This window comes from Saccostrea echinata, unplaced genomic scaffold, assembly GCF_033153115.1.
Source record: "Saccostrea echinata isolate AGI-Se365-2 ecotype Australia unplaced genomic scaffold, CSIRO_AGI_Sech_v1 ptg000054l, whole genome shotgun sequence".
NCBI classification, from domain to species: Eukaryota; Metazoa; Mollusca; class Bivalvia; order Ostreida; family Ostreidae; genus Saccostrea; species Saccostrea echinata.
Window position 1 is genome coordinate 20,538,546 of NW_026889803.1, and position 60,948 is coordinate 20,599,493.

The window sequence follows — 60,948 nt, forward strand, 5'->3', positions numbered from 1 at the left end:
TATAGGAAGATACCAAGAAAAAAGGACTGGCCCCTCAGAATATGGGCCAGGACTGGCCGAAAGTCTTTAATCTATAACTTTTTAATGATCAATATTTTAATACACACTACTGAAGCAAAATTTTCGTCTTAATTTATTTTTATGTTCCCCAAACGAAGTTGGGGAACATATTGTTTTTACTCTGTTTCTTATTAAGGTCTTCCGTCTTCACGGAAGACCTTATAGTGATTCTACTGTTTCTTATTATTATTATTATTATTATTATTATTTTTTTTTCATTTTTATTTTTCTGACCTTTTCAAATCGCGATATCTCAAAAACTACTCAATCATTTTCCGCCAAATTTTCAGGAATGATGTGTTATTTCATGCCATTTTGAAATATTTTAAAAGTTTGGAAAAAATTACTTCCGGTCAGGAATTATTACGATTTTTCACTTTTACCACTAAAAATCTAGTCCGTGAATGTTCTCAGAAACTGTTAAAGGTAGGAGTCTGAAACTTTCAGGTATGATAGAATGTGGTTTCTAGATGTGTGATCGAAACATTTCGTGTGTCGTCGCCACTTCCGGTCGTCACAGGAAGTGACTTAAAAAAGGCAATTTTTTGAACTTTTTTGTTTTTCATTATTTTTCTATGATATTTACAGGTTTAACAGAGAGGCTTACCAGAATGCTAATTATGTAATTTATTAAAAAATTGATTAACCCAGACTCTAAATATTTATCATTTTTCAATTTGAAGCGATGGTCTTCGATAGCGTAATGGTAAGTGTGTTGAATTTTCATGCAGGCGACCAGGATTCAATCCCCAGGATGTCCGAGTGTTTACTCACTTTTCGGGGGCCCAAAATATAATTTTTTTTCTTAAAGGGGGGGGGGGCTATGTCCTTCGACATCAGAGCAGCGGTGTTTGACGTCACATTAACGGCGTGTCTTTTTAGTCCTTCATAAAGTGTTTGCAGTTGACATTTGCACTAATTAATGTGCATGCATGTACATGCAGTTGTGATATATATAAATGAGGTACACATGTATATGTATCTAGGTACATATGCAATTGTATCACAAATTGAAGACTTGCCAACTTGTTTTTTGTAGAATTTGTTGTTTTCTCATGATGATCATTAATAGAAATACATAAAGCAATTTCAAATGAGAAAAAGAACTTAATGACATTTAGTTTAGAGCAAGATCCATCATAATTAAGAGCTCAAAGCGGCTAAGCGTAAGAGGTATTGTCAATTAATGATAAACAGTGTATTTACAAAATAAAACTACTCGAACATTATGTGAAAAAATATGCTTTCACGAAATACATCAGTGAATTGTCAATCAGTTTCTTATGTGTGAGTGGTGCTGACTCGGGAAGGGGGTTGCAAATTCATGAAATCAGGGTAGAATAAAACAAATCAGTGAAGATAGTCCTTAAATTAAAAAAAAATCTCATTTAATCATATTATTATATATACAGTGTATATTACAATTTAGTGTGAGAATATAAACTTGTAAAAATTTCACACAAAGACTTTTTGGACATAGGTCCCCCCTTTTAAAATGATGTCTCGTTTTTAGCTCTACTGGTCAGAGACAGAAGAGCATATGCGATAGTAAGGTGTCCGTCGTCCGTCCGTCTGTCTGTCTCTAAACGATTTTTCAAAATGCTACTCCTCCTACAGTTTTTGTCTGATTTAAATATAACTTGGCACAAAGTAGACTACACTAAGATACATAATTCTGTCTATCGGTTTTTGATTTTGATGAACGGTGTTGTCATGGTGACGAAAAATAGAAATTTCTGTGATATACTTCCAAAACACTACTCCTACAGTTTTACTCTGATTTTGGTATAACTTGGCACACAAGTAGAGTACACTAAGAAACATAATTCTATTTATCGGTTTTCGATTTTCATGAACGGTGTTGCCATGGTTACTAAAAATAGAAATTTCTGTGAAATACTTTCAAACGCTACTCCTCCTACATTTTTGGTCTGATTTCAGTAAAACTTGGCAAACATGTACACTACACAAAGAGACATAATTCTGCTTATTGGTTCTTGATTTCGATGAACGGTTTTGCCATGGTTACTAAAAATAAATTTTCACAATATAAACGTTTAATCATATTTTATGTGTGAAGGTGTCAAAGGGAATGTAAAACATAACAAATATTGTTTAGTGAGAAAGCAACTTCTCTTATGACAAAGAAGGGACGGAAGACCTTCTTGTTGCCATGGCAACAAGGTTCTAGTTATTATTATTATTTTTCTTCTTCTTCTTCTTCTTCCTGGGTACTTTTTTGTCCGCGAGTGATCTCGTCAACTACTCATCCGATTGAGGTGAAACCTTTTTAGGGTTAATAGGCATGTTTTGTAGATATGCGGAATCAAGGTCATTTTGCGCGTGCAAAATATACTTGATATAGCTGTAACTTTTATATTTTTTGATGAAATGCTTTGATACTCAGAATATAAGGATATATTAGAAGTGAAAACAAGATGACATGGTCAACATGCACATGCATGCACGTGTGCGCAGGCGCAAAGCGTAAAATGACAAATATACTTGATATAGTCGTAACTTTGATACTTTTTGATGAAATGCTTTGATACTCAAAATATTTATATATATTAAAAGTGTAGACAAGATGACATGGTCATCATGCACATGCATGCATGCATGCATATGCATGCACGTGCGCGCGCGTGCAATGTGTTAAATGACCAATATACTTAATATAGCCGTAATTTTTATATTTTTTTATGAAAAGCTTTGATATTAAGAATATACAGATATATTAAAAGTGTAGACAAGATGATGTGGACATCATGCTCATGAATGCACATGCGCGCGCGTGCAATGTGTTAAATGACCAATATACTTAATATAGCCATAACTTTTATATTTTTTTATGAAAAGCTTTGATACTAAGAATAAACAGACATATTATACGTGTAGACAAAATGGCATGGTCATTATGAACATGCATGCAGGTGCGCATGCGTGCAATGCTAAGATGACCAATATACTTGATATAGCCGGAACTTATATATTTTTTGATGGAATGTTTTGATACTGAGAATATAAAGATGCTTTTATAGTATAGATGAGATGACATGGTCATCCTGCACATGCATGCACGTGCGCACGCGTGAAATGCAAAAAACGATCAATATACTTCATTGCCTTATTTAATGAAGCTTACAGGAAATAAGACACCAAAAGGGTGTTGGGGAGCGTTTGGGGAACATCTGTAACGGTCCCCGTTACAATTATAACTAGTTATCATTATATTTGAACAAAAATCTCAGTCAAATTCTGACCTCATCTTATCAAAAATCGGGCGCAAGACCCACTCGTTGCTCGCAACGAGATCGCATCTAGTTAATATTAAATTATTGTTTTTTTCTTACCGATTTTGTGCACGCTATTTCTCGAAAACGGCTCAATGGATTTCCGTGAAACTTTCAGGACTTATGTATCATCACTTGAACCTTATGCGTTTTTTTCTGTTTTGATGACGTCACTTCCGGTCCGGAGATGTTGTCGATTTAATGATTTTTGAAGGGTCGGGTTGTCCGAAAACTTTCTCATGAATGGCTCTAGATAGAATCATGAAACTTTCAGGTATGATAGACCTATGTTTGCAGATATGCATAAGGCATTTCATTTTTACCGGAAATGCTGCACGTCGGCGCTCGCTATGGTCCGAAAAAAGGCATATCGAAAATTTCAAAATTTTCAACGCTTTTTCTACAATAGCTTTTTACCTGTAAAAAAATTTGTTAAAACATGTAGAATAAAATTTGTGCAAAACTACAAGATCTTTCATCCAATATCAACAAAAAGGGGCTGGCCCCTAAAATAAGGGATCTAGAGGGGCCGAAAGTTTTTTCTCAGTATATCAAAAACGAGAGAAAATTTGTGATACATTATTGAAGCAAAGTTGTTCAAAATAACAAGTGGCAGCTGGTGGGACCATCAAAAGTCTCTAATGACGTCACTTCCGGTAAAACAGGAAGTAGTCAGAAAATGCATATTTTTGAAGTTTTGGACGCGTAATTGTGTGTTTTGAGTCATCGGAAGCGTCCAAACTCATTTTTCGCCGATCGACGTCACTTCCGGTCAAACCGGAAGTAGTCAGAATAGGCTTATTTTTGGAGGCATTGGCAGGAAATTGAATGGTTAAAGTCATTACAGACGTCCGACTTTATTTTTTGTCGATCGATGTCACTTCCGGTTTAACAGGAAGTAGTTTCCAAAGAGTTCTTACTAATACCTCCTTGTAATTGAATGATAAAAGTCCCTGAAAACGTCTAACATCATTTTAAGTCGAATGCTCTTCGGAACTGTGTTCTTTTTTTTACATTTCTGCATTTGCATTTCTGTTCTTCATTTTCTCCACAGAATTGGACGGAAGACCTGCTTGTTGCTCAAGCAACGAGCTTTGCTCTAGTTATTATTCTTTTTTTCTGCACAAATTTTGTGCAGACGATTTCTCAGAGATGGATTGATGGATTTGCATCAGATTTTCAGGGTTGGTGCTAGGTTATCTGAAGTTAATTCCGGCTGAATGTTTTTGAAAATCACTTCCGGTCGAAAGTTATCGCCCTTTTAATAAAATTCAGAGGACCTCCTTGTCTGTGATGGAACTCAAAAACGGCTTAAGCTAGAACGCTGGAATTTTCAGTGATGATAGAGGACATGTTGCCATTATGCACCTGGGTTTAGATATTTTCCGGAAGTGTCTAGTATGGAAGCTCGGTAGGGGTCAAAATTTAGGACACGAATCATGAGTGAATTTTTGAGACATTTTGTATCATATCATTAAAAGTATAAATATTTTGTTAAAACATACTGAACGATATTTGTGCAGAATGACAAGATCTTTAACAGGATATCAAGAAAGAAGGGCTGACTCATCAAATTAGGGGCCGAGAGGGGCTAAAAGTAATAAATAAATAATTCTTTAACAATCGATATTTTGGTATACATTACTGAAGCAAAAATGTTTATCTTAACAATTTACAACTATATATTATAATATTTATGTCATATGTTACATAATTAGGGGCCATAAGGGGCCAGAATGCCAAATCTTTGGCATTCTATATCTCGAAATTTTGAAATATTTTGATAAGCAATATTGAATAAAAGATGTTCAAAATAATGTTCTAAACAATATGGAACCTTTCGATTTCTGCTAAACGTCCCTATTCAGGAGTCAAAGGGCTGGCCCCTAAATATATCTTTTGCATATATCTCGGAAACGAAAAAGAATTTCTGAATAGTTGTTAAACAAAAAGTGTTCAAAATCATGAGAGCTTTAAAGTGGTGTGAAGAAGAAGGGGCTGGCTTCTCAAAATAGGGGCCGCGAGGGGCCAAAAGTCTTTGAACAATAACTCTTTAACGATCAATATTTTGTAATGCATTATTGAAGCAAAAATGTTCATCTCAACAATTTACAACTATATATTGTAATATTTATGTCATATGTTACATAATTAGGGGCCTTAAGGGGTCAGAATGCTAAATCTTTGACGCTTTATATCTCAAAAGTGGGAAATATTTTGAAAAGCAATATTGAATAAAAGATGTTCCAAATAATGTTCTAAACAATATGCAACCTTTCATATTGTGCTAAACGTCCCCATTAAGGAGTTGAGGGCTGGCCCCTAAATACTTCCTTTGCAAATATCTCAGAAACGAAGAAAAATTTCTGAGTAGTTGTTGAACAAAAAGTGTTCAAAATCATGAGAGCGTTAAAGTGATATGAAGAAAAAAGGGACTGGTCCCTCAAAATAGGGGCTGAGAGGGGCCGAAAGTCTTTGAATAATAACTCTTTAACGATCAATATTTTGTAATGCATTACTGAAGCAAAAATGTTTATCTCAACAATTCACAACTATATATTATGATATTCACATCATATTTACATAATTAGGGGGCCATAAGGGGTCAGAATGCTAAATCTTTGACGCTTTATATCTCAAAATTGGGAAATATTTTGATAAGCAATATTGAACAAAAGTTATTCAAAATAATGTTCTTAACAATATGCAACCTTTTGATTTTTGCTAAACGTCCCCATTAAGGAGTTGAAGGGCCGGCCCCTAAATATATCCTTCGGATATATCTCGGAAACGAAAAAGAATTTTTGAATAATTCTTGAACAAAAAGTGTTCAAAATCATGAGAGCTTTAAGGTGATATCAAGGAAAGGGGTCTGACCCATTAAATAAGGGGCTGAGAGGGGCCGAAAGTATACAATCAATAACTCTTTAATGATCAATATTTTGTAATATATTACTGAAGCGAAATAGTACATCTTCACACACTTTATCTAAATAACATGATGTTGATATCATATATTACGCAGTAAGGGGTCTTTAGGGGGCCAGATTGCATAATCTATGGCTCAATATATCTCGAAAAGGAAGAATATTTTGATAAACAGTATTGAACAAAAGACGATCAAAATAATATTCTGAACAATATGCACTCTTTCAATTTTTGCTAGACGTCTCCATTTAGGACTTGAAGGACCGGCCTTTAATATTTCTTTTGCATATATCCCGAAAACAAAAAAGAATTTCTGACTAGTTGTTGAACAAAAAGTGTTCAAAATCATGAGAGCTTTAAAATGATATCAAGAGAAAGGGGCTGACCTCTCACATTAGGGGCCAAGAAGGGGCGAAGGTCTTTAATCTATATTCCTTTAATGATCAATATTTTGTAAAACATTATTAAAGCAAAATTGTTCGTCTTAACAATTTATTTATATCATTATATTTGAACGAAAATCTCAGTCAAATTCTTATCTCATCTTATCAAAAGTCGGACGGAAGACCCACTCGTTGCTCGCAACGAGATCTCATCTAGTTATTTATGTATTTCATTTAACACATGTAAACTACATGAATAATTAATGATCGTAATAAACTGTAGTTTTGAGAGATAAACTATGATTCACATTTGTTAATCATAGCTTATCGTCATAAACCATAATTCACACTCGTGAAGTACTAGTATAGTTAAGAGTTGTTAAAAATAGTTTATGATTCTAAACACCTGAGGCTTGTGAATTTGGCGTGCCATAGACGAGCTTATAGGTGGTAAGGTAATTGTGACGCAAACATTTTGTTTGTGTTGTTCATTCTATTCATGCGCGGTTCTAGAGGGGGGGGGGGGTCCGGACCCCCCCCCCCTGGAATTTGCAGGGTTATTAAAAGTATATACTGAAGCAAATAAAAAGTGACTTTGGACCCCCCCCCCCCCCTGGAAAACTTGGACCTCACCACCACGAAATATGTCTTTTTAACGTCAGGTTTTTTTTTTGTTTTTTTTTGTTTTTTTTTTTTTTTTTTTGCTTGTCAAGAAATTTCTGGGTTGGAATTTTTTTTGGACTGGGTGGACCCCCCCCCCCCTGGAAAAAAATCCTGGATCCGCGCCTGCTATTACTTGTTGTGCTAACTCCTAGAACAATCCATTAAGTTACCTATACCATTCTTTCGGAAAAACTATCCATTCTTTCTAAGAATGGACAGTTATGACGAATAAAATGGAGAGTTACAGGTATACATTTGAATGTCCATGGAAGAAAAAAAACAAATACATTATATTTCAATCGTCAACTTCCCTTACTTATTTAGCAGTATACCCTTATCACCTGCAAATCACCTGCATATGGGGTTTATATCTCTCAGTTGATTCGATACGCAAGAGCATGCAGGCGCTGATCCAGGAATTTTTTTCCAGGGGGGGGGGGGGTCCAACCCAGTCAAAAAAAAAATTCCAATTCAGAAATTTATTAACAAGCAGAAAAAAACCCGTAAAGTCCATTTCCAAACGTAAAAAATACTTATTTTGTGGTGGTGGTGGTGGTGGGGTCCACGTTTTCTAAGGTGGGGGGGGGGGTTCAAAGTCATTTTTTATTTGCTTTAGTTTATACTTTGAATGACTTGGCAAATTCCAAGGGGGTCCGGACCCCGACCCCCCCCCCCCCCGACCCCCTCTAGATCCGTGCATGGCATACGAACGAACAATTTCTGAAACGAATCAAGCTTTTGACAAACAAGTTGATGAAAAAAGAATATCAACGGTCTCCTTCAAAGTAATCATTTCGCAAGTTCTATGGTCGATACAATGACCTTGTCGGCAAATATAATCTATCATTAAGTCAAATGCTGACTGACGTTTTTCATACTTATTGTTAGGTCATTATTTACACACTGAATTGTCAACGGATTTTTTTTTTCAGTTTTCCCCACAATATCTCACTGCTGAAGTTTATATATACCCAAAACTTGAAATTAAATCAAACATTTTCAGATTTGATTGAGATTTCATTAACAACCTTTCATCGGAATGCTTCGCACTCGTGAAAATATAAAAAAAAAAATCCTATCCCACACGTGATATAAATTCCATATCCAACAACAAAACATTGAATATTCTCTATTTACTTACTTTAATATCCTTTCACACTTTGACAGATTATCATTTTAGTATCATTCACACTGTGAAAGAATATCACTAAATTATTCAATAGATGATTATATAAATCACAGTATTTCACTATTGAAAATGTAATAAATACTAGTACCACGAGAGAAAAAGAGGGGAGTATCATTATCACAGAAAATAAAAATTACTCAAATTATTCTAGCAGATATTAATTTTTTATATTTAATTATAGACATGCATCTTAGTTGGAAACCCATCCGCCTGGCATAGAATACAGGGATATAATAATTATCGGGTTCGAGGTACTCAAATTTGTTAAATGAAAGTAGATCTAGTCCAGATCCAGTCTGCCATCCAGTGGAGACTAATAATTTTTAAATTAAAATAACTTGGCATTGGAGAGAATTTGATTAATATAACGAATTGAAGTTAAAACGGAATTATGTCTGACCCAGAAAGAGGAGATCGAGGTAGAAGGCGACCCAGGAGAAGAGGCGGTGGTCCAAATAGCGGCAACAGAAAGGTTTACAACTGTACAATCACTTAATGACTAAGAAATAAAATTAATGAACCTGCCATGAAGATTTTATGTATCCTATTGTTTCCTTTTTACAGATTGAAAGAGAAACATATGATGGGGATTACCAGTCATCAAAGCCAACTATCATATTGGCCAAACCCTCTGCACTGGACTCGGTTCGATTAAAATTGCATATGATAATTATATAACATATGATTGCATCTGCTGTATATGATTGTACTGATTAGGCCTTTCAATTTTGTTTGGCTATTCACACTTTCTTTCTTAACTCATTTATTTTAATTGAATTTTCATAATTTTGATATTTGTCTTGATAAATATTTTTGAACCAGAGACATAAATTATAACGAAGATTCCCAACTCTGCAATTAAAATTTTTTTTTATATGCTAAAATATTAGCAGGGCCTAGCATTATTCCTTTACTGGTTTTATATTTTGATTTTAACTGAAGTTTAATTAAATTATATCATATATGAGTGTAGGATTCATAAAGTTTTAATATGATATAATATGATGCATTGACTAACAGAAGTAAACTAGCCAAATCAAAGAGGGCATTAATCAGAAATTGGCAAAATCTCAAAGAAATTGTGACCACAGGGCTACCTATTGCCTTTCAAAACTGCTCTTTAGATATTGTTTTAAATAAACTTACAAAAATAAAATGTCATGAATATAAATCATTGATAGGATTTAAAAGTATATATTTCATTATCTGTGTTAATTTTGATAACATAAGTAATTAACAGTGCAGGAATTCAAAAATATACTATGCAATAGCACCAGCATATACCTGTATGTCCTGAGATTTTGAATATTAGCACATCCCTTATATTTCTGTTTCTGCTTAAACCAAATTACAGATTTTTTAATAGTTTATTTTACACTTAAGTCATTTGAGTTTACATGATTTTAATATACTTTCTAAGGGTGGAGGTGCTCTTAGTACAAGCCCATCATCCACAGCCACCACAAGCAAGCCAGACAAACCTGTTGTCATGGCAATAAGACCCAGAGATGAGTCATTCTCTTCAGGCACAGCCACTGTATCAGCAGGGGAAACAACTCCATCTCAGATTCCTTCAGCCTTGCATCGAACACCTGTAGGCATTGTCCAGACTGATGGTAAAATATATTGAATGTTTTTGTGTAATTCTTTTCTGAATATATTCCATATAAACAATTACTTAAAGGACTTTTGTAAAATTTTCAAAATTTGACATATGACTGCTCATTCTACTTGTTCATACATACACACCTACTATTTGCCTTTTGTATTCTAAAAGCAAAACCTTTTTTTAGCCATCACTCATTATTGACCTTTGAAATATTTTGTGTGAAAGTTAAGTGGTACATTGACACTGTATGCTAGATGACTTTCAAACATTCTAAATACAGCCATTGAAGAATTGTAAAAACAAGGCCAGTAGGGTTTTAAAGCAAAAAATTTATGAGCTACATAAATAAAAACAGATGGTAACTAAACATGAAACTACCTTAACATTTATAACAAAAAAAATTGTAAAAACAGTCTCAAACATTTTGACTATTGTGGCTTTGAAATAATTGTGCATGTATACATAACAATTATGTTTGCATGTTTACATAATTTGATTGCTTTGGTCATTTATATTCCATCAGAGAAGGCAAAATTGGCATTTAACAAATTCCTTTATGCCACAGAAATACATGTTGTTTTCAAAGATAAAAAGCAAATCAGTGTCAAGACTATGCCATTTTGGTCGTATCTCCAAAAATTGCAAAAAAAAAAAAAAAAAAAAAAAAGCTTGTGGAAGAAAATACCTTTTAATGGTAATACATGTAAATGCATGTATAATGATGAGCTATTTCCTAAAATAGGATTTAAGTACCATAAAATTTTTATTTGAAGGTGCAAAATTTTATGGTTAGTGCAATTGAAATTTATACAATTAATGTTGAACTTGGTGCATAGTCCTTCAACTCAATGAAATTGCATCATGATTACAAAATACATTTTAATCAAAACCTACTAATTAAATAATTAAAATTAACTTCTGTGTAATTATATCACTGTAGGATCAAGCCGACTATCTGCTCCTCTAGAAATGAACCAAAGCATAAGGATTGTAGATGACTCTCATCAATGGAGTGATGCAGGGATGGAAGTAAGAATCATTTTGCTGATATCACCATCTTTAATATCACGATTTTGGTCACCTAATATATGTCAGTACATTACTTACCACATGCGGGAGATTTTGATAACATTTGTCAGTGTTGTAAAGTATCTAATTTTAGTGAGTTGTGAACAAGGTTTTATTCACTCCGCTGTTGTAGGTTTTACTTCACTCTGTTGTAGGTTTTACTTCACTCTGTTGTAGGTTTTTCTTCAATCTGTTGTAGGTTTTACTTCATTCTGTTGTAGGTTTAACTTCATTCTGTTGTAGGTTTAACTTCACTCTGTTGTAGGTTTTACTTCATTCTGTTTTAAGTTTTACTTCACTTTGTTGTAGGTTTTACTTCACTCTGTTGTGGGTTTAACATTATTCTGTTATAGGTTTTATGTCATTCTGTTTTTAGGTTTTACTTCAATCTGTTGCAGGTTTTACTTCACTCTGTAACAGGTTTTACTTCACTCTGTTGTTGGTTTAACTTTATTCTGTTATATAGGTTTTATGTCATTCTGTTTTTAGGTTTTACTGGATCAAACAGATTTCTTTGTAGTGGGAGTTCTTGGACTTCAGGGATCTGGAAAATCCACCATTTTATCTCTCCTGGCAGGAAATAACCCCACAGACAGTATAAGGTGAGAACATCCAGTAGAACAGTTTCACCGATAGTCTGGACAAACAGTGAAATGATGTAAGCCTTTATCATAGAGCACTTTGTAATCACTGACTAAACTGTCTTAAATCTGTGAAATTTCAGTGTTTTATCTTCATCTGTAGACAAATTCACAAAATTATGCTTAAATAAAAGTCTCACAAATAAAACATAATGTACATTATACATGTATGTAGTTTTCAGTAGTTGAAACAAGATGTGATTTTGTTTGTTGGTTTTTTTTTTCAACATACATGTAGATGAAAATAAATTGGTATATTGTCCTAAATTAAGGTAACCTAGTGTTTAAATGAGGTTTGTGATTTAATTATTTTATATCCAGCTGGTTTGCAAAACCTCTATCCAACTGACAGACATTCAAGCAAAATATTGAACTTGTCATGAACTGCAAAAGAAAAAAACATTTAGTTTTGCTTTATTTTCTAGTAGTCTAAGATAAGTGCTGTGTTTTGTTTAAAAATCTTTCCTTAGCCTGTGAAGAAACTGGGTGATCCTCTTGCAACCCTTGTGAATATTCAGATAATTAGCATTTATCAATTTAATTACTTACAAGGTTAAGAAGAGATCATTCCATTAATAGTTGGCTTTTATTTAATTTGGAGTCACTTGAATGTAGTCTTTTCTTAGTACATATAAAGAAGAGAATAAAATATACTCTGTTCTTTATATTCACTCAGATACATGTAAGTTTTGATTGGACAGTAAAATTAGAATGTATTTCATTGGACAGGCAGTACATATTTCCACCACAAAGTAGAGACTGTAAAGAATTATGTGAACACCAAACCACTGGGATTAACATGTTTGTTACAGGAGAGAGAACCATATTCTTAGATTCTCAGGTTTGTCATTTCTATAAATAAACATTTGATTGTTACCTTATTTTTTAGAACAACATTACAAATGAGATGCAATAAAACAGATTTGTTTCTAAATACAGTCTAAATTTGATATTTTTTTTCAAAGTTGACAAATGAATACAGAGGTAAAGTAATTTTATGTACACTATTTTTAGCTCTCCATGCATACAATTCTTTTTTTTCCCAGCCAATTATGAGCCCATCCGTTCTTGACAAAATGATTCGCCAAGAGAAAAAGATCCCTCCAGAATACAGCACTGCTGAAAACTGTGTGGAAATGCAGGTGACTGAGGAAAGAGCTTCTCTTTACAATTTAAACATAGTGTGTTGATACTGAATGTCAGGGCTGTACTGATACAGGACTTACCTTAAGGAAAACATCTCTCTGTGAAGAGAAATAATTTTTAAATTAAAAAATGCGCTGCTTCTCATTTAAAATTTCTGTCTTTGGCAATGATTTGTATTAAATTTTGCCCTGTGTATATATGTACTAAGTAGCTATAATTGTTTTTATTTCAGTCCCTGCACCAAGCAGCATTTATGATGTCAGTGTGTCACATCATCTTAGTTGTTCAAGACTGGTTCACAGATATCAACCTTATCAGGTGAGTCATTCACAACTGATTCACATATATCAACTTTTTCAGGTGAGTCATTCACAACTGGTTCACAGATATCAACCTTATCAGGTGAGTCATTCACAACTGGACACAGATATCAACTTTATCAGGTGAGTTGTTCACAACTGATTCACAGATATCAACTTTATCAGGTGAGTTGTTCACAACTGATTCACAGATATCAACCTTATCAGGTGAGTTATTCACAACTGGTTCACAGATATTAACATAATCAATTCACAGATATCAACCTTATCAGGTGAGTTATTCACAACTGGTTCACAGATATTAACATAATCAGGTGAGTTATTCACAACTGGTTCACAGACATCAACCTTATCAGGTGAGTTATTCACAATGGTTCACAGACATCAACCTTATCAGGTGAGTTGTTCACAACTGGTTCATAGACATCAACCTTATTACTTAATTTCAAACAAATTGGATTGATTCTCAGTCCTCCAGATATACATATTTGAACCAGGATTATGCTAAGAAAAATTGGCATAAAAAGTAGAAGGGAACATTATTTTTTTCATCCAAATATTGTAAAAATTAAGTAAAAAAAATGAGAGAACAATTGAAGTACATATTGCTTCCGATTTGTAGCTTTTGTAGTTCATTATGCAAACAACCTTAGGTACATCATTATAAAACTTAAAGGAAAATGTGAAGGTCAATCTCACTAGCTTTTTTCATATACATATATTCATTAGAATTGACTGTTCCACAGATTTTTACAGACAGCTGAGATGTTGAAGCCATCCACCCCCTCATCTAGTCACGATAGTTCATCAGGATCCGAGGACACTAATGATTACTACCCAAGAATTGGTTGGTTTATTTGAAAAACATTTCAGAGAGATTGTAGTTGCCTGGGCTGCTTGAAATTTAATTTTATTATTTGATAATTATATGTCTTTATGAATAATAAGGAGCCTCTAACATACCAAATTACAAGTTGTTTTTTGCACATGTCCAGTTTTGGCACAGAATTTCCAATCACAGAATTTTTTTTTTTACAACCACTTGGGTATTTCACATCAATGTAATTGCAACTGCATAAATTTGAATGTTCTTTAAAATATCAAATCACTAAAATTTGAGCTGCAAAAATTACAAACTTCAAGGTAATTAACATTGAAAATTTGATTTTCACTTTATGAATTTCAAAAATTTATTTTCCTTTGGTTTTCCAATATGAAAAAATTTTGATGTTTCAGAAGTCAATTATTTTATTTTATGATTTCAAGAATAAACTAGATTTACATACACTCTTTGGTTAATCAAATAATTTTATTATTTATAGTCTTTGTGCAGAACAAATGTACCAGAGATCATTTCAGCAGGGAAACATACCAGGCCATGCAATCAACATTGTCTAAGATGCTAGAGACTTCAAAACTGAAATTAAAAGGTACCAGTGGTATCAATTTTTAATGATCCATTTGAAGTTATCTCCCTTGGTGTCACAGTCCTTGCTTTGTTTATGTTTTGTAGGGGAAGTGTCAATGGCAAGTGGAAATTTGTTGTCAGGGTTACCAAAACATCAGCCAACAGACATTAACTTATATCTGTTTCCAAATATGGATAATAAGAAAGAATCTCATGGTTAGTGATGAACAAGATGTAAATTATAATTAAACATCAGTTGGTTGCATAATGTTGGTAAATGTAGATTGAAGTAGATTTGCAGCTATCAAGAGCAAGTATTAGAGAAATGTAGTTACATGTACATATAAGCTCTTTTTTCCATGATGAACCAATTTTTGCTTTCTTTGCAAGCATTTTTAGATGGCAAAAATGAAATAAACTCCCATTAAACTGTTGATTTTGCATCATGTATGCTGTTAAATCACAAGGAGAATCACAAAAATAGGCCTATGCAAAGCAAAAAGACAGTCAAACTTTGTTATCTTGAACTCAATGGGACCAAGAAAAAACTTCAAGATATCCGAGGATTCGAGATATCAAGGGTAAAATACTTAAAGAATGAGTAGTTGGGATGGGACTTACAAATCACTTGGACATATCCATGGTATTTGAGATATCAGTGTTCAAGATACTGAAGTTCAACTGTAAGTTTTTTGGAAATTTTTTTTTTTTTGCGAAAGTTGTGATATGAAGAAAAAACCTGTTACAATGTATATGGTCTTACTGATTTGTCCTACTTCAGACACAGTACTGACCCTATTACCAGAGTACAGAGGTTACCCAAGTGTCACTACACTGGTCAATGGACTCAGGAAGCAAGTGTATTCCATGCCCAGGGATAATCTAACCCACACAACATTGTCAGAGAAAAACTGGTAAGTGAAGGAATACCCTTTTTTGTACTTTAACAATAGGAAATTGCATGTATGTCTCGTCCTTAAAACTCGTTGACAATACTAGTATATATATTTACAAGAAAACATTGATGTAACCCTCAATTGTCGCCCGGGAAATAAATAAAGTAAACAACGGAAATGAGTCTTGATCATCAAACCGCTTCGATATGTGTGAAAAAGGCATGCGTCTAAATGATGGAGACGATAGTCAAGAATATTTTGAAAACTTATAGTCGGATGAAAATCGAATAAAAATGATATCCTTTTAAACTTTATCAATTCCTCAAGTAAATGTTGGCTGCATAAAATATAAATTGAAACCAGACACATGCATCACCTATTTTCAAAAATGTCTTTCACTCTAAGAATATAAAATACGAACTGTGTAAAGTACTTTTTTACGTTTTTATGCGATAAGTAAAATTCGATGTTCTAAAAAAGGGGACCTGTCGTTTTTTCGATAGTAAATGATAAGCAACTTTATATATTAAATATGAAAAACATATATATTTTTACAGATTCACTTTATGGAAGTAAATATATTGTGTATCTCGTAATTTATAAAGGGAAAGACCATTCTGATTAACAATCTTTTTAATGTTTAGAAAACCTTTAATTCTGAATAACTTCTCCCACCTCAATCCCCATATACCAACACTTAAACTTATATGTATAGAGCAGCCCGGTCTTCCGGGCTGCAATAACATGTTTACTCCTTTATGCTGTGGATATAGCTCATGGTTATCGTTTTCATGTCTACGTTTGTGACATCACAATGGCTTTTGTGTTAAAGTGATGAAGTCAAATGAAGTGGATTCAGATATAAAACCAGTGTAAAATGTGATAGCCATGTGTAAAACATGATAAAAAGAATCTCCCACTGGTTTGAGATTTATATAATTTTTATCGGTTTATTGTATAAAAACTTCTTGACATATTTTTTTCATGTAAACTCTATTCAAATAAAGGAGTTAGTAATATTATGTTTAAATTTGACCAGAACACTATATGTATTTTATTTCAATTTAAAAGAAAAACATGAAACATGCCTAAAATATCAGATATATTGATAATTTTTCAGACAAGATTGCACACAAAATCATTCTGCACTGTCATCATAATCAGAACTGCATGAACTGTACCATAATTTACAATGTTTTTTAAATCATATATATTGGTAGGTACATTTAATAATTGTAAAGCATAGACAAGGAAAGGTACACAATATAATCAACAATCGTTTAATTAAAATCATTAAAGAAGTATAGGACAGGCTAGTTAACAATTAGGAATTAACATCTCACAAACTGACCAATTACCCCTACAATATCAATCCAGAGAGCCTTAATTATCTCTTAATCAACTTACACATGTAACTAGTTACTGGTATGTATAAATGCCAACATTATGAAATTTTTATGTGTTTGTTAGTTTTTAAATATATGTATTTGTTATGCCCCTCTTCGAAGAAGGGAGGGCATATTGCTTTACTGCTGTCTGTCTGTATGTCTGTCCGTTAGCCAACAGTTTCCGTTCATTTTCTTCGCAGACTGAAATGAAATTTGGTATACAGATTTATCATATTAAGAATATCTAGGTCAAGTTCTGTTTTGGGTACGATTGATCAATTTTTGACAGAGTTAAGCCTCTTGGACTTAAAAAATTCCAATTATTTGCAGTTTCCATTCATTTTCTTCGCAGAGGTTGCACATACTGAAATGAAGATTGGTATACAGATATATCATAAGAATATTTAGGTCAAGTTCTGTTTTGGGTACGATCGATCAATTTTTGACAGAGTTATGCTCCTTGAACTTGGAAAAATTCCAATTTTTTTTGGGGGGGGGGGGGCACAAGTGTTTCACAAACATCTCTTGTTTATTATTATATCCAGGCTTTTTCATCTTTACCGATCTGAGAGGTGTTATTTCATTATTGTGTTTTATAGGTTTCATTATGCAGCTAGAACTTTTGAAGCTGTAAAGAAATCTCAGCTAATGGCTGAGTACAACAGACTACTGCACTGAGAGAAGACATTCAGCCCAATAAGACACAAATCAACAATTGTTTGATATCAACAGAGTTGCAGTAATAGTGCAGCTGTGACTTGCTATCATACAGAAGATCTTTAGATGAAAACCGTGTAGTATCACAAGTCAGTGAGTGTGTCAGGGTCAGATTGCTGTTGTTAGTAAAATGTTGTTTTGAAAATAAAATTTCTGAACAACAATAACAGAGAAAGCAAGACTGGCTCACTGGCTAGAGGAACTTGAAATCAAGATAGTGTACATGTACATGTAATAAAATCTTCTTTTTATTTCTTCAAGTTTTCACTTGTAAATGTTTTGAATGCTTTTGATGAAATAAAAGCTAACTGCATTGTTGTAAGTTAATTAAACTATGCCCCATTTTTTTTTTTGAACAATTTATAAAAAGGATGAATTCCCAGGGCTCTGATCAGTGCCCCCTTTTCCTTCAGTGAATTAAAAGAAAAAAAATTGACACCTTGGAATAGAGCCAATAGATCAGTTGGTTGTATTTTTGAGGAATACTGCATTATGTTTGGATTTTTTAGATCCTATAACAGCGAAATTTGTTCATAGTTTGTGACCCTTTGTTCTTTAATAAATGAAAATAATGGATGATTATTCTTAATGTAATAGACAATGACAATGATTTTATTCTCATAAATGTACAAACATACAGGAAGAGGCATGTCCGAGGAATTTACATTACATTTGGTACATGTACATATGGCTATTGTTATTATTTTTGCACATGGTTGCTTACAGAGAACAATTGTCCACTCCGAATAAATGTCAAAGCATGCTAATTTAATATCACAAACACGTGCTCCATGTTGGTTTTCAAAATTTCTCTTCTAGCTACATTGCAAACTTTAACCCTTCGCTCTAAATTTCACCCCTCCCCCAAAACATTCCCCCAGCATTGATTTTCATCAAAACCAATAGCAGTAGATTTAAATGGAAAAGTATGGAGTATTCCGCATTGCTTACTTTTTTTTCCAGAAATAAATATGTCAAACCGTGATATGAAGGAAATTTTGACACAGTGAATATAAAGGGAAATAATTTATTATCACAACGTAAAATTGAAAATATGGGGTACTACCGTACTAGTATATATGAAAATAATATTTTATGTCATACATATTTAAATTCATATTGGAAAACAAAATGAAGTTGCTTTTTAATGTTCTTGAGATTTTTAAAGACGTTTCTTAACATATTCCTGTATAAAACTTTGATCCCCTATTGGTGACCAACCATGATTTGAACAAACAAACTTGAATCTGCATAACCTGAGGATGCTTGCATAATATTAAAACTCATCACGGCCTTACTATTCTTGAGAAGATCTTTTTTCTGTAAACAGTATACTCCTACCTTAAATAATGATATACCAGGTACATATATATCATACATACACTGTATAATGCTTTTATTTTCGGTAAAATTGGCCATTAAGCCATACGTGGCAGAATAAGTGTATTTTCTTTAATTTCCACTATTTTTTAAATTTTGATTTGCCAAGGTTGAAGAAAAAAATTGTGTTATATAACACGTAATTTTCACTTTAACACGAAACTTTCGCAATAAAACGTAAAACTTTCGCAAATATAAACGTCAAAGTTATGCGTTTTGATTTTTCGTGAAATGTTCTCTGTAAAGGAGAAAGGCCTCAAACTGTCCATTCTGTGAGAGAAAGAACTAATCGAGGGCCGTAGGCCCGAGATTAGTTCTTTCTCTCACAGAATGGACAGTTTGAGGCTTTTCTCCTACTTAAAACATGATTTCCTTTGTTTTGAAAATTAAATATAAAATGTACAAAATGACAGGTAGCACACATACAATGGCAAGTTCATTGTTTACGGAATGGACAGTCACAGGTAAGCTAGGGATGCAGAGCAATTTGTTGAATAAGCCATTGTGTTTCCAGATGCAAAAACAAAAGGTTTTTGTCTTAAGAATGGACAGTTACAGGTGGATTTTGCGGGATACTAGTATTTATACAAGTATGCGATGCTTCAAAATCAGTTTACAGTTTGTGTTGTAAAGGTATACATGTTTTCCTGTGATGGAGAGAGTATATGACAGAATCAATATCTTCTAAACCAAAATATGCACAAAATTAGTGATATTTGGATCTGGAAACAGAAAAGGAAGATTAAAAGAAATATTAGCCAAATTTTGACCCAAAAATGAACTTTGACAACAGAAACAGATGATCAAATTCAAATCAAACCTGGAAATGTTTTATTTGAATTCTATTTCTGAGGATATATTAACTGCAGCAGTGTAATGGTGAGATGCAAATTGTGTTCTGAGTGTTGGATTAGCCATGAGCCAATCCTCGACCTGAAATGTTTTTCAAATCAAATCGGGAAATGTTTCATTTTTATTTATTTTCTACCGTAATTAATATTGACTGCAGCAGTGCAGTGTTCATAGTGCAAACTGTTTTCTGGGTGGAGGATTTAATATTAGACGCACTTCTATCTGAAAATAAATTCTCCTCGAGGGAATGATTTTTCCGAAATTTAAATCAAATGTGAAATTGTGTCATTTAAATTCAAGTTTTGTGAAAATTAAGTTTTGGGTATTGAAATAGTCTGCATCATTCATGGATTTAGAAGAGTAAAATCGAATGGATGTTGTGTAGACATTGTGTTCTGGATTAACTTTGGTCTCCGCGTTCTTTTTGTTATTTACATGTAAATTAAAAAGTATTTAATACATTTGTTTTTGTTTCCCTCTTGAACACATTCCAAAGTTTACCTGTAACTCTCCATTCTGTTTGTTTAAACTGTCCATTCTTTTTGAAAAAACTGTCCATTCTTAAAAGAATGGACAGTTTTCCGAAAAGAATGGACACTTACAGGTAACTTAATGGATTGTTTGAGGAGTGAGCTCAACATTAAGCTATAGAATCGACAACACAAACAAATGGTTTACGTCACAATCATGTTTTAAATATAGTTATGTAAGACGGAAACTTATAATAAGAACGATATAAAGGGAGACAGTGACTGCACTGTATGTTTTTTTATTACATTTTCAACAGTGAAATACTGTGATTTATTTATTGAATAAAAGTGATATTCTCTCACAGTGTGAAAGGATACCAAAATGATATTCTCTCACAGTGTGAAAGGATATCAAAGTAAGTAAAACATAATTTCTGGCCTGTCATAAGATATAGCAACTAACCATCTTAATAGAGCTAAAACTGCAAATTTTTTCCCAAATATGTTGCTAAAATCTATGCTATGTAATGTTTTCAATCTCACAACTGGTAAGCTATGACATCTCAACCACTCAACTATGATGTTAAGCCTATGACACTGTGTCAAGAAAAGACAGAGGCAAAGGGAAAAATAAAAAAAAATGTAATAAACAGAAAATTCAATATTTTGTAGATGAATATTGAATTTATTTCACGAGTGGGACAGGAGTTTTTGATATTTTCACGAGTGCGAAGCACGAGTGAAAATATCAAAAAATCCTGTCTCACGAGTGAAATAAATTCAATATTCATCTGCAAAACATTGAATATCCTCTATTTACACCACACACATAGGACTGTATATATAATAATTCAAATACAGTTATACATGCATGCAGTGATCTACCCGTAGATGTAGAACACAAAAAAACTGAAAAAATAGTTTTATGGCATATTTGAAATCGATTCAAGTATTATCAATGGTATATTTGACCAGATTAAAAGCGCTTTCCTGGAGTCTGTTACTTCGGAGAAAAAGTCATGGATTTAACATTTTATTTATGAACCACACTACCCTAAGTTTGTCATAAATTTGCTTGCAAGTACAGGAAAAAATTGGATTGGAGTTAACGTATAATTGTGAATAAAATATTCAGTAATCAGGCGCGGATCCAGAAATTTTTTCCGGAGGGGGTCCAACCCAGTCAAAAAAAAATTCCAATCCAAAAAAGAAAAACAAAATAAAACGAAAAAAAAAAACAGCAAAAAAAAAACAAAGCAAAAAAAAACCACCTAAAGTCAATTAACAAACGTGAAAAAAATAACCATTTCGCCGGGGGTGGGGGTGGGGGGGGTAAAGTCATTTTTTATGACTCCCCCTCCCCGACCCCCCTCTAGATCCGCGCATGGTAATTTTTATCCAATTTCACTCTGTACTTACATGTACAAGCAAAAATATATATGTTGTTTGTTGTCAGCATTATTTGGATATAAGTTATGTCGATCATAATGCAAGTTTTTAATATCAGAATGAATACAAATGTAATAACCTATGCTCAGTCATAACGCGATTTTTTTAATGCATACGAAAATTTCGTACAGACGTTGCGCACGGTGTTGGTACTATAATATCTGGCTCTTTAGATGTCGTAAAGAAACTGGCGTTTTCGAGATGTTAAAGTTACTAGAAATTAAAAATGAAATTAATTATTTTATCCAAGGTAATAAATTATTCTAAAAATTATCTTTTTAATAATCTAAAAATAGTTTAGTTGTGGTATGGCGTTATTCATTATTGCTTATTTCGGCGAAATTCCCGTGTCCAACGTTACATAAATTATTGTTCGCGCAACTACAATATATAAAAAGACCCACTTCCAATCCTCTAAATTAAATGAAATTTAGGAAATACAGTAATATGTATGCATTCTTTGTGATACTGTTGAATTTTTAATATCATTTTCTCAATTTCACGAGTTCGGGCTGAATCTACAATGCGTAAGTAAAATGTCCAACAGAAAAAAAGTCGTTTCCTAAAGTTGACATTAGTCCACATGGCGATGTGTACTAGACATAAATGCCAAACAAAGATAAATTTTGATGAATAATCCTTAAGTACATATGTTTCTAAAATTAGTTATGTTGATACATGTCATATTACTGCTAATACGTAAATATTAGTAAGGCTTTGTTAGGTGTAGCCATTTTTGCTATGCACATACGAGTCGCTGTACTATTACTTAATATGTCTCAGTTACATGTACATATCAAATATACATAAATTAATGTCATATATATATATATATACCAATCATTACTGTATCTTGAAAGAACATTTCATACCGTATTAGATAATAACATAATTTTTACGGTAATCATCTACATGAAATAAATGCAAGCATCAATATGAATGTAGCCATTTTGTTACAGGTACGAAAAACGTCATTTTACACAATACATATATACGAATGACGTCGGGAGCGTCAAATTATTATCGCCGAGCTCTTTTTTTCCAATTTTCTGCAGGTCCAGAGTACCAAATAGGGTAGGAGGTCCTTCTCCAATTATTTTAGAATAATCTTTTGTTATAAATTTTCTGAAAATTTTCATTCAAAGGCCGATACCCCCTTTTTATTCTGTTACAGCAATATCTAAACATAAGACGTTATTGTTCAGAATCTCATTTTTTTTTTCTAAAAAATGAGAATGTACGAAAGCCTATTAGTACCAAACTACGGTAAAAAAAAAAAATTTAAAAGGCGTTATAACGCCTTTTGAAAAAGGCGGGATAACGCGGAAAAAGGCGTAATAACGCAAATAAAGGCTAATTACGCCTTTCCAAAAGGCGTTATAACGCGAAAAAAGGCGTAGTTACGCCTTTTTAAAAGGTGTTATTACGCCCTTCCAAAAGGCGTTATTACGCCTTTCCAAAGGCGTCGTTACGCCTCTTATTTTTCAATATATGACTTACTTAGCCCACTCTGGGGGCTGATTATAATTAGATTTCCAGGAAAAAAGATTTCTAAATATGTAAAATATTTTCAGTGTTAAACCAACTTAGTCCTTCTCTGATGCCAGACACCTCTACCAAGGTGCATGGACTTCAGAAATTTGGTTGAAGGCTAATTGCTCATTATACCTATGCAAATAGTTTGCCTGTTTTTTTCCAAGAGTTGAGAAAAATATTTCAAATTTTACATGAATTTTTAATACATGGCTAGCAAAGCCCAAAGCTGGCTCTGCCTATATCCTGGATTTTCAAAAGTAGAGTGTTGACTTCTCTTAATACGCATGCAAACAGCTGTCTGCGAGATGTGCAGGAATATAGAAAATACTATAATTTATAATATAATTTATAATATTAAAACTATAATCTAAATATTGCATAAATAAAGATGGCTTTGGTTCAATCTTTCATATATTTATTATTTTAAAATAACGCCTTTCCATTTTTGGATATAACTCCTTTTCAAACAGGCTGGTAGTACGAATGCGAGTAGGGAGGGGACCCCACTTTTTTTGAGAATAGTCTTGCTATAGTTTAAATATAAAAAATCATTTATTGATTGCTCGGTCCCTTAACATTTTGTTGCAGTATGGTTAAACTCGGGCAAGTCATTGCATTTAAAAAAGTTTTACCGAAAAGTTAGAAAAATATTCCCCTCAAGTTTAGACAGTTTATTTTTTTCGGGGGGGGGGGGGTTCTTTTTTTTTTTTTTTTTTTTTTTTTTGTTTACTTGTCAATTTTATGGGAGGCTGCCCCCCCCCCCCCCCACTTCAAAAGCACCGGCTTGTCAAAGACATAATAATGGCTCTTCAAAAGGCATAATAACGCCTTTCGGAAAGGCGTATTAATGCCTTTTAGAAAGGCGTAATCACGCCTTTTAAAAAGGCGTATTAACGCCTTTTGGAAAGGCGTAATAACGCCTTTTGGAAAGGCGTAATAACGCCTTTTTAAAAGGCGTAATAACGCCTTTTTAAAAGGCGTAATAACGCCTTTTGGAAAGGCGTAATTACGCCTTTTGGAAAGGCGTAAGACGTGTTATTACGATTTTTTCGCGTTATAACGCCTTTTGGAAAGGCGTAATTACGCCTTTATTTGCGTTATTACGCCTTTTTCCGCGTTATAAAGCCTTTTCAAAAGGCATTATTACGCCTTTTTTCGCGTTATAACGCCTTTTAAATTTTTTTTATACCCTAGTTTGATCCTAATAGGCTTTCGTAAGAATGAGACACCCTCCCCCCCCCCCCCCCCCAAGTAATAGGATTTCTGAATTTGGTGATAAGCTATTTTTTTTGGGTCAATTTGGTAGGGTTTTTAATAGCGAAACGTCCCCATCCCTCCTTTTTTGCATGTCAATACCATCCCCCCCCCCCGATTTATAAAGAGAGTTTAACTACTGGGGCTGAAAAAAAAACAAGAAAGTTCAATTCAGTATAAGGTCATTTAATTTTTTTACAGTTTAGCGACCTCCTATGATTCTAGAAAGTAAATAGATAAAGAAAATTCACATTAAACAACTAAAATATGCAATTATAACGTTTAAAACGTCGTAACAACGTTATGGCTTTGATAACGTTATTTTGAAGTAACGTCAATGTGTACCAACATTGTGCGCAATGTTGCTGAGCCCCCCCCCCCCAAAAAAAAACTTTAAGAAAAAAATCATTAATTATCGGTGAAAGTAATGGTACTAGAGCTGTTTACTTATTTTTTTTTTAAATATGACTCAGAATACATTCGATTCCGCCAAAATATCATATATCCCCTAAAATACTTAAGATTTCGTTTTGGAAAAAGGATTCTTAAGTTTTGTAAAGTCTAGTGCGCATCGCATTTTGAGCATTGGAGCGGAAGTGCTTTTAAAATTGGTCGACCAAAATTCGGAAATAGGCAAAGAGCCGATGTTATGTGTTTTTCTATTTGTTTGCATGGTAAGATCTGATTGTTTTATTGTTTTCATTGCATTTCAAAAAATAAATGTTGAGAAAAAGGCTGCACACAAGTGATTTGTCATCTAAACTCGGCGGTGCATGTTTCGAAAGTGGTATCAACTGTCAGTGTCATGACCAGTGTTGCATGTTGTACATTTTCGATTTTGAAGAAGTCATTTCATCGTAAAAGCTAAAAATAAATACTGGCAATTTGATTTATAATTTATGGACATTTTGAGCTGGATTACCTTTCGGTACATGAAATTTATAATCGCTTGAGTTTTAAGATGCACCTGGTAACCTCAGTTGGTGGATCATAATTAAAAAAAAACATAATGCAACTCACAGGGTCTGAAATGTAGCTCTCTGCTTGAGAAAATTCATACAGATATAGCAGAGAGCTACAAATTCAAGCGTTGTTAAAAACCTTCGATTTATGCAGAAGCTTTTTTTGTCGCTCACTTTGGATATTATTTCTTGTATTCTATGCTTTCCCCCGCTTTAAGAATGGTATCCGATAATTAACCGTATATTTTACTCCTATTCTTGACTGAACACAAGCTTTGTAATGCACTAATTGGTCAATAGCATTCAATCACACACACACACATACAAATCAGTGTCTGATAGAAAAAAAGGAAAAGGGTTTGTGAAGAACACTTTGTAAGCATAGATATTCATGCACCTGTATGTGAATAAGTTTTCAAATGCTTTGATACTGATGAAAAATTTAAGCTTACATAATAGTTACAATAGATTGAAATGCTTTTGTAATACTTGCCATGACCCAATGTCTGGAGTACCTTGTGTATTTCCATCATATTATAAACTGACAGTAGAACAATTTAAGAATTAAGTGCTGTATGATTCAAATGAATATAATATATAGAATGGCAGAGGTAAAATGATGCCCCCCCCCCCCCCCAACATTTATAAAGTCATATTTGAATCAATATTAATGGGCATGAGCATAGAGTTGTTTTACTTTTCTGATAGAATACCTCCACAATAGCCAGTAAAAGTTCAGATAAAAAAAGAAACAAGAGGAAATATTTGAATTTCTATATTGGAAAAGACATCAGTGCTATACTTGCAAATTGATATATTGTGTACATTGCAATTGCTTGCAAATTTATGACTGTGAAATTCATGAAAAGACAAAGCTATTCAATTTGTGATTAAGATTTTCACATATTTATTTCCACAAATATATTATTTTAGTATCATGGACAGTAGATCTCCAGATTTAGATAAGTATGTTGAGATCAGTCCAAATAGACTTTTTTTTTCTAATTCTCTTGTCTATACTTGATTGAATTGGAAATGATGCAATTTTCCTGATAGACATCTAACAAATTAAAGGCTTGTAAGTCATTAATGCCATGCATGGGTTTTCCTGTTGAAGCAAGGCATGAAACAGGTGTACATCTGCTGCTTTGTCTAGGACATAAAATACCTCAAAATGAGTAGCTTATAATTAATCTAAACTTTTAAGGACACTTTAATAGCAACAGGGAAAATTATAGTATGATAGACAGTGATTTTTTGTCAGAAATTTCAATTTATTAAAAATTGCTTATTTCATTGTGAATAAAAAGATAAACTTCATGAATAATAAGTGTGTATTCCTTTTTTGCAGATGTCCAGCTGATTGAAAACTGAGATTGAAATCTACAAGCAAGGAAATTGGCACCCTTGTATATTGCTGTCATGTATGAATTCACATTGTGGTGACTACTTACATGTAGACATGTTATCTAATCTAGGAGTAATATGTCCTGGGGGGTTCCTAGGTTGCAAGTTAATAATTGATCAGAAAGGCTGACTTGGAAGCGATTTGATGTTACGTCATTCCTTTGACAATTCATTCTGTGCATGAGACTTCTTTTGTCATATCCCTCAATTTCGTGTTTGCTTTTTGCACACAGGGATTGATTTTCATTAAAGTTAGGTGAGTTAATGAAATTGGAAGCAGGTGATTAAATTGGTCTCCTTTCTTGTATCAAGTATTTTCTGTGGCTTTTGGGTAATATGTTTTTCACGATGATGAAATATAACCTATTAATCAATCAATTTAAATGAAGGATTTTGATCTTGTTTAAACCTCTTGGCTCTTCTTTTTTTTTGGTCATTTCTGTGATAGTGTATAGTGATTAAAATGGATGTTGGGAGGAAAATCAATCTAAAATTAGGAAAATAAGCTAGCATTGTGAAATTTAAAAAAAAAGGACAGCAATGATTTTGTAACATTATAGCTGTTTGCTAGACAGTCAGTGAATTTTAATGCAGATTTAATTCTAAATTCTCAGTAGAGATGGTTCAGGTTAGTGTAATTTGAATAAGTACAGTACAATGGATGAAAGGAGTACGTTATTGAGAACTGTAATGTTGAGTAGAAATTCCTATTAAGTATTTAATCTTCTAAATAAAAGTAAGGTAAATATATTGAGTTGTATGTAAAATTCAGTGAGGACTGGCATGCAATAGGAAGTATTTCAAGCATAACCATCATTAATTTATACTGTGCTCAGACCCTATATGTGTATTCAAGGGAGATCGATGAAAGGACTGATCAAACTTTAATTGACAGCGATGGAGAGACATGTATGTAATTTTGACCTTCCAAATGAGGTTATGAGGGTCATTTGTGTATTTCTGACGGGTCTTTCATCATCAGTTACATGTCCAGAGTTTTAAGTGACCTGTGATTCAGGTGGTCAGACATTTCCTGTGTGACATGTATATTAGAAATGTAATGATTACATACTCATTACATCTGAAGGCGTCTCACTCGAACTTCAAACTTAAGTACATTTCTTTGTAACAAGGCTGAATGTGATTCAAAGTTTGCATAAAGAATTTTAACTTTGAAGGACTTGATGACCGTGTAAAAATGCTTAATTCTTTCAATGCTTTGATAAAAGATTTACAATATTTACATATTGAAGAAGGGTTTTATTAAGACTTTTTAACGGACTAAGTTTTTTAAAATCTTTTTTAAATCCACCCTCTCTCTCTCTCTCTCTCTCTCTCTCTCTCTCTTAAGATGCATCTGTAAGCAGATATGTGTTACACACATCAAAATAGTGTACCAGTAGCACAAAAGTACATGATCTCACAGAGATGGAGATTAGATTCACTGTGTAAAGATATTTGTGAAGGAAGTCTTAATTACAGCCTACTGTGGCTCTAAATCTACATATAATCGTGATAACAACCCTCTTAATGTGGGAGTTTAGATGTAGTCCTTATTGTCAAAATGAAGTGATGAATGGACATTCTACTTGTATATCCTCAAGCTGAGACAGTACTAAATGAATTCTAACATGAAACATTTCTGAAATCTTTATGGTCAAGGGCCCCTGTCCGTTTTTGCAGAAATACTCCAGTTTTCCTTATTTGCGGTAGAACAAATGTTTATCATTTTTAATTTGTTAGAAAGATGCATGTTCACCTTGTTCTAGAAATTTTTTGGGTTATGGAAAACGAAAAAAGTAGTTTTTTACTATAGAAATTGAGTAGTTTTTCCTTAAAATGTTTGGAGTAGTATTAGTGTATTTGTCAGTGTCTGTAGATTGTAGCAAAGTGAAAAAAAAAATCTGATGGGGTCAAAAATTCTGGGAAAATGGGTGAAGGATTTTACAAGAATTTCAGATAGCAATCCATGGAAGTTGTAAGTGATTTATTGCACAATGTTTTTTTAGATAATTCTTTTTGACAATATTTACATTGTACGTTTTTTGTAGCGTGATCTTTAAATTATTTGTTCACTCCTGAAAATTGTTTGTCAAAAAACAGGAAGATATATATTATGCAAGATTTCATCAGTTCAGTATATCTTCTAAGGCACAGAAACTTGGATATTTATCTTGTTCAGGTTCATGTCTGGTCATTTCAAAGGATCATTGATAAACCCTTATCCTAGATGCCGGAATACCTATGTAATAAAAACATTTCCATAGTTCTGAATGGTTGATAAAATAGCTGTTTACCTGAGTTAAAAATGTTATGACAGGTACAGTAATTTATAACAGCTGATTTCTAGTGAAATGACATTGCAGGATTTTGATACCATGGCTGGGTAAATATAATAAGGCCAAATAAATTGTCAGTCTAATCTTGAAGTGGGAAACTCCATCTGTGTAGCGGATCAGGTTTTATGACATAAGTTTGTTAAATTCTGATTGACATGCAAGAAAACGGGTAAATATTCTAAAATGATGCTGAAATATAATACAATATGATATTAATATGGCAAGCTTTTTCAACTTGTATGTATCTAATCACAAGGTGGAAAAGGTAATGAAGGGTTATATGAAAGCTTTTTTTTATTGAAATACTTCCTATTTAACTTTGTGTGGACTATGACACAGGAAAAAAGGGCTTGGATTGAGAATAAAAGGAAATTCAGAACAAATGTTTAAAAGGGTAAAGATCAGTTAGAGTAAACTTTATAATAGACTGTGTCAACAAGGTAGTAAAATATAAAATTATAATTTTCTTACAATTTTTAAGGATAAATTCAGGTGAAAATAAATTTTTTTTATTACCTTTGTTTCAAATGAAAAGAGGGTCTTGGAGATTTAAACAGCACTAATAACATACACATTTATTATATATAATGTATATGATATCAGGTATTGATATACATATATCATAAAACTGATTTTCAGAAAAATGTCATAAATAATCCTGAAGTGCATTTAATAGGACTCTCATATTTGCCAACATTATCATTTTAGGGAAGTTTTTATAAATGTCTAAATAGTTGAATACACATCTCACATGACTGATTTATTGTAGTACTGCAGAAGTTTGTTTCTGTTTGCTTGTTTATCAGGTTCTTAGCTAGCATACGGATATACAAGGTTTTGTGGTGTCGAGCTGAGTCACACAGTTTATATATGTACTATATTATAACAAGCACTTTGTTCATGTTAGAAGATATTATACATTGCAACCCACACTGACTCTCGGTGTTAAATGTACTCGGTAGAACAAGGGATATTATGTGAAGCGCATGCTGAATTTCTGAGTAATAATTTTCATTGTGATGGACTTACGTTTTCTGAATTTGTGAAGCATTTTCGTAAGTGGTGATAATCTCTCTCGTGCTGGTACTTGTATATATTCAAGATTGTTGAGGTTTTTCTCAGTGTTTATGGTAATTTCCAAGGATTAAATATGATGGAGTACGACAGTGTTGTGATTTATAACTGTCAACATTTTGTGTCTGTAGGAAACTCGGTGGATGAGGCTCAAGGATACATTTTCTACCATGAGAAGATGAAGAGACAAGAACGGACATCCACACCGATCAAGGCAGTGACCGCCTTCCACATGAAGGAGTCAAAGTCAGAAAACTCCAGTCTGAGTTCTCATCAGAAAGGAACGCTTGTGCCCAAACCTGCGGCTTCACCTCTTGGAAAGACTTACCTTAGTAAAAGCCATGAAAATCTGTCTAGTCATCAGAAGAAGAAACTGGCAACTCTAGCTGATCCTCCACATCGACCAAAGTCTAGTTTAGGAATAATTAAGGGAGGCTCAAGTAATAAGGAAAACTTGGCAACAAAAGGAAAAGATAATGTTTTTCTGAAACCAAAACCAGTGAAATCTGGGGGGATGACAACAATTCGGAAAGCTTCTAGCACACAACAGTTGGACAAGACAGGTGCAATGACGCCAAGGAGCACAAGTGCGAAAAGTTCAGCCATGAAACGTGCACATAGTTCTCACAATGTGAGTAAAGATAAATCCTCTAGAAAAAGAACGTCTGCTCCAGCAGATGTCATGGCTTACAATGCTGAATTACTGGCTAACTTTGAGAAAGACAAGAAAGAAAAAGAATCACGTATTTCAGAATTGATACAAGTTGCGGAAAATAGAAAAGCTGAAATAGAGAAATACAGGTACGAAACAAAACGTCTAAAGGAACAAATACCAACACATGATATCAAAGATGAACTTGAATTCCTAAGGAAAGAGAATATACTTCTAAGGGAACAGTTGCAAGAATTAGGTTACCCAGTAGAACAAATCACAGACACTGAAAAATTGTCCATTTTACAAGAAAAGAATGCCAAGAAAAACATGGAATCAAGTGAAAGTAGTTTTCCAAAAAGTAAGAGCTGTGATAGTCTGGACACAGATGAAGCCCGAGGGGGGCGGTCCATAAGTTGTAAGGGGGAGGGAACTGACAGACCGGCCTCCACAGCAGCCTCAGAACCCATTCTGTCCTTGGCGGATCAGGAATTCTCACTGGAAAACAGCCAATGGGAAAAGGGAAGCAACAAAAGTAGTGATGCTCTCAGCGAGATTTCCGTGGCATGTCTAACAGAGCGCATCCTACAGATGGAAGAGACCCATTACAGTACAAATGAGGAACTGCAGGCAACCCTACAAGAGCTGGGTGATCTTCAGCAAAGTGTCAATGAACTGAATGCAGAAAATGAAAAACTTCTTGACCAAAAGTATGTGCTTTTGGAATCTCTGTGTACTCAAACCGAAAAATTGGAACACTGTCGAGTTCAGATTGAACAGCTGAAATCTCTTCTAATCAGTGGGAATTTTCCAGAGCGATCAGAAAGGGAGCAACAATTGCTGGAACTGTTAAAAGGTGCTCAGGATGAACGAGAGGAATTTTTGTGCAAGCAGACAGAACTTGTGAACATACTGAATGCTAGGGAAAATGAGTGTAGGGAATTGGGTGAGCAGTGTGATACGAATAAAGACAAATTGCAATTACTGGAAGACAAATTAAACTCACTTAAGTCGGAGAAAGAGATTTGTGAGAAAACTATTTCTGATCAGAAGAAAACCATTGATAATGAAAAGATTGAAATGGACCATTTAAAGACTTTGTTAGAAAATGAGAAATCAAAAGTTCAGGAATTAGAGCAGTATTGCAAAGCAGCCGACAGTCATTCTGAATTGGAGGAACTTCTTCACAACACAAGGCAAGAGAAAGACAAATTGGAAAGTAAGTTGGCAGACATGAAGGAAAGTCTCCAGCATGCTCAGTGTGAGCTTGGTAGAGTGAAGGAAACGTTCAACGCCAAGGAAGAGGAACTGAAAGTGTGCAAGAACAATGCCAAGACTGAAATACAGGATTTGAAGTACCAGTTGGAAAAACTAGAGAAAGGCAAAACAGACAGCTCATCAGAGCTCAGCAATATACGTGAACACATAGAGCAGCTCAAGCATGACTGCAATAAGCACCTGGAAGAGAAGAATGAGTTCCTGTCTCAGTTGAGCGAAGCTAAGGAGAAGAATCATTCACTGCAGCAGGAGAAGGCAACCCTGGAGGTTGAGATAATGGAGCTGAAGAGTCGTCACACAGAAGAGTCCGAGGAGTGGACTCAGTTCCAGAAAGATCTACAGGTGAGGAGATTTTGCATGTGATAATTAGGAACAAACAATGCATACCGTTAGTTAAGAAAGCTTGGTAATCTTTTATCTTTTGATTTGCTTAAAATTTTACTAGCGGTTGCCCCTCATTAATGAGTTGACTGTGATTGATGCATATGTCTTAACTTGTTCAATGTTTGCAGGTGGCAGTTCTAGTGGCAAATAACTTTAGGGCAGAAACACAGGAAGACATGGAAAAGGTTCAACAGGAAAATTCTACGTACAGAGAAAAGTGTCGAGTGCTGATGGAAGAAAATAAAAAGTTACTGGAAGAAGTTGACAGGCTTAAACTCCACAGAAGCACAGATGGAACTCCAAAATCCATATTGTCATCTGCAGAACTCAAAGGCAAGATGTTGAATTCTGTAGGAAGGGAGTTAGCTAATTTGAGAGACAAACGCACTGACCCTAAGACACAAAGCCAGTCTGTGAAATCCTTAATACGCTCCATTGAGGAACAAGTTAAAAGTGGTTGCTCCTCAATTCATTCCAGTACATGCAATTCCAGGAGAAATTCTGACTGTTCCATGGATGAAACTGTGCAAGGAATTCCCTGTCTTCATAATATTGTGAAATCCCCAAGCTCCCCCATCTCTGAAAATCCATCCGTTTTTTCTTCCACAGCATCCCCTGAGGTGGCTCTGCGGTCAGTGCTCAGGAAACAGGTGGAGAAACCCTCACCACTCAGACATTCAGTGGGGTCTCTGAGTTTTGACCCACCTCGATCTCCAATTGATTCCTCACCAAAGTCTGCACCCCCTGTAGTTAAGAATGATTCCTCTCCTTCTCTGACCTCAATATTGTCCAGGAATTCACAAAGGAGAAGCAGTGGTGTAAGGTAGGTGGTAAACGGTAAAATTAACATGATCATCTTTCCATACTGATATAATATAGAATTTAATTTTTTTTCTCCATTTGAGTAAATTTTGCTGGTGAGTCAGTAATTTGGAAAATAATTTTTTTTCTCCACATATTAACATTTAGCTACCGGTAGTTTTGCACAGTATTAAAATGATCAAATTCTTTCAAGAGGTAGAATGTTTCTATATTTTTTCTCTTCAAATTCTTTACAGAGGGGAATAGGATAAATTTTGATCTAGGACTTGCATATGAGGAGTTTTTCATATCATTTGAAATTGTAACAACTTAGCAAAATGAAAAAACAAATATATCCTTATTTCTTTGTTATTTCCATAAATACCTTTGTTTGGTTAGGGAAAAAAATGTAATTGAATCTTAGTAAACATTTTCTAATTTCCTTTTTCCCAGTATGGAACCTGAGAGAAAGGATTCAGGTACAAAGGATCCTTTGGCTGTTTTAGCAAAACAGATGGGTGGATCTAAACGCAATGCTTTGCTTAAGTGGTGCCAGCAGAAGACAGTCAAATACAGTGTAAGTTCAGGAGTTCAAGAAGTTACAGAGGATTTTTTTTTTTCAGAAATATGCTCTCACAATAAATAAATTAAAGCAAAGGTTCAATAAAGTTGGAGTTGCTTATATGTTTTCTGTATGATAAATGATTTATTTTTCTTCTCTTTGGTTTTCTGATAGAATGTTGACATAACCAACTTCAGTAGCAGTTGGAATGATGGCCTGGCGTTCTGTGCTCTTCTCCACAGCTACCTGCCAAACAAAATTCCGTTTGCAGAGTTGAACACTGAGGACAAGGTACATGTACATGTATATAAATTTTTTGACATTTTGTAAACATATATCTCTATGTGGCGCATTAATTTTAGAAGCGTCACATTCACACCGACTTGGAACGTGCCATTGTCGCACTTAGCCTTCTCCTTATTCCGATCACTGCATCAATCGTACATTTCTTTAGTTATCAATTACTTCTATTCTAAGAAAAAATTCTCTATAAAGAGTTGAATAAAGAAGAATTTACGTAGACATTTTTCCAGCCATAGTCAATCTCTTCATATGCATATGCATGACAAAAATCATTTCTGCTGGAGAACTGAAATTCTTAAAACATGACCATTCGAGTAACTTATTTGTTTATTTACTTTTTAGAGAAGGAATTTTACCCTTGCCTTTGAGGCTGCTGAGGAAGTTGGTATCTCCTCATCTATACTGGTATGTTGTAAAAGTTTTTATGAGGCTTATTGCAGATGATATTCACTATATCATGATACTAATATACATGATACAGCTCTGCATCATGATATTATAAGAACACTGTAATAGGGAAAATTCTATTTTGCAGAATGAAAAAAGGAATAACACTGTATGATTTAGAACAATTTAATATTGTGTCAGAAACTTTGATAATTATGTAACATTTCAAGGTTATTGGTATCCTCTGCAGTGGAAATTAGTGGTATTACTGGTAATACATTGTTCTTGTGTAGGTTTTCTATCATGTTTACATTTTTACAGAACATAGGAGACATGGTTGCCATGGAGCGTCCAGACTGGCAGGCTGTTATGGCTTACGTCACCTCAATCTACAAACACTTTGAACATGACGCAAAAACTTCTGATCACACGTAGGATTGGGTCATAATACCAGAATATGCATAGGATGGAAGCATAACACCAAAACACACGAAGAATGAGGACTTCAACATATATTTAGGAATCCACACAAGACTTCTTAAACAAAAGAGTGTTGATTGTATTAAAACTGTTGTAATATCCATTCTATGTGCTGCTTTATTGTTAAAATTTGTGGATATTTTGAAGTTACTAAACACCCAGACTCCTAATTTACTTTCATTTATTCCCTATTTTTCTCTGTACTCATTCCAGATTTTACCTTTCTACCGTGATCATTTTTGAGATTTGTACTTGCATAATATTGTTTCTTCTTATTTTACTGGGACCAATTTTGTTACTGGATTTAATTGTTAAGTTGTAATTTTTTTTCTAACTGTCTCAAATATTTGTTGAGATTGAAAACCAGCTGAAATTTCTTTTTGTTAAGTTTATTCCTGTTTCATAAAATTCATGCTTATTTTCTACTCAATTACTGCATGAGCCTTGCTTTAGGATTTAGCTACTGTAGTTATCTTCAGAGTTGCATGAACGTGTGAATTATTTTACCCCGTGATTTTATGTTGTCTTCCATTTAATGTATAGTATGAAGCTAAACGCTAATAATTCTAAGATATTGGTGTTTAGAAAAAAATATTTTGTGGGTTTTTTTTTTTTTTGGAGGGGAAAGGAGGAGGGGGGAAATGTTGGTTTAATGTTCATAGGTGTCTGATACAGTTGATACTCTACAGTACTTTATGTGTGTATATATCCTAACAATTAAGCTAATTAATTCCATCCAGTTTTAATTATGTGCCACAGAAAGGTTGCATGTTGTGCTTTTATGATGAAATGCATGTAAAAACACTTTTTGAGGGGAAAAGCTTTTGCTATTTATGTTGTTTATTTTTCATTTAATATGTAGCATTAATGTTAAATTATATAGTACATTTGTTTTCAATCCAGCTCAAGATAGCAAACTCTGTTATAAGATACAGTAAAACCTTGTCATCTTGAACTTGATGGGTTTGGGAAAAGCGACGAGTTACTTTATCTGAGAAATTGAGATTTTGAGGTTAAAAAGTAGTTGGGTCTTCCAACTTTATCCCACATATCCATGGTATGCAAGATAGTAGTATTTGAGATACTGAAGTTGAACTGTATCTTTAAACACTCTGATAATATTTTATGTATAACATAGGTTGATAATGTCAGAGTTCCTTATTATTTATCTTGGATGTATTCCAACAGCTCATGATATACTGTACTTAAATAGTGGGAAAAATTGTAGTCTGTTTAATTTTTAAGGTGATTGTCTTGAAATTTATAAAAAATAGAATAATTAAGAGTGCTGAAGGAATGGAGGTTATGTTAACAGTTACAAAGAAAAAAAATTGTGAAGTTCAATGGACTGTACAATTCATGCTTTCCAAAATGCAGTGTTTATATTTGTGTCAAAATAAGGGATATTTTCTAAGCAGATTTGGTTTGATTCAATATTCTGTGTGTGCAGGTTAAAAAAAAAAAAAATTAAGTCAGTTGATATCAAGGAAAACAATTTATCATTTACTTTAGTAATGTGAAGGGAGAGAATTTTAGAATTGCACCTGATGTAGGACTATTTCTTTTATCAAGACTCGAGTTCAGTTTGATAACACTGATTTGACAAATGGCTAATAATGGTGCCCATACTAATTTAACATTTTGTTTATAGGAGGCTTCCAGTAGCGATCACTTTGTAATTTAGTCCCAGCGTATGATTTATGTTTGTAAATCTCAAAACATGTATATTCAGTATTATCTTCATATTATTTATGAGTATTATTTAAAACAAGTACTTCTACTTTCAATATCTATAGAAGTATTTCAACTGACTTTTAAATGCTGACCTGTTGAAATCCAGGTTTGAACGTATATGTTGCATCTTCTGCAGATGGTCAGTTTGCTATAAATCCAAACATGTTTTGTACAGATTATAGCACCAAGTTGATCAGTATTAATCTCCTTAATAAATTGGCTTTAATAGCTCATACAATCATGATTAAATGTACTCCTGTAGATGTGTTGGTGAGTTGTACGACCAAAACTACAAAGTAGTTTTTTCTAAAATCTACTGTATCCAACTTAAATGTTTAATTTTCTTTGTGAGATTTTGGTATCAATCACCATTGGTTGTATTTTTTTTTTTTTTTTGGTTACATCAGGTTTTTTTTTTTTAAATTAACTAAAGTGTATGTTATAAATGTTGAATTATATGAATTATTCAATGTGAATTTTAAATTTGTCTTGTGTACTCGAAGTTGCTGTGTAGATTAAATATAGGCACTGTATACTAGTAGCTAGCAAAAATTAAATGGTTAAACTGCAATGTGCAAAGATGTCTGTCAAAGATGTATATGAAGAAATACTATCTTTATTTTTTTTCTTGAAACATTAATAATGGTGCAGTATTGTGGTTTATGTACTTATATTTTGCATCATACATGTATATATACGCAAAGTACTTTGATCTCATTGAAATTTTCTTTTTATGTTTATACATATATGTTAGATGATAGGAATTACTTGGTAAGAATTTTAAAACAATAAATATGTAATTAATGTTCCCACTATGGCATTTAGGACCTTAATACAAGATATTTTAATTACAAAAATATGTTAAAAGGAGCACGATTCTACGTATTTTTTAAAAAATTAAAAACACGAATTTTTTATTAATTGTTAAGACACTACCTAGTTCACTTCAAACAATGTTTAGTTATGAATCAATTATGATTTTTAAAAGATCAGTTATGTACATGTATGTTTATAAGATGAAACGGTAATTACAGTATAAAGTGTTTTTTTTCTGGAGTACCATGCCTTCCTTATAAATGTAAACATGATGTCATGTTTGAAAGTAAGGAGGCGTACTGCTGCAGTGTTGAGAAGCAACTTCTGTTTAAATGGAGTCTAGTCAATGTAAACAATATGTAATTTGTTTGGCATAATTTGCTAATAAATAATCATGTTTTATGACTTTTTGTTTTCACTCAGAAATTTATGTTAGGGAGAGATGTTGGATAAAAGTTCTCTCACCAGACTTTACCTCTAGATTTAATATTGACACGTTGACACACTAAGGCGACAAGAGGCACCAAATTCCTCAAAGACATGTCTGAAGATTGTGTCCTTATGAGATGGCCCTTGACCACATCCAATGCTTTAGCAAAGGGCTCACTTTATGAACAAATAATCATGTCCATTCTGCACTTGATAACATAAATATGTGCAAACCCACATCTCAACATTTCTTCCTTGTCAGTCATCATATAAGTTAAAAATATTTCTAATTCCTTTAATGGAAAAAATAAAGTTTCAAATAACAGAATTTAAATGGCAAAAAATGCAACTTTTAACAACAACAATATTGTTGCTTCACAGATGAGAATATATCCATGTAATGTGCAAGTCCTTCTCATCAGAAGTAAATTTTTATTCCAAGTTCTTGATAAGATTGGTCATCTCCTGGTCAGACACTTGTTGAGATTTGCTTAAGTTCATGGCCTCTGCAAGTTTTATTGCAAGCACATGTTTACACTGAAAAAAAAAAGGAAATATTAATCATATTAAATAAAAATACCCTCAATATGTACTGTATGTTTTAAAGGTAAACAAGGTATTATCAAATGTTATAAAAAGCCACACTAACCATTATATGATCATCTTTAAGTAAAACTGAAAGAAAAAGTATGCTTATATATATATATATATATATATATATATATATATATATATATATATATATATATATATATATATATATACAAGAATTCTAAAATCAGTATCTGCACTCATTTCTCAGATATGAAAATTAGACCATTCCAAGTTTTTTCTACGTTTAGCGTCCACATGTGCCTTGGGTTTTTCACATCCCAGATCAAAACAAAATCAGTAGTCCTGAAATTAATCATTTTGGTGGAAACTTTTTTGTCAATTTCTTTCTATATTAATTTATGTAGAATTCGTCAATCAGATTTTGCAAAGGAATAGATCTTTCCATGAGGAAAACAGATTAATAAAGGAAATAAAATACCAGTAGTTGAATGAGACTGTTTTTATGACTATAAAGTCTGTGTTCAATTTTTTTTTTTTTTTTCTTTAAGAACAGGCAGGTAGGATTTTGAAAGATAGGTGGATGCTACACAGAGAAAAAAAAATTGGAAAGGCCTTACCTGTCATTCAAGTTTCAAAGTGAGATCTGTCATAAGAAAGTGTCATCTCATTTCAACACTAAAGAAATGGATTTTTGTTTAGCTGGGGTGTTTTTTTTTTTAATCAGAATTTTATACTTTAAAATAGAGGACTGTTCTTACGTGAATTTTCCCACAAAGCAAATGGATTTTTTCAAAAATCATAATTTTTTTCTGTGTGCACTGAAGTTACTTAAATCAGTACCCGAGTTACTTGAGTCAGTACCTGAGTATCTGTAGGCTGGGCAGGAGCAGTAGGTACTGGACAGTAGGCAGATATAAGGGGTACCTGATGTCCCCAGTACCTAAACATAAAATACATTAATACTGAAGAATATAGATACAGTAAAACTTGTCTAATCTGGACATCACTAGTTCCATAGAAATTGGCCAGCCATTAGAAAACACTCTGGATTATAGGCAACATTTTTAATTGAAATACTGAAAGGGACTTAATGTATACATCCTATTAGACAAGACTTCAGAATACACAACATCCAGAATAGACAAGTTTCACTGTACCAACCAATATTTTAACCGATTTTGTTTTATAATTAGTACTGTTTGTTAGAGTAACATTCTGGATTATAGACAACATTTCAAACAATTGAAATTACTGAAAGGATTGACTTAATTAACTTATACATCATATTAGACAAGATTTCAGAATACACAACATCCAGATTAGACAAGTTTCACTGTACCGACCAATATCTGTAACTGATTTTGTTTAGCAATCATTTCACTGGAGTTCTGAAATTATCAGTGATACATGAAGAGATTGCATGCATGGACACATCAACACTGACAGTATGCAATTTGTAATGCTAAGTTACCTGATAAACTTTTCGTCCACTTGGACATGAGATGGTGGTCACATTTCTGTGGTCTATTATATCCAAAGCTGGAAGGAGTGGAGCTTGGAATACAAAATTCAACCTGTATATTGATATAGCAAAATTGTTTGTTACTCAGTGACACAAGGCGTTTTTTTTTATTTCTAAAAACATTAAAAAGGCTCCTTTAACAAATTAAAATCGTACTACAGTACTAGTTCATGATTAATTCTATTTTATCTTTTACTTACGCTGACAGCAGTTCATCGCTTACTGAAAAGAAATTATATATTTTTTCATTTATTTATGAATTTTTTTTCTGAAATAATTTTAGCTATTGCATGGGTTCAGTTTTTGTTGAAGACATATTTTTTGTTCAATATTGCTACACATACATTTCCCTGTTTTGCTGTACACCGTATTCACTTCTGATAGGAGTTGTTCTGCCACTTCATTTATTTTTTTACCTGCTTGATTCATCACATGCAACACCTGTCGAAATGGAAACAACTATAATAATAGATTCTGTGTCGAAGTTAGAGTTATCTTCCCTGAAAATGCACAAGGTCAAGGTTGTTTTCTGCATTTAACGTCTGAAACGCAACATGTCTGGAGAATTTGAAAGCGTTGAAAAGTCGCTGGAAAAGCATCTTCCACCACAAGAATTAGCTGAAGTGAGGAGAATTCTATATGGAAAGGAGTTAAGGTAAAAACTGGCATACAAAATTTATTATTATGGGCAGTCTATGCAAGATTTTCCCAATGCAAAGAAAGGTAAAATATATTTTAAACACAGGATGCCTTATCTAGATATGCTGCCACGTTATTGGCACACTTGCAATGGTCGGTTATCTTGCATACAATTGGGATAGGTAAATTGAACTTACAGTTAATATCAGAATATTATCAGAGCTCTGCATTCCCTATTCCCTTCCATTTTTCGACAATGCGCGTTTTAAATCACGTGATTTAAAAAATATTTACGTCACAGTGTTTACAAACAATAACACGTGTTTGTGTATTTTTTCAGGGCATTAGATTTTTCTTCAGAGGTTAAAAATCTTGCAGACAAGAAGAACTTTGAGCTGAAGGGCTATGCATTCACAGCAGCTGAGGAGAGCATGCGCCCACCAAGAATTGTCCGAGTTGGACTGATTCAGAACCAGATAGTCTTACCGACCACTGCACCAATCCCACAACAGGTTCATGTCATATCCCAGCAAGATTTTACATAACTGTTTTGAACTAATGCATTGATTTATATGAAAAATTCATTCAGTTTTAATCAGGTCAAGGTGTCCTCCATATTTGGAGAAAGTTTTCATCTCTAATTTTGGCCCTTTCACACTTGCAAACATTCTGCCCTGTTTCAGATTAGACATTAGACATTCAGACATTAGAGTTCTCTAGGGTTCTAGTAGTACCCCTGCAGTCACAGTTAAGAGATACTGCTGTCTTCTTTGAATTCACCCTGTTCTAAATTCGCTCATTTGTAACAAGGGCAAAGGGGCAAACATTTCCCTGCATGCAGTAACAATTTGTACAGTCAAGCTTGGAGAATTGAAGGGGGAGGGGGGGGGGGGTTCTTGTTTCAGTTTTACATAATTTCAAGGGAGTATGAAAAGAATATCATACTTAAGGACATATGCAACGTACCTTACCTACTGATAATTTTTCAAGATATTCTTAATTTAAGATTATAGTGCCATCAGATGTTCGTCGACAAAAAATCAGCATGCATTACCAGGGGTTTTGAAAAGATATCAATTGATGAAAATTCTTGTATAATTCAAAGAAAAATACACAAAAATTACTAAACACATATTCTAGATGTTTTGTTCATCCAAACTTGTTTTAGAAGTGTACAATAGTACATATATACATACAAATGTAGCACACAATTCCTTTAAGTATTGGAACTCTTCAACTCCAGGGAAAAAGACAATAAAGTTCAAACTATGTTGCCTATGTCCTTAAGAAATATTTTGAGCATATTTTATTATATAGTAATATTATCCTCACAACGTCAGGGATCCTGAGTCCTCTCATGGATGTAGGACCCCCTGACAAACATCATTTGATATTTTACAAGCTGAATGCAGCTACATCTTTTGTGAAATTACAAATCTAGATTGTTAGCTCACCTCAACAAAGTTGGGGGAGCTTATGTAATACCCTCGGCGTCGGCGTACCAGCTTAAGGTTTTTGGAGCAGTTTTCTTTTCAAGTACTTCTATGGCCTATATTAGTCAGAGATGCATGGAGGATGCTTCTAGTGTGTTTCATTGTACCAGTCAAGGTTTCAGATGCTGCAATTTCAGCTAAAGAATGACCAGGTTAATGTTTTTGGAGCAGGTAAAAGTTTTTGGAGCAGGTCTCATTTCCAAGTAACTATAAGCCCTATATTGACCAAACTTGCATGGATGATACATCTAAGGATGCACATTACTGGACTTGCTTCGGATGCTGAGTCTGACCCATATTTTCCGGATGAGTGACCAAGTTAAAGTTTTTGGAGCAGATGTCATTTCCAAGTATCTATAAACCCTATATTGACCAAACTTGCATGGATGATACATCTAAGGATTCACACTACTGGACTTGCTTCGGATGCTGGATCTGACCTACATTTTCCGGATGAGTGACCAGGTTAAAGTTTTTGGAGCAGATGTCATTTCCAAGTATCTATAAACCCTATATTGACCAAACTTGCATGGATGATACATCTAAGGATTCACACTACTGGACTTGCTTCGGATGCTGGATCTGACCTACATTTTCCGGATGAGTAACCAGGTTAAAGTTTTTGGAGCAGATGTCATTTCCAAGTAACTATAAACCCTGTATTGACCAAACTTGCATGGATGATATATCTAAGGATTCACACTACTGGACTTGCTTCAGGTGCTGGATCTGACCTACATTTTCCGGATGAGTAACCAGGTTAAAGTTTTTGGAGCAGATCTCATTTCCAAGTAACATAAGGCCTATCTGAACCAAACTTGCATGGATGATGCATCTAAGGATGCACACTACTGGACTTGCTTCGGATGCTGGATCTGACCTACATTTTCTGGATGAGTAACCAGGTTAAAGTTTTTGGAGCAGATCTCATTTCCAAGTAACTATAAGGCCTATCTGAACCAAGCTTGCATGGATGATGCATCAAGGGACGAACAATCTCAAACTTGCTTCAGATGCTGGATTTGACTTACATTTTCTGGATGAGTGACTAGTTTTAAGTTTTCAGATAAGTCTATTCCCAAGTAACTGCAAACCCTATCAGACCAAAATTGCATAAATGTTGCATCTAGGGATGCACACTCCAAGATTATTAGTTTAGTGTGGGACTTTGCCTTACTTAAAGACAACATTCGCTGAGGTGAGCTCTGTAATCTCTGATTACCCATGTTTTTTCTTATCTCTTGACTAATTTTAAGCCTTTTAGTTACATTGAGATGTAAACTGCTTTCTCTCCGTGTATGTCTACTTATGAAAGCCCCAATCTGATTGGCGCTTCTCAATAAAAAATTCAAGCCTGTAAATATGGAATGAAGTTTGTCAAGATTCAACATTCATGAGTGGACTCAGGACCCCTGACGTTCTGATAATGTAGAAATATATGTTGCATTTACATGCATCTGATAATTCCAATGCATGTTATTATGTTATTGTAAAATATGTAAAACATTTCTTAATATTTACTTTTCCAGATTGAGTCCCTCCATAACAGAATATCTGAGATAATTGAAGTGGCAGCACAATGTGGAGTCAATGTGATTTGTACTCAGGAAGCATGGAGTATGTCTCTACATTTATAGAAATCTTTCAATGTGACATTAGAATATCAAATTGGAAAAGAAAAGCATATTCTTCTGTAAATCTTTTCAAAATTTTAAGCATGCATGTGATCTTGTCCTTTTTGTTTTACAGCTAGGCCTTAATGTTTTACAGCTAGGCCTTTATATTTGACATCTTTGCCTTTTTAAAGCTGTACGGCTATGCTTTTATATTTTACAGCTGTGCCTTTATGCTTTACAGCTATGCCTTTATTTTTTTACAGCTAGGCCTCTATGTTTTACAGCAAGGCCTTTATGTTTTACAGCTATGCCTTTATATTTGACAGCTTTGCCTTTATGCTTTACAGCTGTGCTTTTATATTTTACAGCTAAGTCTTTATGTTTTACAGCTATGCCTTCATGTTTTACAGCTATGCCTTTTGCATTTTGCACACGAGAGAAGCATCCTTGGTGTGATTTTGCGGAACCTGCAGAAACAGGAGCAACAACAAAATTGATGCAAGAGGTGGGTTAGTTACTTGTCTTCTACCTATAGGAAAGATGTGTATGATTTATTTTCTGACTAGAAGACTTGTAATACAGACATATATCTGAAGAAATATAACTAAAGAGTGGTAAGGCATGACTAAAAAAAATTATGTACAGTCTTAAAAATTACAAAGCAATAAGATCTTTACTCTTGGCCATGATTTTGAACTTTCATAAAAGAGAATTTGGTTTGGTCAAGTTGAAGGCAGATGCACAGCCAGAATGGAATGAAAAGAAGGTTTGGGGGCATTCAGAGTTTTACACAGGAATATATAGGAAAAAATTCTTTTAAAAATTTTCTCAAGAACAGCAATAGCATGAACAGTCATTATATGGAAGAATCTTTAGGTAGTGTACAATTCATGTCTCCCGGGGGTAGTGTGGTGTCACAATAAATGATCAAAGTTTTTATATAGGGACATATAGGAAAAAAATCTGATGATGAAGAACGGTAGGGCCATAGTGACTCAGATTAGCTGTATGGCCCATGGGCCTTTTATTTTGAACATGATGTATATGCACTTTGTTGATTTGTGCAAAGGTAGCTATGTGCTTGGAAGGTCAAAGCTGCATATCAGATCAAGGTCATGTGGATTAGCTGAAGGACAACTAATTATTTGCTACAGATTTTGGAAATTTGGAAAGTCAATATTCTATATATTTTACTTTAGTTTATTACTCTATTTAATAAGTAAACATTTTCAAAAATAAAGCATTAAAAATATATTTTATCATCACATTTTGTTTAAGACCTATTGAAAACCTTTTGCATCTCTTAAAATAAGAACATGGAAGAAAATACATTTATGTTTAAACAAACTTGTCAAATTTTCTTTGAACATGTAGTTGGCCAAAAAACACAACATGGTAATTGTGTCCTCGATCTTAGAACGTGATGAAGAGCATGGGGATGTTTTAGCCAATACTGCAGGTACTACAATCATTTTAGTCAAAACACAACACTAAAGATGCTGCATAATCTTTATTTGCAGAAAATTACTTAAAAAAGCAATTCAATATTGAATGATACTAGCTTGAGAATTTGGGTGAGGATTATCTATTGATATTTACAATTTTTCTCACTGTTTGCAGTCGTAATTTCCAACACTGGCAAATACCTTGGAAAATCAAGGAAAAACCACATACCTCGTATTGGGGATTTTAATGAGGTAAAAATTTATATCAGGTAATTTAATATCCACATTCTTGTTCTCGTCTCTGTGGAAGAAAAGGGGAATACTCTGTTTGAAATCAGTCACATGAGAAAATATGATTTGTATGTTAAAGATCAGCAGTTTGTTTACATTAATTTCAGTCTACTTACTACATGGAGGGAAATACAGGGCACAAAGTGTTTCAGACACAGTTTGGTAAGCAAGATTATTGCACCGGTATATAGATGTATTCATAGAGATGAAACATGTTAATCATTTAAGGTGCAGTAGTGAATAATTGAATTATTTGAGCTTAATTCCTACCATTGTATTAATAATCATCACAGGAAGAATTGCTATTAATATCTGCTTTGGTCGTCACCATCCCCAGAACTGGATGATGTATGGAGTTAATGGAGCAGAAATTGTCTTCAATCCCTCGGCAACTGTTGGAGCTCTAAGGTATTAATGGTGAACAAGCACTTTGCTTTGCCACAACTAACTCAAGTCAAAAGTGCTTGTAGATTTTATTTCATTTCAGTCTTTTTTATGCCTCTGTAATCGGAGGGCATGTAGTTTTTTGGTTTCTCTGTCCGTTTGTCAACAAAAACATTAATCTTACCCATAACTTTGAACCATTAGTGCTAGGGCTTTCATATTTCACATGTGTATACCTTGTGACAAGACCTTTCTTAGGGTATACCAGCTTTTTTGACTTCATAACCTTGACCATGGAGTTTGACCTACTTTTGAAAACTTTTACCTTTGCCATAACTTTAAAATGGTTCAGGTTGGTTCTAGGACTTTTGAAGTTTATACATGTATGTGCATTCCTTGTGACAAGACCTTTGGGTACCAATATTTTTGACCTCATGACCTTTATGTTGGAGTTTGACCTACTTGAAAAACTTTAACCTCGGCCATGAGCTGCATAACAGGGGCATCAGTGTTTCATATACACATCTTCATTTTTAAATGAAAAAAGTTTTTCTTTGAATACATGTACATCACTGTGAAATTTGCTTCTGTATAGTGAACCCATGTGGCCTATTGAAGCCAGGTGTGCTGCTATTGCAAACAGTTACTTCACCTGTGCCATCAACAGAGTGGGAACAGTGAGTGTTTTTTGCAAAGTTTGAAATTTTTCTCATTTAAATTTAAGCTTTGGTGTGATTTGGGGGGTGGGGTGGGGGTGGGGGGTTGATAGAGATAATAATCTGAACATTCATAGCATTCCTTAGTTAATACCTGTCTCACAAGAAACAATATTCATGGTACATTTTTTCCGGTTATAAAACTCAATTCATTGGCTTTTGTCTAATGAACAGCTTCAATCAAAGGTATAATACATGTACAAGAATAACAGAGTACTACATGTACATAGCCCTATCAGCACTATCCTTATCTTTTCAGTCTGAAAGAAAATAAATTCCACTACATCTGAAAAAAGTCACATGACTCTCACTTTGAATTTTCTTTTATAATGCTTGTAAAATATGTAAAACTCATTTAGTATGAACATCAATATACTGAATTTACAAATATAGCAATTTTTTTTATTATTATTTTTTTTTCCTTTTTTTTGAATGCCCGGCAAAATTCTTATCAAATCCTTGTAAAATTTTCCTGATATGACAAACTTGGGTAAAGCAAATTTTACAGATATAGCAAACTGATTTTGTGTCCACTAGAGGTTAAAATAAACAGATTTTTACATCCTTTATAGCAAGTTTTTAAAGATTTCAACTTTAGGATATTGATCTGACATTTTCTTGTAAGTATGTATGTATATTTGAAATTCAATTCATCCCAAAACTTTTTTACTGGAAGGTAACTTTTGTATTTCATACCGGTTCTTCCCGGAATACTCAATCCCGAAGTACATAATGAATTATGGCTATAGTGAACTAAATTCACAGGTCCCCATGACTTTGCTATAACCGAGTTTTACTGTAGTTATATTTTGTACTTAAAGGGAACACTTTTAAATGTATACATGTACATGTACTTACATGTACTAATATTATTCCTAATACATGTAGTTTTAGACACCCATTTACTAGGAGGCAGATCTCCCAAGCACTCTTTAGCCAATTTTTAAAGTGCTGAAGTTTGTTTACTGGGTTATATGTAGTAATTTTATTTGATGACACAATAATTTAACATTTTATCAATTGTAGGAGTTGTTTCCCAATGAGTTTTCCTCTGGTGATGGAAAACCAGGTAAAACAATAGAAATTCTTGTATCAATTTGATTTTCTCACAGGTCATGGCTTAGATCTTGGATGCATTCAAGATAATGAATAAGAGTTTTCTGGATTTGTAAATTAAAAATTTTCTGTTCTCTGTTCTTGCATTATCTGTATAGATATAGTATACTTTACATATATGGAATTTTTAATTTTACTTTGTACATGTTTCAGCCCATAAAGATTTTGGCCACTTCTATGGTAGGTTATTTACATTATTTCCCATACTGATATGTATACATGTACTTTACAACAGGTATCAAATAGTATGAAAACAGAAATACTTTCATTGATTATATCAATCTCATATTTTATGAGTTACAAATATTATACAATTTTTGCTGGTTTTTGAGGTCAATACAATGATTTAGACACTTGAGGAGTACAATATTCACTGAGCCCGGAAGGTGAGGTGAATATTGTACTTCGAAGGTGGTTAAATCATCGTATTGACCAAAAAAAAGCAATAATTGTTTTATTATATGATTCAATGATTAAATGACACACACTCATTAAGCAATCCGTGCCATCTTACTTGTTCACATCTACTGAAGTACTAGCTGAACATAATGAGAGAAATGGGGTTAAAAAACCAGTTGTATTATTTTGGAATTTTTTATTTTAGTTTAGGTGATATATATAGAAAAAATAAATGTCATGCACATATATAGGATTGATTTTGAAAAAGAGGGCATTAAAAATAAAAAAATTGACAAGTTACCTGAAAACAAATCTTTGACTAGCCCCCCCCCCCCTCCCCCCCCCCCCCCCCCCCCCCCCAAGGAAAAGAATTCTCCCAAATCAAAATTTTATTTGGTGGGATGTAAAGATCAATAAACTTTTCAAGGGGAGGGGGGCTTTCATTGAAATTTTTTATCCTTTAAATTTAAATTAAAACTTAACTTTCTCAAAAGGTGGGGAGAGGGGCAGGCCTCCTGCAACCCCCCCCCCCTCCCCCCAAACCCCTCACCCAAGAATCTATGTACCTTAATGTTATATTCATATTAGTGGATGTCAGGTGCAAGTGAAATAACTTTCCAAAACTATTTGCATCAATTTGGAATTTCCCTGTCTATTTTTGGTTCAATGCAGAATAAATAATTCCTTATATTGACCTGGAGGATCACATGCAGGTCAATATAATGTAGTATTTTTCTAACATTGTTGGATCTCAGCCAATCAGAGAGATTGGAGTTATTCAATCATATAATAATAAAGTTTAATGTGATGTATATATACATTAATTTACTTTATATTGAGTTAACTATGTTACACTGTTCAACAGATTTTTTTCCTGGAAAATGTCAGATATATGTAGTAATTCTCACATTATGTAGATGCGCCCATATGAATGTCCATAAGGTAATTCTCTGCCTTTTTGAAACAGAACATTGCATGTATGTAAAATTGCCCTGGTATATTTTATTCTCTAGGATCTAGCTATGCTGCAGCACCTGATGGAAGTAGAACACCAGTGAGTAGACTCTTACAATTAACAAAGTTCTTGGTGTGAAATGAAGAGTAACTCATATTTGCTCATTGTATTTATTATAAATAGTAATTATCATATATAATAATGCCAAAATTATTTGGCCCAACTTTGAATCAACATACATGTTTGATTGTATGTTCTTTACTACTGCTATAGTGCATTCTCAGTAAGTTGAGGATGCATGACATTTTTCGAATGTTCCATAAGCATTACTACACATATTTGTGTATTACAGGGCTTATCCAGGACTAGAGATGGACTGTTAGTAGCAGAGATGGACCTCAACCTTTGTCGTCAGATCAAGGACAAATGGTGTTTCAGAGTAAGCGAATTGTTTGTGGATTCCTGACGGCATATTTCCTTGTGAAATTTATTTTATGAATGACTTTGGCTGGGGCATATAGTGTTTGTCAAGTCCATCTTCCGTCCTTCCATCTGTTTGTCCGACACGCTTTGTGTTTAGCTCAGTTTCAAAGAAATAATTCAAGAAGTTTTTGTTAAACTTTTGGTGATTTGTATTGAACATCTTTGCTAGCCAAGGGTTTTTGGCCCACTCATAAACTGTTTTTGGGGAGCAGAGTGGACTGAAGAAGATGGGCATTGAACTGCATCAAAATATTTTGACTGAGACCTTCCTTTTGACAGTTACCTCACTTTTCTTAAATTTCCATTTAGCTCAGTTTCAAAGATCAATTCAAGATATTTTTGCCAAAACACATACACTGATACACATTGGTGAGAACTAATTAACTGTGCCCAAATTTATGAAATTGACCTTACTTGACCTAATTTTGCCTTTACCTCAGTTTCAAAGTAACTTTTCAAGTTATTTTTATGCAAGCCTTTGGGCTGATACATAATATAGTGAGAATTTATTACTATGTCCAATCTTTTTTTACCTTGACCTTCTTAATGACCTTTGACTTTACTATTTATTTTGTATAAAACTCACTTTTAAAGAAACTTTTCAAGATATTTTCATCAAACTTCAAACATTAATACACATTTTCATGTTACATTACTAATCAACCTTAGATGGGGCGTTCATGTCCTATGGACATATTTCTAGTTTGAACTTAATTTTGTTTGTGCAGAGTTTCTACAGAGAATGGAGAAACATTTCCATTCTCTTTTGATTTACATGTTGTATAATTTGTATACCTTTACATTTAGATGACACAAAGATTAGATCTATATGCAGAGTCTCTGTCTAAAGCAGTGCAGCCTGATTTCCAACCTGACATTGTGACTGAGAAGTAAAATGTGTATGTATTGTTTATGATGTCATTATGGAAAATTTCAGAATTGAGCAGAAAATATTGAAATATTCTCAATTTTAGCTCTTCTGAGCCAAAGGCTCAAAGAGCTAATGCTATGGCCATTTGTGCCATGTGCGTAAACTTAGAATACGGGCCACAACTCAAGAACCCCTTGGCCAATTATTGTCAAATTTGTCACAGGGTATCCTTGGCCCAAGGGCTCCCGTAAATACTAAAACTAGGGTTGTGATTCTTAAACAAGGGGAGATAATTAGGTAAATAAAATCAAAAGTACTGATTGCTAAAAAATCTTTTTCTCAAGAACCACTGGGCAGATTATCACCAAACGTACACAAAAGAACAAGATATGTTGAAGATTAAAATTTGTTCAAGGCATCACCCTGGGGCAAAGGGCGTGGTCTCAAGGTCACTTCAAAGTTGACCAAAAATTACATTTTATTAAAATGTTGATATTTTGCTTACTATAAGGACTAGGATCATCAAATCTTGTCTGTTGATGCATCTAAGGACCTCATATCATGTTGACTCAAAATTTGGTTACAGTGACCTACTTTTTGAAATTTGCAGTCATTCTTTTTCAAAATAATTTTGAGGCATATCTTGAATAATTTAAAGCCTATGATCCTCAAACTTTGTCAGTTGATGCATCTTGGGTCTTCAGAGTACATCAACTAAAAAGTAGGTCACCTTGACCTACTTTTTGAATTTTATGGTTAATCTTTTTCAAAATATTTAAGGTCATTCATTCGAATACTGAGAGGTTTAGAATCATTAAATCTTGTAAGATGATGCATCTTGGAGCAATAAAACATATCTATTAAAAAGTAGGTCACAGTGACCTACTTTTTGAACTTTGCAGGCTTTCGAGTTCAAAGCATTTTAGAGGTATATTTTGGACATTTTAAGGCCTATGATCATAAAACTTTGTAAGTTGCTGCATCTTGAGTCCTCGAAAAAACGTCAACTGAAAACTAGTTCATTGTGACCTACTTTGAAATTTTATGGCTATATTTAAATATTTTGGGTACTATTTGGTTTAGAATCATCAAACTTTATCAGTTGATGATGTATCTTGGGTCCTCTAAGTAGGTCGACTTAAAAGTAGGTCACTGTGACCTACTTTTCAATTTATCTGGCTATAATTAAATATAATAAATATCGGGTACTAGTGTTTAGATTCATCAAACTTTGTTAGTTGATGCATCTTGGGTCCTCGGAGTACAAGGACTGAAAAATAGGTCACTGTGACCTACTTTTGAAATTTTATGGCTATATTTAAATATTTCTGGGTACTATTTGGCTTAGAATCATCTAACTTTGTCAGTTGATGCATCTTGGGTCCTCGGAGTAAGTTGACTGAAAAGTAGTCACCGTGACCTACTTTTGAAATTTCATGGCTTTATTTAAATATATCAGGTACTAATTGGCTTAGAATCATCAACCTTTGTCAGTTGATGCATCTTTGGTTCTTGGAGTATGTCAACTTATATGTAGGTCACTCTGACCTACTTTTGGAATTTTATGGCTATATTTAAATATTTTTGGGTACTAATTTGCTTAGAGTCATCAAACTTTGTTGGTTGATGCACCTTGGGTGCTTGGAGTACGTCGACTGAAAAGTAGGTCACTGTGACCTGATCAAATATTTTTCAGGTACTAATTGGCTTAGAATCATCAAATTTTGTAAGTTGATGCATCTTGGGTCCTCAAAGTATCTGAACTGAAAAGTAGGTCACTTTGACCTACTTTTGAAAGTTTATGGTTATAATTAAATATTCGGGTACTAATTGGCTTAGAATCATCAAAATTTGTCACTTGTTGCATCTTGGGTCTTCGGAGTATGTTAACTGAAAAGTAGCGCTAGATCAACATGACCTACTTTTGAAATTTTATGGCTTTATATAAATATTTCAGGTACCAGTTGGCTTAGAATTATCAAACCTAGGTAGTTGATGCATCTTGGGTCCTCGGAGAATGACAAGTGATAAGTAGGTCACCATGACCTACTCTCAGGTACTAATTGGCTTAGAATCATCTTGGGTTCTCAGAGTGTTTTATCTAAAATGTAGGTCATGATGATCTATATTTGGAATTTCAAGGCTTTATTGAAATATACAGGATACTTAGAGACTTCAAATAGAAGTGATACTTGTTGTACAATTTATCAGAAGAGCGATTCAAGGCCCTTGGGCCTCTTGTTTTCATTTAGTTCAAAATATGTACTGTATTACAAAAATATGATTCAGTTTGATGTTCTGTGATTGTAGTGTATACAATGTAAGTAAACAAATGAAATTTCTGTAAAGTGTATAAATAAGATGCATGTAATTACAAACATTTACAATATCTTTTTTTTATGCCCCTGGATCGAAAGATCCCAGGGGTATATTGTTTTTGTCCTGTCTGTCTGTTTGTCTGTTTGTCCGTTTGTCTGTTTGTCCGTTTGTCTGTCTGCCTGTTGTCAACTTTAACCTTGCCCATAACTTTTGATTGGTTGGAGCTATGACTTTCAAATTTCACATGTGTATTCCTTGTCACAAGACCTTTCTTTGGGTACCATAATATTTGACCTTTTGACCTTGACCTTGGAGTTTGACCCACTTTTGCAAAATTTTATGAGACTTTAACCTTGGCCATAACTTCTGAACAGTTGGTGCTTGGGGTTTCAAACTTCACATGTGTATTATTTGTGACAAGGCCTTCCTTTGGATACCAACAACTTTGACCTTTTGACCTTGACCTTGGAGTTTGACCTACTTTTGAAAAACTTTAACCTTGGCCATAACTTTTGAACAGTTGGTGCTTAGGGTTTCCAACTTCACATGTGTATTCCTTGTGACAAGACCTTCCTCTGGATATCAACCACTTTGACCCTTTGACCTTGACCTAGGAGTTTGACCTACTTTTGAAAAACTTTAACCTTGGCCATAACTTTTGAATGGTTGGAGCTAGGGCTTTCATACTTCACATACGTAATCCTTGCGACAAGACCTTCCTTTGGATTCCAACCACCACTTTGACCTTTTGACCTTGACCTAGGAGTTTGACCTACTTTTGAAAAACTTTAACCTTGGCCATAACTTTTGAATGGTTGATGCTAGGGCTTTCATACTTCACATATGTAATCCTTGTGACAAGACCTTCCTTTGGATACCAACCACCTTGACCCTTTGACCTTGACCTAGGAGTTTGACCTACTTTTGAAAAACTTTAACCTTGGCCATAACTTTTGAATGGTTGGTGCTAGGGCTTTCATACTTCACAAATGTAATCCTTGTGACAAGATCTGCCTTTGGATACCAACCACTTTGACCTTGATCTTGACGTTTGACTTTTATTAGCTCACCTGAGCTGAAAGCTCAAGTGAGCTTTTCTGATCACATTTTGTCTGTAGTCCGTCCGTCTGTCTGTCTGTCTGTCTGTCTGTCCGTCCGTCTGTAAACTTTTCACATTTTCGACTTCTTCTCCAGAACCACTGGGCCAATTTCAACCAAACTTGCCACAAAGCATCCTTGGGTGAAGGGGATTCAAGTTTGTTCAAATGAAAGGCCACGCCCTCTTCCAAGGGGAAATAATTAAGAATTGGTGAAAATTTGGTGTCATCTTTTAAAAATCTTCTTCTCAAGAACCATTGAGCCAGAAAAGTTTATACTTATGTGAAACCTTCATTACATAGTGTAGATTCAAGTTTGTTCAAATCATGACCCCCGGGGGTAGGGTGGGGCAACAATGGGGGATCAAAGTTAAGCATAGGAATATATAGGGAAAATCTTTAATAATCTTCTTCTCAAGAACAACAAAGCCACAATTAGTCATATTGATATGAAATCATCCTCAGGTAGTGTAGATTTAAGTTTGTTCAAATCATGACCCCCGGGAGAAGGGTGGGGCCACAATGGGGGATCAAAGTTTTACATAGGAATATATAGGGAAAATCTTTAAAAATCTTCTTCTCAAGAACAACAAAGCCACAATTAGTCATATTGATATGGAATCATCCTCAGGTAGTGTAGATTCAAATTTGTTCAAATCATGACCCCTGGGGTTAGGGTGGGGCTACAATGGGGGATCAAATTTTTACATAGGAATATATAGGAAAATTCTTTAAAAATCTTCTTCCCAAGAACAACAAAGCCACAATTAGTCATATTGATATGGAATCATCCTCAGGTAGTGTAGATTCAAGTTTGTTCAAATCATGACCCCCGGGGGTAGGGTGGGGCCACAATGAGGGATCAAAGATTTGTATAGGAATATATAGAAAAAAAATCTTCTTCTCAAGAACAACAGAGTCACAATTAGTCATATTGATATGGAATCATCCTCAAGTAGTGTAGATTCAAGTTTGTTCAAATCATGACCCCCGGGGGTAGGGTGGGGCCACAATGGGGGATCAAAGTTTTACATAGAAATATATAGGGAAAATCTTTAAAAATCTTCTTCTCAAGAACAACAAAGCCACAATTAGTCATATTGATAGGGAATCATCTTCAAGTAGTGTAGCTTAAAATTTGTTCAAATCATGACCCCCAGGAGAAGGGTGGGGCCACAATGGGGGATCAAAGTTTAACATAGGAATAATTAGGGAAAATCTTTAAAAATCTTCTTCTCAAGAACAACAAAGCCACAATTAGTCATATTGATATGGAATCTTCCCCAAATATTGTAGATTCAAGCTAGTTTAAGGCATCCTCCAGTGGTAGGGTAGGGCCATAATGGGGGTTCAAAGTTTTACAATAGAACATATACAGGAAATATCTTTAAAAATCTTCTTCAATCTCAAGAACAACAAAGCCATGATCAGTCATATTGATATGGAAGCATCCTCAGGTAGTGTACAATCAAGTTTGTTCAAATCATGACCCCCCCCCCCCCCCCCCCAGGGTAAGGTGTTAGACATATTTAAAATTCTGTTTTAAAGAACAGCAAAATCATGATTAGTTATATGAAGATAGAAGCATCCTCAGAAGGTTTATATTCAATTTCATTCAAAACATGGCACCTTGGGGTAGGGTATGCCTAGAACAGGCGATCAAAGCTTTATATATGAATATATAGGAGAAATATAGGAGAAGAAATCTGCTGACGAAGAACAGCAGGGCCATATTGACTCAGGTGAGCGTTGTGGCCCATGGGCCTCTTGTTTAAAAAAACTTTAACCTTGGCCATAACTTTTGAACAGTTGTTTCTAGGTCTTTCAAATTTCACAGGTGTATTCCTCGAGACAAGACCTTTCTTTGGGTATCAACATTTTTTATCTTTTGGCCTGGATTTTGACTTGCATTTGAAGAAACTTTAACCTCCGCCATAAGCTGCCATGTGGGGGCATCAGTGTTTCACAAACACATCTTGTTTTTTTTTAATTGTAGACCTGTGACTGATGAGACAGAGGTCCTTTCCAATCCTATGTGAATATGGAACTAAAGTGCCTGGTTAGAAAATTGATCAGAAAAAGGATTAAAAATCAAGCAAATCAAGAAACTGAAACCCAAATTATTTTAATTAGTAAATGTCAGTTTTGTAGAGATGATTATATCCTGGATAATTATAGTGCTTATTCTCTTGTTACTCTTGTAAAGTATAGATTATATTCTTGAATCATATAAGAATATTGGTTACAGAATTATGTGTGAAATGAGGTCTTAATTCTAGTAAATTTACAGATTTTGCAAATTTTGAGATTGCTTTAGGGAGTAGGGTTCTAGATTATATTTGGTGACATTGGTCTTGGATGTGATTTATATGTTGATTATCTGTTCATTTTACATTGTACAATTTTCAAGTGACAAACTATTATTGTTAAAAAATTTTAGAATCATTTATGCCTATAGTATATATTTAGATTTTCTCCCTTACTCAGTTACTTGTAACTTTACAAATAGTTAGTGTACTACTGTATATTGTTTTTACTGTTTTATTATCAATACAGTTTTCTGCAAGTTATTTTGATATAATTTTAGAAAGTACCTGTGAATTTGTATGTATTTTTTGCCAGCGTGTTAGATCTAGTCCTTTTTTCAGTGCAGACGTTTTTAGTGCTGTTTGCATTGACAAAAAAAAAATGTGTTTAGCATAATACAAAGATTGAGAATATATTTAACACATTATATATGTCCTGATATACACATTATTATCAATAAATGTCAAGGGAAATGTTTCCATTATCATTCTTTGTGATTCTTATCATTTCAAGGCTTCATTGTTTTATATATATATATATATAGCACAAGTAAAGGAAATTTCTGCTTGTTTTTTGTGATAGTATGTGGGGAGATCACATGACCCAATATAGTGTCAAGAAAAGTGGAAATCTCGATTCCCTTTCTCTATTCCAAAAAGATAAAAAGCTATGAATTTTAAGAGTTTATTGTTTTGCCTTTGTATATAATACAAAAACCTAATGAAGGGGGGGGGGGGGTATTTGTGCAAACGGTTACTTTGTAAATCTTTTATTTACGTGAACAGTTGGAGAACTGTTAAAAGTGGTCGGGAAAATGTTAAGATTCTTTTAACTTTGTTATGATAGTCTTCAACAGTTCCATGAAAAGTTGTTCAAAAAATTATTTTTGTATTTTATTTGTCCACAATCAATGTAAGAATTTCTGTCATGGCTATGAAAAGACTCTGGGTATGATTGTAGAAGTATGGAGAGTGGAATTTTAGAACTAATATTTAATAGTTAGATTTTTTTTTTGTTCTGTGGATTTGCTGGTTATACTTCATCGTAACCTTGAGGGAAGGGAAATTTCTGACATAGAAGGGTTCTCGAAGATGAACATAGTACACCATTGTGTACCAAATACTTATCAAATCAGTATATATATATATATATATATCTACCAACAACACTCCTTACTTTTAATGAAACAATCATAAATACACAGGTATATTTGAACATTTGTTGTTTACTGTGATGAAGGTTTTATATTTTCCCTTTAGGATTATCCATGATTAATTAAATGGGGATTTTTTCTGGCGAAACCTGCCAGGAAATGATGGGCTTTTTTTTTCCATCTGAATGTTGCAGTTCATTGATTAATGTCTACTGGGGTTGAGCATGTTTGTATACGTTTTCTTTCTATTGGCTTTCAAAATTAATCTTTCGGGTGTTGATTTCATTAAACTAGAAATGACACTAAAAATTAATATACTGTAGCCTTCCTTCTCGTATACTGAAAATATCATTAAACAATGAATACTCTTCAGGTGACGTGATCACTAACTAAGAAAAATAACTCTGGTTTACTTGGTAATATATATATAGAGTTGTCTTTTTTTACTGCCTGGCCATAAGTATATCATTTTAATTTTCATTGACAAATGCCTTCTTAGGAAAAAAAAAACAACACTTTACTAATAGCTCATATTGTATGCATCCAACTTCACAAAATACTGGATTTCTGGCGCTTTCTCATAATACATGTATCAACAACAATATCTCTGAAAATTGTATGTAGACGTTGCGGTGATTTCACTTGTCATATGCGAAGATGAAGTTTACTGTTGAGAAATTGTAGTATTTTTATTTTTTAAGGTTAGAAATTTTGGCTCGATGATTTCATAAATTATTTGCATGAATAATGTATTTGGTGAAAAGAAAATTTTGCATAATTAAGTGACCAAAAAAAAAAAAAGTTGAGATATAGATTGGCCTCACTAAATTTTTAAGTCATTTTTTTTTCAGTAAAATATATACAATATAGTTAAGAAACACTTATGGTCATAAATTATAGTTGAAAAAATAAAAGAAAGATCAAAGTAGGGGACTGTTTCATATATATATTGTTTAGTCTCTTAGACTTAAAATTAATTCTGTTGATACTAAAGATTATTAAAATTAGATTCACATCTAAGAGAGAAGGTGCCATGAACTGGGGAAAAATGTTTTCTGGTCGATATTTATTGTAATAATATTCCCTTAAATATCTGCCATAAATGAGTTTGTTTTCAGTGATGCCTGCAAATTACAAGTTATGTATTTCTGCGTTTGTGATTCGTAGAAATGTGTAAGGCATACAATGTATAAGACCATAACGTTGTAAAAAATGATATGCTTCATTTAATTAAAACGCAAATAATCACATGTATATAACTCATACTGGTCATGCAAAAAAGTCATTGTACTCTGTTATGTGTGTTCGTCTTATACTTAATACTTTTAGGATTGGATTACGTATGACGGATAATTGTTTCCTGGACGATGCTTCATGTCTAAACACCCCCGTAAACACTTAACACATCACTTGAAATTGTTTCGTAGAGACGATTTCCTTTTATTTAAAGAAATGAACCCCCCCTCTCTCTCTCTCTGGTTTTGAGATCTCTCTCTCTCTCTCTCTCTCAAGAGAGTCGCTGGTTTTGAGATGGAGAGACAGTGAGAGGAAATATATAAATGCAGCAATGTAACCATTTAAAATATTTACAAGTACTCGTAGTTGAAATTGGTCGTGGTATATATGCAATGTGATGCTAAAATTAATAATGAAAAAAGGTTAAATACACGTAATACCAGGCAAAAAAATTCTCAAGATAGCTCAATACGGAAGAAACTTAGGTTTTTGCCCATAGTTTTAATTACTTCCTAGTACGTGTAAATATGGTTGTACTCTCATTTCAAATCATGACTTAAATTCTTAGTTGTTAACCGATGATAAACAAAAAAGGACAGGACATATATACAAACAATTAATTGAGTTAAAAAACATTGATATTTTATGATGGAAATTTTAGGGGGAAAGGTCGCTTTTTGCGTTGACTTAAAACATTTTCACTCAAAATAAAATAAAATAAAATAATCACTACAAGGAAGTGTGCTTAAAAACTCAGTAAATTACATTTTTTACCCTAATGTCCATAGTAATGCAATATACAGATACAAGTTTAAACGATGTACATTTTACGAATATTTAACTGTCCTGGGCATAAATTGACCTCTGAAATAGAAGAAAAAGACTGACACATAATTGAATAAACTTTTCAAGCCCAGCATTGGACCCACGAACATGAGTGGACTCAGGACCCCTGACGTGTGAGGATCCATGCAACTCCAGATACAAATTATAATATATATACACATGGTCCCAATATAGTGATGGCCCATGTGCCTAGAAATATACAAATTTGAATCCTGTCTGTTTTTATTAATACATGTAGATATTTTTAACTTTATCTCCCAACTTCTATGAAAATATTTTTTTAATAATATGTCCTTTATATCTATGTGAAATTCAATAGCCTCTATCGGTTATAAGGTATTAAAAGGTAACTGAAAACAATTTCACTAATAGTATCTGGACACACATTTAGTACAAATACCCAGTATTGGTTAATTTGTTACTCTAAATACTCTTACTAATTGAACTGACTTGAGGTTTCGGCAGTAGATCTATCACGCAGCTACGGAGAAATGTGACCTGGTTCATATTTAGACAGTTTGTCATAAGCCTAGAGGAGGTCGTTTAATTGATTTATTTCATATCTTGTAAAAGTTAGGCAAAGTAAAATACTGGAAGAGTGTTTCAATGTAACAGGGGAAGGAAAGCTAGACCGATTCTTACATGAATTAACTATTTGGGAAAAATGGAGAGAAAATCGGCTCAATTGCTCATGATTCTTGCTGAAATATATATTTAATGAACCGAGCAAAACAGAAGTTACGATTATTGTATTCTACTTGGTTTCCAAGTCACTGTTCTTTTCTAATGTATGATTTTGTTTACTACAAGTCCTACTATAGATGTACCAGTCACAATGCTGATGGGGGTCACTAGTCGTCAGGGGTTCTTCACCGAAAGTTCATAAACAAAACCTCTCCAATTTTGGTCATTAATAACCGGTTTTAAAACAAAACATCAGATTATATATGTACTGATAAAATCGATCAGTTTCTTTGTGCAGTTGCGTTATATCACGTCATATCATGATAATCCAAAGTTCAATTATCGTATAGATGAACATGTACTGTATGCCAATCACCTTGCTAAGTTATTTTTAAGAGATATATATGATCACAAAGGTACGATACCATACAAAGTTTAAAACCACTTAGAGAAGGGGGGGGGTACTCAATTTGCTGTGACTATCCAAAATATTATAAAAATCAGAAATAATGTATCAGACCAATTAAAATATTAAATAAAAAAATTGCACATTAGATATCCCT

General features: G+C 33.7%; 4 protein-coding genes across 6 annotated transcripts; 3 read left to right on the forward strand and 1 right to left on the reverse strand.

Annotated features, from left to right (window-relative positions):
- The first annotated feature begins 8,835 nt into the window (after window positions 1–8,835).
- On the forward strand, window positions 8,836–17,969 carry LOC133172588 (nonsense-mediated mRNA decay factor SMG9-like). Its single transcript, XM_061307510.1, has 13 exons — window positions 8,836–8,988; window positions 9,081–9,161; window positions 9,937–10,132; window positions 11,066–11,154; window positions 11,683–11,795; window positions 12,564–12,675; window positions 12,881–12,976; window positions 13,213–13,298; window positions 14,047–14,147; window positions 14,623–14,730; window positions 14,814–14,924; window positions 15,490–15,622; window positions 17,592–17,969. Exons 1-13 carry the CDS (start codon window positions 8,908–8,910, stop codon window positions 17,668–17,670), a joined length of 1,386 nt encoding a protein of 461 aa, XP_061163494.1. The 5' UTR covers window positions 8,836–8,907; the 3' UTR covers window positions 17,671–17,969.
- An 8,986-nt stretch (window positions 17,970–26,955) lies between these two features.
- LOC133171884 (cytospin-A-like) lies at window positions 26,956–38,231 on the forward strand. 3 transcript variants are annotated; one of them, XM_061306674.1, is made up of 7 exons: window positions 26,956–27,036; window positions 30,564–32,704; window positions 32,875–33,569; window positions 34,001–34,124; window positions 34,284–34,400; window positions 34,755–34,817; window positions 35,121–38,231. In XM_061306674.1, exons 2-7 carry the CDS (start codon window positions 30,611–30,613, stop codon window positions 35,232–35,234), a joined length of 3,207 nt encoding a protein of 1,068 aa, XP_061162658.1. In that variant the 5' UTR covers window positions 26,956–27,036; window positions 30,564–30,610; the 3' UTR covers window positions 35,235–38,231. The 3 variants fall into 3 exon arrangements, with proteins under 3 accessions (XP_061162658.1, XP_061162660.1, XP_061162657.1); XM_061306676.1 differs by lacking the exon at window positions 26,956–27,036 and adding an exon at window positions 28,980–28,997; XM_061306673.1 differs by lacking the exon at window positions 26,956–27,036 and adding an exon at window positions 30,216–30,413.
- A 306-nt stretch (window positions 38,232–38,537) lies between these two features.
- On the reverse strand, window positions 38,538–41,228 carry LOC133205271 (zinc finger SWIM domain-containing protein 7-like). Its single transcript, XM_061341044.1, has 7 exons — window positions 41,172–41,228; window positions 40,680–40,776; window positions 40,536–40,557; window positions 40,285–40,387; window positions 39,675–39,753; window positions 38,908–38,933; window positions 38,538–38,795 (listed from the first exon to the last, which is right to left on the reverse strand). The coding sequence occupies exons 1-7, from the start codon at window positions 41,202–41,204 to the stop codon at window positions 38,691–38,693; spliced, it is 465 nt and encodes a 154-aa protein (XP_061197028.1). The 5' UTR covers window positions 41,205–41,228; the 3' UTR covers window positions 38,538–38,690.
- Window positions 40,837–56,953, forward strand: LOC133205270 (beta-ureidopropionase-like). The gene is made up of 15 exons (XM_061341043.1): window positions 40,837–40,990; window positions 41,315–41,486; window positions 43,997–44,084; window positions 44,494–44,588; window positions 45,458–45,542; window positions 45,704–45,780; window positions 45,927–45,981; window positions 46,113–46,227; window positions 46,799–46,880; window positions 47,946–47,988; window positions 48,189–48,215; window positions 49,448–49,488; window positions 49,742–49,828; window positions 50,680–50,771; window positions 56,156–56,953. Exons 1-14 carry the CDS (start codon window positions 40,890–40,892, stop codon window positions 50,764–50,766), a joined length of 1,155 nt encoding a protein of 384 aa, XP_061197027.1. The 5' UTR covers window positions 40,837–40,889; the 3' UTR covers window positions 50,767–50,771; window positions 56,156–56,953.
- The last annotated feature ends 3,995 nt before the right edge of the window (window positions 56,954–60,948 follow it).

Bases quoted from the DNA above. Each gene is read 5' to 3' on its own strand.
- LOC133171884 (XM_061306673.1), top strand. From the start codon at position 30,308: ATGTACTCGGTAGAACAAGGGATATTATGTGAAGCGCATGCTGAATTT. The intron at 32,705-32,874 runs GTGAGGAGATTT...CAATGTTTGCAG, and splicing joins AGTTCCAGAAAGATCTACAG to GTGGCAGTTCTAGTGGCAAA. The intron at 34,125-34,283 runs GTAAGTTCAGGA...GTTTTCTGATAG, and splicing joins AGAAGACAGTCAAATACAGT to AATGTTGACATAACCAACTT.
- LOC133205270 (XM_061341043.1), top strand. From the start codon at position 40,890: ATGTCTGGAGAATTTGAAAGCGTTGAAAAGTCGCTGGAAAAGCATCTT. The intron at 45,982-46,112 runs GTAAGCAAGATT...TAATCATCACAG, and splicing joins AGTGTTTCAGACACAGTTTG to GAAGAATTGCTATTAATATC. The intron at 46,228-46,798 runs GTATTAATGGTG...GCTTCTGTATAG, and splicing joins GCAACTGTTGGAGCTCTAAG to TGAACCCATGTGGCCTATTG.
- LOC133172588 (XM_061307510.1), top strand. From the start codon at position 8,908: ATGTCTGACCCAGAAAGAGGAGATCGAGGTAGAAGGCGACCCAGGAGA. The intron at 12,977-13,212 runs GTGACTGAGGAA...TTTTTATTTCAG, and splicing joins AAAACTGTGTGGAAATGCAG to TCCCTGCACCAAGCAGCATT. The intron at 14,148-14,622 runs GTTGGTTTATTT...TATTATTTATAG, and splicing joins TGATTACTACCCAAGAATTG to TCTTTGTGCAGAACAAATGT.
- LOC133205271 (XM_061341044.1), bottom strand. From the start codon at position 41,204: ATGCAGAGCTCTGATAATATTCTGATATTAACT. The intron at 40,777-41,171 runs GTAAGTTCAATT...CCATTTCGACAG, and splicing joins ATAATATTCTGATATTAACT to GTGTTGCATGTGATGAATCA. The intron at 38,934-39,674 runs GTACTGACTCAA...TTTTTCTTTCAG, and splicing joins CCCAGCCTACAGATACTCAG to TTTTACTTAAAGATGATCAT.